This window comes from Microcebus murinus, chromosome 4 (genome assembly GCF_040939455.1).
Source record: "Microcebus murinus isolate Inina chromosome 4, M.murinus_Inina_mat1.0, whole genome shotgun sequence".
Lineage (NCBI taxonomy): Eukaryota > Metazoa > Chordata > Mammalia > Primates > Cheirogaleidae > Microcebus > Microcebus murinus.
In genome coordinates this window covers 1,860,719-1,928,103 of record NC_134107.1, presented here as the reverse complement: position 1 = coordinate 1,928,103, position 67,385 = coordinate 1,860,719, and the positions used below count along the sequence as shown (strand labels likewise).

At 57.7% G+C, this 67,385-nt stretch overlaps 4 protein-coding genes across 4 annotated transcripts in view; all 4 read left to right on the top strand.

Moving 5' to 3' along the window:
- CYP4F22 (cytochrome P450 family 4 subfamily F member 22) overlaps positions 1 to 3,911 on the top strand; it is a 29,631-nt gene extending 25,720 nt beyond the window's left edge. The window contains exons 11-14 of the mRNA XM_076001483.1: positions 258 to 391; positions 1,358 to 1,422; positions 2,101 to 2,183; positions 2,739 to 3,911. Of these exons, the coding sequence (XP_075857598.1) occupies positions 258 to 391; positions 1,358 to 1,422; positions 2,101 to 2,183; positions 2,739 to 2,916 (460 nt within the window). The 3' untranslated portion in view covers positions 2,917 to 3,911. The remainder of the gene's footprint in view (positions 1 to 257; positions 392 to 1,357; positions 1,423 to 2,100; positions 2,184 to 2,738) is intronic.
- Positions 3,912 to 10,498: 6,587 nt separating this feature from the next.
- LOC105867932 (cytochrome P450 4F3-like) lies at positions 10,499 to 25,279 on the top strand. The gene is made up of 13 exons (XM_012758370.3): positions 10,499 to 10,601; positions 10,948 to 11,146; positions 13,896 to 14,040; positions 15,424 to 15,477; positions 15,570 to 15,697; positions 16,905 to 17,026; positions 17,711 to 17,981; positions 18,325 to 18,391; positions 18,588 to 18,717; positions 23,738 to 23,871; positions 23,967 to 24,031; positions 24,195 to 24,277; positions 24,592 to 25,279. The coding sequence occupies exons 2-13, from the start codon at positions 10,949 to 10,951 to the stop codon at positions 24,767 to 24,769; spliced, it is 1,575 nt and encodes a 524-aa protein (XP_012613824.3). The 5' UTR covers positions 10,499 to 10,601; position 10,948; the 3' UTR covers positions 24,770 to 25,279.
- A 13,249-nt stretch (positions 25,280 to 38,528) lies between these two features.
- CYP4F152 (cytochrome P450 family 4 subfamily F member 152) lies at positions 38,529 to 51,582 on the top strand. The gene is made up of 12 exons (XM_012758371.3): positions 38,529 to 38,795; positions 40,384 to 40,528; positions 41,675 to 41,728; positions 41,821 to 41,948; positions 44,148 to 44,269; positions 45,001 to 45,271; positions 45,613 to 45,679; positions 45,861 to 45,990; positions 50,446 to 50,579; positions 50,675 to 50,739; positions 50,903 to 50,985; positions 51,323 to 51,582. The coding sequence occupies exons 1-12, from the start codon at positions 38,598 to 38,600 to the stop codon at positions 51,498 to 51,500; spliced, it is 1,575 nt and encodes a 524-aa protein (XP_012613825.2). The 5' UTR covers positions 38,529 to 38,597; the 3' UTR covers positions 51,501 to 51,582.
- A 6,675-nt stretch (positions 51,583 to 58,257) lies between these two features.
- Positions 58,258 to 67,385, top strand: part of LOC105867931 (cytochrome P450 4F2-like) — a 13,365-nt gene continuing 4,237 nt past the window's right edge. The window contains exons 1-9 of the mRNA XM_012758369.3: positions 58,258 to 58,334; positions 58,706 to 58,904; positions 59,927 to 60,071; positions 61,845 to 61,898; positions 61,981 to 62,108; positions 63,972 to 64,093; positions 64,863 to 65,133; positions 66,620 to 66,686; positions 66,884 to 67,013. Of these exons, the coding sequence (XP_012613823.2) occupies positions 58,707 to 58,904; positions 59,927 to 60,071; positions 61,845 to 61,898; positions 61,981 to 62,108; positions 63,972 to 64,093; positions 64,863 to 65,133; positions 66,620 to 66,686; positions 66,884 to 67,013 (1,115 nt within the window). The 5' untranslated portion in view covers positions 58,258 to 58,334; position 58,706. The remainder of the gene's footprint in view (positions 58,335 to 58,705; positions 58,905 to 59,926; positions 60,072 to 61,844; positions 61,899 to 61,980; positions 62,109 to 63,971; positions 64,094 to 64,862; positions 65,134 to 66,619; positions 66,687 to 66,883; positions 67,014 to 67,385) is intronic.

Sequence of the window (67,385 nt, the reverse complement as noted above, 5' to 3'; positions counted from 1 at the left end):
CACGCCGCCGTGGCCTGGCCTCAAGTCGCAGGTCCGCTGTCCCCAGGGACGACCTGACGCAGCTGCCCTTGGGTGTGCGTGTGTTGGGGGGGGTGGGCGTGGGGGTCACGCCGCCGTGGCCTGGCCTCAAGTCGCAGGTCCGCCGTCCCCAGGGACGACCTGACCCAGGTGCCCTTGGGTGTGCGTGTGTTGGGGGGGTGGGCGTGGGGGTCACGCCGCCGTGGCCTGGCCTCAAGTCGCAGGTCCACCCTCCCCAGGGACGACCTGACCCAGCTGCCCTTCACCACGATGTGCATCAAGGAGAGCCTGCGCCAGTTCCCGCCCGTGACGCTCGTCTCCCGCCGCTGCACGGAGGACATCAAGCTCCCGGACGGCCGGGTCATCCCCAAAGGTGCGCGCCCCGCCCCTGCCGCCCGCGCCCCTGCCGCCCGCGCCCCGCCCCTGCCGCCCGCGCCCCGCCCCTGCCGCCCGCGCCCCGCCCCTGCCGCCCGCGCCCCGCCCCTGCCGTGTGGCTGCTCTCTGGCCCACGGGGGCCTGGCCAGTGCCCGCCCCCGGGCGTTCTGTCCCTGAGGACGGGGCAGCTCTCCGCGTGCCTGTTGCTTCCGGGGCGTTACGGGGACCCCGGTTGTGTGCGCCCCGCTGGGGGAGACTGAGGCGGGGCAGTCCCGGCGCAAGGAAGGAAGGCGGTGAGGCAGGTTGGCCAGGCGAGCGAGCGTGCGGGCGGCAGAGGATCAGCTTCACCCACTCGCTGAATATCCCCCGGAGGCCGAGCGCCGCTCTGGGCGATGCGGGGAGCGGGAGGTGGGGGAGGCGCAGGAGCAGGTTGCAGACGCTCCCAGGAATGAGCCAAGGACTGAAGCAGCCCCAAATACGGAGGGCGGGCTCTACCTGGGGTGGAAAGCAGGGAGGGCTGCCTGGAGGAGGGGACCTGGGCGGTGAGCCTTGGAGGTCGGAAGTGAGACAGAGAGAGAGAGAGAGAGCATGTTCATGGAACAGAGCCTCGGGGAGTGCAGAGTGCGAAAGACCTCGACTGCCAGGTGGTAGCACTCGAACTTGATTCTCAGGGCGCTAGGGAGCCAAGGGAGGCGTTTGAGTCGAGGAGGAGCAACGTCAGATCTGTGGGTGAGAAAGAGCTCTGCGTGGCCGGCGTGGCCGCCAGAAAGGAGAGGATGGTGTCCTCTTAGGGAACCGCCGGGGGAGCGGATCGGGGAGCAGCATTTTTCAGGGCAGGAGGGACAGGCCGTGGTGGCAGGTGGCTCATGGGAATGCCCCAGCTCCAGGGAGACCCAGGGGAAGGGAGGTTTCTGGGGGAAGCTCTGGCGTCCCCTGGCCCCACTGACCCCAGCTGTCGTCCCAGGAATCATCTGTCTGGTCAGCATCTACGGAACCCACCACAACCCCACGGTGTGGCCCGACTCCAAGGTGAGCTGCTGCCCCAGCACCCTCCCTGCCCCTCCCGGCCTCCCTCCCCAGAAAGGGCAGCCCTGGGGCAGCGGGGCCTCCCCTGCCCCCCACCCGGGGTAGCCAGGCAGCAGGGCTGGTTGCAGAGACCGGCCCCTCCCCCTGTATTCACCCGCTCACGAATTCGCTAGGTGCACAGATATTTACTGAGCGCCTACTGTGTGCCAGCCCCCGTGCTGGGCGGTGAGGACCGGGGGCCCTCACACAGCTCACAGCGGACTGCAGGGGGAGCCAACAGCAAATAAATATGGTCATTCTGGGTAGTGATACATGCCAAAAAAGAAAAAAAGAAAAAAAAACCCGACGGGGGCGGGCACTCGTGCGCGTGGTGGGGAGAGGCTTTGTGGAGGGAGAGAAGTTCCGGGGAGCCCCCGCGGGGGGTGGAAAGAGCAGGGAGAAGCACGTCCCCGGCAGAGGAAACAGCAAGTGCAAAGGCCCTGGGGTGGGAAGGAGCTGGGTGTGCCCGGCCAGCAGAAGGAGGCAGGTGCGGCCGCATTGCCGCGAGTGAGCTGAGCGGTGGGGTGGGACGGGAGAGGCGGTCCCGGGCTGCGGCGGCGCTGGTCCCCAGAGGCGGAGCGCGGAGCCAGGCCGGGATGGCTGGACCAGCTCCCACGCTCACCCCGGACTATCCCCGCTCAGGTGTACAACCCCTACCGCTTTGACCCGGACAACCCGCAGCAGCGCTCCCCGCTGGCCTTCGTGCCCTTCTCTGCAGGACCCAGGTACCCACCCCGACCCCCGTTTCCCCCAGAGCGAGCCAGGCGTGGGAGGAGCAGAGCCAGTGGGAGGCCGGCGACGCGCCAGTGGGGCGCGGAGACCACGTCCCGCCCCGCAGCCCGGCACCCTCTTTGCGCCCCCGCCAGCACACAAGGAGCCCCCGCCCCCCACAACTGAGACTCTGCGATAGCGTCCCTGGGCAGTGGGCGCCGACTGCGTGCCATGCCCTGAGTCCTGGGCTCGCGAGCTCCCAGCGTCTCCTCGATGTCATCGTCCCTGTGTTTACAGATGAGGGAACTGAGGCTCGCGTGGGGAGGTCATTAGCCCGGGACACGCAGCTGGTGCGGGGCCGCGCCAGGATTCAAACACACTGGTCCCCAATGTCACATTCGTTTAGTGATTCTTGGGGCCTTCACCCAGCCCAGGATGCTTGCCTCGTTTTAGACACGAGGAGGCACGTGAGGCCCAAGGACCCCCCCTCCCTCCCCTCGACCCCTCCCCCGCCCCTGGCGCCCGCCGACCGCCCTGCGGCTGGGCCTGAGCCCCGTCCCCCCCTGCAGGAACTGCATCGGACAGAGCTTCGCCATGGCCGAGATGCGCGTGGCGGTGGCGCTCACGCTGCTGCGCTTCCGCCTGAGCGTGGACCGCACGCGCAAGGTGCGGCGGAAGCCGGAGCTCATCCTGCGCACGGAGAACGGCATCTGGCTCAACGTGGAGCCGCTGCCTCCGCGGGCCTGAGCGACGGGCGCCGCTGCGGATCCCAGGGGTCCAGGCCCCGCCCAGAGAGGCCGAGGCCCCGCCCCCGACGGCCCAAGCCCCGCCCCCAACATCCTGCGGGCAGAGACCGCTGCCCTCTGAGTCCAGGTTCTGCTCCTGTAGGACCGGTCGCCGCTGTCCAGCAGCCTGATGGTGCTGGCCACGCCCCTCAAGGCGAGGCTCCGCCCCCTGAGGGTCTGACCCCGCCCCTTTAAATTTAGGCCCCGCCCCCGACGGCCCAAGCCCCGCCCCCAACATCCTGGGGGCAGAGACCGCTGCTCTCCGAGTCCAGGTTCCGCTCCTGTAGGACCGGCCACCGGCCTGATGGTGCTGGCCACGCCCCTCAGGGCGAGGCCCCGCCCCCGAGGGTCTGACCCCGCCCCTTGAGGTTTAGGTCCCGCCCCCTGAGTGTCTGCACCTGTTCGCCTTGAGGGAACCAGACTTGGCCACGCCCCCTGGGGAGCAGGCCACGCCCCTAGGGCTCAGGCCCCGCCCCCAGGATACGGTGGCTTGTCCTCTGGCCTCACCCCTGCGGAGCCAGGTCCCCCAGGCTGTGCCCACCAAACCTTCCGAGGACCTGAGACGCACCCGCTCCTGGCTGGCCTCCCAGGCTGGCCTCCCAGTCGAGGACTTGGAGGCTGGACAGTGACAGCCCTGAACCGGTGACGTCGCTCGTGGGGGCGAACCGCTCAGGCGGCGTCCCAGGACCGGGGCTGTTTGCTTCTGTCCTTGTTTCCTAAACCCGGACCCCTCCCGACCTCCCTTGTGCAAGGCCCTTTGCTGAGTGTTCTGATTTTTGCAGAATAAAAGCAAGGGCTGCTCGTACCCCGCCCGCCCCTCCAGCCCCTGGCTCAGCCGGGCCCTCGCACCTGTAGCCCTGCACTGCAGGAACGAGGGGCTCGGGGCAGGTGTGAAGCAACCGAGGGGAGCGCTGGGCTGGGCTGGGCGGCTGGGAAGCCACTGGTCCTAGGACATAAACCCAGATGTTTTTGGGAACAGCTTGTGCACTTGGTCATTTCGTCAGCAGGTCGCAGGCCTGAGTGGTCTGCTGGCCCCGGGCCCGGTGCGCGGACAGGCCCCGTCCCTGCCTTTGCAGAGGGTTTGCTGAGCGAGGAGCAATTCCACGTGGGAATGTTTATTTGCCACCCACGGCCAGCGCTGCAGAGGAGAGGGGCCTGGGGCTGGGTGAGCCTAGCAGTGGGGTGGGAGGCCGGTCGGGGAGAGATCTTTGGGAGCTGAAGCAGGAGAAGCCGAGTGGGTGACAAGGGGGAGGGAAGAGCATTCCAGGCGGAAGGAGCAGCGTCTGCAAGTGCTCTGAGCTGAGGGACAGCACAGTGTGCTGCAGGAATCCTCCAGGGCCGGGCGCGGCTGGATCCGGGGAGTTTGGGCAGGGTGGAGGCAGGGTGCTGGGCATGGGCCACGTTCACAGGCAACAGGGAGCCATCGGGTGTGTGTGTGTGGGGGGGGGGTGAGCAGGGTCAGGGCGGGACATGGTCAGATTTAAGGCTGGCGTGGAGGTGGTTTCCGTGGGGGGCGGACTGGAGGCTGGGACCCTGGGGAAGAGGGAAGCTGAGGTCTAGCCGAGACAGGAAGGGCCTGGACGGAGGTGGCCTGGATCTAGCCATGGAGGCCGAGGGGAGGAAGGCAGTGGGCGTGACACCCAGGTCCTTGGGACTCGATGGTGGAGTAGTCCCTAGGATGGGGCTATAAAAGGTGGGGCATGGAGTTTGAGGCCATAGTGAGCTGGGGCCGCCCCGCTGAACTCTAGCCTGGGCGACAGAGCCAGGCGCGGCTCGAGCCCGAGCATGCTTGAAATCTTCAGGAGAAGACGAATGAGAAACCGGTAAAGAAGTAAGTTAATTTGCAAAGGGCCTTCGATATTGACGTTTGTCGTGGGAGAAACGGGGAGCCCTGGAGGGTCCTGAGCAGAGGAGCGGTAAGACTTGGTATGTAGCCGGGCGAGGCGGCTCACACCTGTCATCCTTGCTCTCTGGGAGGCCGAGGCGGGAGGATTGCTCGAGGTCAGGAGTTCGAGACCAGCCTGAGCAAGAGCGAGACCCTCGTCTCTACTAAAAAAAAAAAAAAAAATAGAAAGAAATGAATCGGCCAACTAAAAAATATATAAAAAAAACTAGCCTGGCGTGGTGGTGCATGCCTGTGGTCCCAGCTACTCCTTGGGAGGCTGAGGCAGGAGGATCGCTTGAGCCCAGGAGTCTGAGGTTGCTGTGAGCGAGGCTGACGCCACGGCACTCACTGTAGCCTGGGCAACAAAGCGACTCTGTCTCAAAAAAAAAGAAAATAAAAAATAAAATTGATGGAGTACTTCCTGTGTGCTCTTCCCATGTATTATGTTCTCAGTTAATCCTCACACTAACTTTTGAGATCATGTTTTATTACCTGAGTATTATTTTTTTAGAGACAGGGTCTGGCTCTGTTGCCCAGGCTGGACTGCAGTGGTGCAATCACAGCTCACTATAACCTCAGACTCCTGGGCTCAAGCGATCCTCCTGCCTCAGCCTCCTGAGTAGCTGGGACTACAGGAACGTGTCGTCATGCCCGGCTAATTTTTTGTAGAGACAGGGTCTTGCTATGCTGCCCAGGCTGGTCTCAAACTCCTGGCCTCAGGCGATCCTCCGGCTTCAGCCTCCCGAAGTGCTGGGCTTACAGGTGTGAGCCACCACGCACAGCCTGTTATTTTACTTTACAGAGGTGGAAACTGAGACCCCAGGGTGAAATGACTCACCCAAGGTCCTACAAGGGTGTCCTTATGGTGGGGCCTCAGCGGGAGTCCCTCGTCCTTTTCTGTCCCACCCCCGAGGCTCCTGGTCCTGGTCTGGGTCCTTAGCCTCTCTTCGCATAGAAGGATGTGTGAGGAGGGCTTGGGGGTGGGGTGGACCATCAGTGCTGGGGGTGGCAGTGGCCTGTGTCTTGGGGCGTCCCCAGGTGGCACCTGCTGGAATTGTCCCTGTCCCAGGTACTCCTAGGCTGAATGGGAAACGTTCGGGAGCCAAGTGGCTGTTGCCGATGCTGCCTCTGCCACACCTGTGCTGACCACACCTGTGCTGACACACCTGTGCTGACCACACCTGACCACACCTGTGCTGACCATGCCTGTGCTGACCACACCTGACCACACCTGTGCTGACCACACCTGACCACACCTGTCCTGACCACATCTGACCACACCTGTGCTGACCACACCTGTCCTGACCACATCTGACCACACCTGTGCTGACCACACCTGTCCTGACCACACCTGACCACACCTGTCCTGACCACATCTGACCACACCTGACCACACCTGTGCTGACCACACCTGTGCTGACCACACCTGACCACACCTGTCCTGACCACATCTGACCACACCTGACCACACCTGTCCTGACCACACCTGTGCTGACCACACCTGTGCTGACCACACCTGTCCTGACCGAGGGTCTCCGGGAGCCCATCATTTGCCAAACTCCTCCTGCTCCCTCCCGGTGCAGCCCCGCCATCTGCCAGCAGAAACCCACATCTATGGGGTCCGACGTCGGCTCTGTCCCTTCCCATGGGTGGCGGGCACGCGCCTGCCTTTCTCTGCACCTGACTTTCCCTGCTGGCGCGGCTCCCCCAGGTCGCCGCGTGAGCTTCCACGGAGGGCCGTGGGGGCGAGCGGCGGAGAGCCAGGAGGGTCAGCTCGTGGTCGCTGGCCTGGGCTCTGCTGCACCTGTGAGTGTAACCCCAACGCGCGCCCAGCCCGGGGCCTGCCACCCGCCCAGCTGCCCGACCTTGCGCCCTCCCGAGTGTGCAGGCGGCGCCCTCTGCTGGACGGACTGGCGACAAAGGGCGCCGCCGAGGAGTCTACTGTTGATTAGTTCCCTGCCTGCGCCCGCGTGTTGGAGTGTGACCGCGTGTGCGTGTGTGACCGCGTGTGCATTTGAGTGGAGGTGTGTGCACGTGTTGGAGTGCGTGCACGCATGTGTTATGCAAACGCGTGTGGGCATGACGTGCGTGCATGTGTGTGCACGTGAATGTGCGTGTGTAAGCGTGTGTACACGTGTGTGTGTATGTGTCGGTGTCACTGAGCGGCTGTCACAGTCCACACTGGCTGTGCTGTCAGAGCCCCTGCATCGTCCCCAGGTCTGACCCTGGCAGCGCTGGCGGGACGTTCTGGAGAAATAACACCCGTGGAAGCAGCCCTGAGTAACGGGGGGTGGGTGTCGGTGGGTCGGTTACCTGTTCCCTGGCTTGGGAGGACTCCGAGGTGCATGTCTTTTCTTTTTTTGAGACAGAGTCTCACTCTGTTGCCTGGGCTAGAGTGCCGTGGCGTCAGCCTCGCTCACAGCAACCTCTAACTCCTGGGCTCAGGTGATCCTCCTGCCTCAGTCTCCCGAGTAGCTGGGACTACAGGCATGCGCCACCATGCCCGGCTCATTTTTTTCTATATATATTAGTTGGCCAATTAATTTCTTTCTATTATTTTTTAAGTAGAGACGGGGTCTCACTCTTGCTCAGGCTGGTTTCAAACTCCTGACCTTGAGTGATCCTCCCACCTCGGCCTCCCAGAGTGCTGGGATGACAGGCGTGAGCCACCTCACCCAGCTCGGTGCATGTCCTGTGCTGTCTCCCAGCGGCACCAGGCAGGGCTGAGCCCTGGGTGTCCACAGTGGAAATTCCTCTACTGAGTTCCCCCTAACTCCTGTGTTTTCCTTCTGGTCTCACTTCCCCACTGCCCTGCTGGTGTTTCCTGGGATCACCTCCCAAATAAACAACTAGCAGTGGAATTCCTGTCTTGGGGTCACCTCCAAATTGGTATTTGCACTTCCATATACATATATAAATATAGGATTCGGACTTGAATCCTTGCATCAGGGTCTACTGCCAGGGAACCCAAGCACACATCATCTCTCTGCTCCAATCCCCACGGGCATATCCGTTGTGCCCTTTTTATTGAGGAGGAACATGAGGCTCAGAGAGGGCAAGTCACCTGCCCAAGGCCACACAGCTGAACAGTGGGAGTGTTTGCTCCTCTTCTGAGAGCCTCCTCCCTGGAGAGGGACACGGAATGAACAGGGGACAAGTTGTAAGTGTGGAAATTTAAAAGGGAAATCCGCTTTCTGCTTCTGCTCCCCAGCCCCAACCTGGCAGTTTGGTGTGATTTCTTTCAGTTTTTAAAAATTGCATATATAAACTTTTTCAGCATATGTACATTTATATACATGTAACCGGTTTTTTGAATACTCTGAACTTGTGGGGAAATGTATGGTTATCTGTTATTGTATAATGAACCAGCAGGAAACGTAGGGAGGTTAAAATGATACACTTCTTTTAGTTTGCTCACACATTTAGAATTTGGACAGGGCTCAGCAGGGACGGTTTTCTCCACCTTGCACAGCATCAGCCCGGGCGGCTCATGTGAGGCTGGAAGAGCCACTTGCAAGACGGCTCACGCTCATCTCTGGCTATCGGCTGAAGCTCTCAGTTCCTTTCACAGAGGGCCTCTCCATGGGGATGCTTGGGCTTCCTGTAAACACGGGAGCTGTGTCCAAGAGCATCCATTCTGGCCGGGCATGGCGGATCCGATCCACACCAGTAATCCCAGCACTCTGAGGGGACTGAAGCCAGGGGAACATTTGAGGCCAAGAGTTTGAGCCAGCCTGGTTCAAACATAGTGAGAGCCCATCTCTATAAACATTTCATAAAATTAGCCAGGCATGGTGGCATGCACCTATAGTCCCAAACACTCAGGAGGAGGCTGAGGTGGGAGGATTGTTTGAGCCTGGGGAATCTGAGGCTGCAGCGAGTTATGATTGCACTGCTGCACTTCAACCTGGATGACAAAGTGAGACTCTGGCTCTAAAAACAAAACAAAACCAAAAACAAAAAGAAGAAAAGAAAAGAAAAACTGGCATATATTCCAATATTCCAACAAACCTAGAAAGAAGCTTTGTGACTTTCTTATAACCTAGATGCTGAATGCCCAGAAGTCACCAAGACAGCCCAGATTCAAGGAGAGGGGAATTAGACTTCACTTCTGTATCACAATTCTTCGGAGAAACAGAACCAATAAAATCGATCAATCTATCTTTATATATTTATCTTAAGATATATAGCATGTATGTGTGTGTGTGTATATATATATATATATATATGCATATATATGTTTTTTTTTTTTTTTTTGAGACAGTCTCACTCTGTTGCCAGGCTAGAGTGCCATGGCGTCAGCCTCGCTCACAGCAACCTCAAACTCCTGGGCTCAAGCGATCCTCCTGCCTCAGCCTCCCGAGTAGCTGGGACTACAGGCATGCGCCACCATGCCTGGCTAATTTTTTCTATATATTTTTAGTTGTTCAGCTAATTTCTTTCTATTTTTAGTAGAGACGGAGTCTCACTCTTGCTCAGGCTGGTCTCGAACTCCTGAGCTCAAAGGATCCTCCCGCCTCGGCCTCCCATAGCGCTGGGATGACAGGCGTGAGCCGCCGCGCCCGGCTGGAGGACCACATTTTGAGTATCCAGTTCTTATAACTCGTGGCTGCAAAAGTCCCTTTCTTTTTTTGGGGGGGGGCTGGGCTGGCTCCAGAACCCTCCAAGCCCCTCCAGGATGTACAGCTGGATCAGACAGCGTTTCAAGGCGTGAGGATGGAAGGGGTAGGAAAGCTGGGGCATCTCCCCAACGTTCGATTCCTTGCAGGGGAAATGTCCATCCCAGTTCTCTCACTCGGCAGCCCCGCCCTCCAAACTGACCCTTGTCTCGGAGCCTGACCTCAGAGGGGCCAAGACGGCCCCACAGGGGAACTTGAGACCGTGTCTGGACAAGAAGTTCCTCCTTTCAGGCTGACACCCCATTTCCCAGATGGGGAGACTGAGCCCAGTTGGCCTGCCCCGCCCACAGTCAGGGCAAGGACAGGGCGGCACGGGGACTCCGCTCAGGGTCCCCTGGCTCTGCCCTCCCGGCCTGGGCCCCGTGTGTGCTCACGGCCCCTCTCAGCCCCACCCCAGCGCCTCCCCTCTGTCCTTGGACGCTGAGCCTGGCCTCCGAGTTTGCCCTTCCAGGTGGGCCCTTCCTAGCCAGAATCGGACCCAAGTAACCCCCAGAGAGACTGGATTCTTTGTTCCGGTCCCTAGCAGTCATGCCTCAGCCCGGGGCTGGGCTGCCAGGAGGCAGGACTTGAACTCCTGCCACACCGTGTGGCCGGGCCTCTAATCTGTAATCGTCCTGACTCTGCTCTGAGTAATGAGGCACGGTGTCCTCCCCAGCCAGCCCGCGTTTGGGGAGGGACTCGGGGGAGGTGGCTTGATCCAGAGCGTGTCCTGGTCCTGCTTAGGCAGCTCCTGGGCCCTCAAGTTCGTGCTTTCCCCTGGCCCTGGAGGGTGGGGACGGCTGTAAATCTGGGGGCCCCGAGTCACCCTCGCCCCTGGTTTGCACGGGAGGTGCTGAGCTGTGAAGTTCCGGTTCCCACTCTGCGTGTAGCCGAGAGCTGGTTCCTCTCTGTACCCAACTGGTCCCGCCCTCGTGCCCTCGTGTCTTCTTGGCCTAGTGCCCAGGCAGGGCGGAGGTGGCCGGGTCCGCGGGGATTGGCTGGCCCAGCCGGCCCGGCCTGCTGTGGGGCAGGGGTGCCCAGCGCCAAAGGCGTCCCAGGAGGAGGGGAGAAGGAGTTGTGTGGGCGAGCTGCTCCCCAGAGAAGGTGCCCGGCTGGGGGGCGGGGCTGGGGGGTCCTGGCCCGGGTTGGGGAGGGGACTGCCCGAGGCTGGGGCGGCTCCAGGCTGCCAGCCCAGGGGACTGGTGGTTTCCCAGTAACTGAGCTCCTGGCAACCTCCCTGTGATTCAGCTGGGCCTTTCTAAACTGGAATCAGCTTGCTCTCTCCTCCTCCTCCTCCTCTTCCTCTGCCCCTGGGGCCCCTGGGTGTCCCTCCCTGCTCTCAGCCCCTGCGTCCCCATCTCTGAGCCCTCCCCCGCCCCCTGCACCGGGCCTGGCGCCCCTCCCCTCCCCTGGGCCTCAGGAGCTGCCCCTGCACCCGCCTGCCCTGCAGGATGCCCCAGCTGAGCCTGTCCTGGCTGGGCCTGGGGCCGGCGGCCGCCTCCCCGTGGCTGCTGCTGCTGCTGCTCGGGGCCTCCTGGCTCCTGGCCCGCGTCCTGGCCTGGGCCTGCGCCTTCCACGCCACCTGCCGCCGCCTCCGCTGCTTCCCGCAGCCCCCTAAACGTAGCTGGTTCTGGGGTCACCTGGGCCTGGTGAGTGTGGCAGCAGGACGGGGCTGGGGGTCAGGGCGGGGGACTTCCCCAGGGCGGGGAAGGGGCTGGGGGGCCAGGGGCGGAGGTGGGCTGGGGTCGGGATGGCAGAGAAGCGAGGGCGGCGGCTCACTCTCCCCTGCTCGCTGCCTCGCTGCTCTGCTGTGCCACCCGGCCTCTGTCCCCTCCCTGTCCTCCCACCCGGCCTGCTCAGCGTCCTCTTCCCGCCTGTCTCCCCCCTGGGGCACCGGGGGGCTCGTGGGGAGGCTGCACAGGGCAGGGCCCTGGTGCCCCGTTCTGCACGGCGGGGCTGGAGGGCTCCTGAGGGCACCGTGCAGGGTCTGTCCCTGCCGGGCCCGTGTCTGCTGGCCTGGGCCGGGGTCTGCACCTCCCGTGGGAATTTGCCAAGACCCCCTTCCTTCCCTGCAGCCGCAGGGCAGGGCGCAGCTGGGCTGGAGGAGAGGTGTGGCCGTGCTCTGTGTCCCTGCCTTTCCTCCCGCACGGCACGGCACGTTCTCTTTCTTATCCTGCCCTCCCTGGCAGAAGGGCTCTCTGCGGCCTTGGCCCTCCCAGCCGCACTCCCGGGAGGAGGCTCCTCACGCCGCCGTCCTAGCCTCATCCCCAGGGGCCTGTCCTCCGTCCCGAGTGGGCTCCTGTTGCCAGAACACACTTTGGATCTGCTGTCACCCGTAAAAGCGCCACCTCCGAGGCCGGGACCCCTCTCCCTCCAGCTTCCTTCTTTCCCTCCTTTCTGTCTTCAGCCCCCTGGGGACGTCCGGTCCCTCCTCCCTCCCAAGAGCGTCCCGTCAACCCTCCTGGCTGGGCTGCCCCGCGCTCACCTTTCTGTCACTTGCTCCTGGGCCGAAGGCTCTTGCCGGCCCGGCCGTTTGGAGAACGTTTCCTTCCGATCCGTGCGGCGGCCGCTATTCACCGACCCCTTTCCACAGTGACTGACGCTAGAGAGAGTCACAGAACGGCACAGACGGGCGACATGTGGGTCCCCGCCCGCCCCCTGTGCAGGGCACCTCGTTCTCTTTGCGCCCCAACTGCCGGCCGGCTCGCCGTGCCTCGGACAACGAGCTGTGTCCACTCACTGCCTCTATTTCCCCGCTCGCCCCTCGCCGCCCCCGTGCCCCCTGGGATGACCGCGGCCTCCAGGCCCCCAGACCCCAGGGGTGGCTCCTGGCCCGGCTCCTCCGTCTCTCTGGCTTGCTGGCCGCCCCGTCCCGCCCCCACCTCGTCTTCTCCTGGGTCCAGGACGCCGCCATCCCCGGATCCCCTGGGCCTCCCCCTGGGCCCCCTGTCTCTGCTGTTGTCACACCCCCCACTGTGGAGGTCCCCAGGGCCCACCAGCCCCTCCTGCCTCTCCCCTGCCCCCAGCCCCTCCTCCCCCAGGGCTCCAGCTTCGCCAAGGAGCGTCGGGGTGGGGGTCCCAGCTCACGGCTCTCCTGAGCAGGGGCCATGGGCCCTCCTCATGGGGGTCTCGCGACACCTCCAGCCCACCAGGTGTGAGTCCAGACTCACTGCCCCGCCCCGCCCTGCCCCACTCTCGGTCTAGCACATCCACTGCCCAGACCCCACGCTTTGGGGTCCCCTCACTTTCTTTCTTTCTTTCTTTCTTTCTTTCTTTCTTTCTTTCTTTCTTTCTTTCTTTCTTTCTTTCTTTCTTTCTTTCTTTCTTTCTTTCCTTCCTTCCTTCCTTCCTTCCTTCCTTCCTTCCTTCCTTCCTTCCTTCCTTCCTTCCTTTCTCTCTCTCCCTTTCCTTTCCTTTCCTTTCCTTTCCTTTCCTTTCCTTTCCTTTCCTTTCCTTTCCTTTCCTTTCCTTTCCTTTCCTTTCCTTTCCTTTCCTTTCCTTTCCTTTCCTTTCCTTTCCTTTCCTTTCCTTTTTCTTTTGAGACAGAGTCTCGCTTTGTTGCCCAGGCTACAGTGAGTGCCGTGGCATCAGCCTAGCTCACAGCAACCTCAAACTCCTGGGCTCAAGTGATCCTCCTGCCTCAGTCTCCCCAGTAGCTGGGACTACAGGCATGCACCATCATGCTCGGCCAATTTTTTCTATATATATTTTTAATTGGCCAATTAATTTCTTTCTATTTTTAGTAGAGACGGGGTCTCGCTCTTGCTCAGGCTGGTCTCGAACTCCTGACGTTGAGTGCTAGGATTACAGGCCTGAGCCACCGAGACCGGCCCTCACCCCCTTTCTCTCCTCTTTCTCTCGCTCAAGCATCCTGTCCCTCAGCATGTCTGGCAGAGCTGCCTGGACAGAGTGAGGGGGGAGGGGAGGGGAGAAGGGGAGGGGATGGGGGAGGGGATGGGGGAGGGGAGGGGGGAGGGGAGGCCACAGAGTGAGGAACAGGCAAACACGGGTAAAAGAAACACATGCACGCACTGACACCACACATCCGTGTCTGCCTGTCATCACCTGTGCTCTCATTGTTCTACATTTCTATGTCTTCACCTCTCCTTTGTATCTACCCGGCCTGTCTGCCTGTCCGTCCTATTTCTCTCCACCCATCCACCCCCCCACGCGCCTATCTAGGGAAAGACTCAGAGAGGAAGGGGGGGCGAGAGGCACATAGACACAGACACAGACGGAGACTGACCGAGAGAAGCTGACCCCACAGCGGGTGTAGACCGATAATCCAGGCAGAGGGGCCGAGAGGGGTGGGGCGCGTGGTGGCCAGGGGGCTGCAGCGGGCGGTGGCAGCGTCCGAGGCTCCTGCCAGGCCTGGTGTCAGCCTTGACTGTCCCCCAGGCCCAGAGCAACGAGGAGGGCATGCGGCTGATCGAGGACCTGGGCCACCACTTCCGTGACGTCCACCTCTGGTGGGTCGGGCCCTTCTACCCCGTCCTGCGGCTCGTGCACCCTAAGTTTGTTGCCCCCCTGCTCCAGGCCTCAGGTATCTCTCCCAGGCGCCTATGCCCCCAGCCTCTTCCCTGCCTCTGCTCTCAGCCTCCCCACCCCCCCCCCCGGACAGGCCAGGCTGAGCAGGGAGACAGAAACAACCGACAGAGACCATGGCTCTGCCAACATCCTGCTGGGCGACTCCGGGCAGGTCCCCGCTCTCTCTGGCTACTCAGGCCTCTTCCAGCTGTGAGTAATGGCAACTCCACCCGGTGTGGTGTAAGCAAAGGAAGAGAATCTATGGACTGTAAAGTCCAGGAAGGGTGGCCTTCAGGCACGGCTGGATCCAGGTGTTTAAACAATGCCCCCGGGAGCCTGTCTTCATCTCTGACTTCTGCATCTCTCTGTGGTGGCTTCACTCTCAGGCTGCTAAAGGCGGGTCTCAGAAGCTCGGCCCCCGTGGAGAATTCCCTGTGTTCACAGGATCCCCTTAAATGTGTTGGCCCAGGTCCCAGGCCCACTTCTGAGACGGGCATTTCCCGGGTGAGGAAACTGAGGCTTAGGGAGGCACAGTGACCTGTCAAGGTGACGCAGCATGCCGAGGCCTCTCTGCCACCCCAGTGGCCTCGGGGGGCGGGGGAGAGACCCTCAACGGAAAGGTGGGTGGGAGGGAGGGGGGTCGGAGGAAGACCGCCAGCCCCCGGATGGGGAAACTGTGTCAGGCCAGCCGGGGGCTGCTCTGGTGGCGGGTGGAGTCGTGGCGGCTCATCGAGGCGGGCAGAGCTCAGCGAGTGAGGGGCGGTGTCCCCTGGTCTCTGGGGACGGAGGAGCCCTCGGCCAGAAGCGCTCAGTGCTCCGCGGGGAGCGGGCGGGGCTGAGGAGGTCGGGCCACCCGGGGCCTCCAGCAGGGCCATATTTAAGCCCCATCTGGGGCTCGTTTGTGGGGCACCCCCAGGCCGTGTCAGACCATTTCGGGCCCATGTCAGGGCATGTCGTGTCGTGCCAGAGCAGGTCACGTATGTTGTGGCCACGGCCAGGAACATGCCGACACGTGCCAGGCCATGTCCCGTGTCCCAGGTCCATGTCAGGACATGTCAGGGGGTGCGGAGCCACTCAGGGTGTCTCAGGTCCCTCTGAAGGTGTCTTGTCGGGTGCTGGGCTGTGCTCGCGTGGTGCAGAGTATGTGGGACCATGTAGTAGCCATGTCAACGCATGACGGGGCGTGCTGTGCTACGTCAGGGCGTGTCATGCTGTCCCGTCTGCTGCAGCCTGGTCTGGTCCCCCCGCCCCGTCCTTCCTGCTTCCTCTGCCCTCGGCCCCCTTCCTGCTGTGCTGGGCTTGGAGCGGGCAGTGCAGCCCCCGGCTGGTGACCTCCGTCTCCCACCCAACACCCTCCCCTCCCCTCTCCGTGTCCCCTGATGGTCCTCATTGACGTCAGCTGCCATCACACCCAAGGATAGTACTTTCTACAGCTTCCTGAGACCCTGGCTGGGTGAGTAACTGCAGGAGGAGGGGTCTGGGGACACTCTTGGGGGCCAGCGGAAGGTGCTCCCCAGGACCACGGCCCCTGCCTGCCCCTCCTAGGGGACGGGCTCCTGCTCAGCGCCGGTGACAAGTGGAGCCGCCACCGCCGCATGCTGACGCCCGCCTTCCACTTTGACATCCTGAAGCCCTACGTGCAGATCTTCAACAGGAGTGCCGGCATCATGCACGTGAGTCCTCGCACCCAGGGCCCCAGCTGGAGCTTTGGGAACGTGGGCGTGACCCCGGACAGATCTGTCTGAGATCTGGGCCCTCTGGGTGGCTTTGGGGCCCTTGCTTTTCCTCTTGGAGCCTCGGTTTCTTCGTCTGTGAAACGGGCGTGATGATCCCTGCGCAAAGAGCGGTCACGCTGATGGGATGGAGTCACGCGTCTGGCACGTGGCAGGTGCTCAGGAGGCAGTGACGTCTAGTCTGTCCACGGAAGTCCCCTGGACGTCAGGTGACCGTGACGGAGCCTGCAGGGTAGCTCTTTCTGCGAGACAAACCACTTTCAAGCTCACTGGCCGTGCTGGGCCGACTGGACTGTTCCAGTTGTCCCTTGTGCTCCGGGAGGCCAGCCTGGGCTTGCTAGCATGGCGGGGCCCGGGTTCCGAGAGAGGGATCAGAGACATTCGGTGCCTCTCGGCGCTGGGTTTCGGAGCCGGCACGCCGTCATGTGTCCACGTGCTGCTGGCCGAGGCGGGGCCCACGGGCGGCTCAGCTTCCAGGGTGGAGAGAAGGGTCCGCCCCGCAACGGGAGGGCTGCAAATCGCATTGCAGAGGGGGAGGGATGGAAAATCGAGGGCATTTCTGCAATCACGCAGCACTGTGCTAGTGATGAGGGTGACAGTGAGGGCTACCATCGATTGAGCACTTGCTGTATGCCAGAGGCTATACAGCAATTCCACGACATACGTCGACTCTGATCTAATCTGCACAGCCCTGTGAGGTAGAGAGGACTGTGATGGCCACATGATGGATGAGGAAACTGAGGCTCAGAGAGGTCGGGGAGCTTGCCCAAGGTCACCCAGCTAGTAGCGAGCTGGGCGTGGTGGAGCAGGGCTTGGTTTAACTGGCAACGAAGCAGGTCAGCTGTTCTGACTGTTTCTAAAGATGTGACAGGCGGGACGGGGGGAGGGCAGTGAGCTGGCCGAGGGCGCTCAGCACGGGGGGGCAGAGCTGGAACTTGAGCTCAGGTCCTGACTCCCAGCCTTGGGGTCTTCATCTCGGAATAGTGACAGCGTCCTCTCCCACCCGGCTCTGGGCCTGCCTGGGGACAGGTGCAAGTGGCAGAGGACAGAAAGCTGGTTCTGGGGGAGTCCATCCTGGTGGTTGTGGTTGGGGAGGGGCTCAGGGGAGCCAGGGACCAGCCCCAGCTCTGTGCCCTTCTCTGGCCAGGCCAAGTGGCAGCGCCTGGCCTCGGAGGGCAGCGCCCGTCTGGACATGTTCGAGCACATCAGCCTCATGACCTTGGACAGTCTGCAGAAATGCGTCTTCAGCTTCGACAGCCATTGCCAGGAGTGAGTCCTTGCCCGGGGCCTGGGGACGTGTGACTAAGTGGAGGCGGGAGAACAGACTAGAGCCCTCCCGGAAGGGTGGGAAGCGTCAAAAACAGGGAAGGGGAGAGAGAAAGAGCAGTTCTTCCAGGTAGGCGAGGATGCGGGCAGAGCCGGGAGGCTGGGTGGGCAGAGCATGCCCAGCAGGCAGCGAGGAGCCGCCGCGGGGAGGGGGGAGAGGGGCGGCATTGGCCGGGTCTCAAGGACATTGACGGCCAGGCAGAGGGGTAGGAATCTTGTCCTGAGGTCCCAGGGAGCCATGGCGGGTGTTAGAGCGATGACAGTCATGGTCAGAGCTGAGCTCGGACGTGGGCTCTCTAGAGGATGGACTGTCTCGTAGACGTGAGGGTTGGGACCGTGGGGAGGAGGAGGTCTGAGCTCGGTGGAGAAGATGGGGAAGTTCTGGGAGAAACTGAGGAAGAACGGGGGGCAGGACTGGATGTCGCATCAGAGGGAACATGAGCACGACGCCCAAGCTCTGCGTTGGGGCCTGGGGTGAGGAGCCGGCACAGCGTGGAGGCGGGGAGAGGCGGGGTGGGGCGGCCCCATCTCCTGGAGGGAACGTGGTCTTGGGCTTCGGCCTGGAGGCGCCGCCAGGGTTCTCCTTGTGGCCCGCAGCCACCTCCTCTCTTTTCCTGGGCCCTGCAGGCGTCCCAGCGAGTACATCGCCGCCACCCTGGAGCTCAGCGCGCTCATCGTGAAACGGCACCAGCGGGTCCTCCTGCACGCGGACCTCCTGTACCACCTCACGCCCGACGGGCGGCGCTTCCGCAGGGCCTGCGCCCTGGTGCACGGCTTCACGGACGCCGTGGTCCGCGAGCGGCGCCGCGCCCTCGAGAGCCAGGGTGTGGACGGCTTCCTCAAAGCCAAGGCCAAGTCCAAGACCTTGGACTTCATCGATGTGCTCCTGCTGGCCAAGGTGGGCCTCTCTGGGACCCGGATTCCAGAGCCGGACTAGACACTGATGTCCAATGTCAGGTCCATGAGCCAGGGCTTGATCCACAGGGCACCCACTGGGGAGCCATGGAAGGTGGTTGAGGAAGGGCGGGACACGTGGGAGACAGGTTGCAGAGTGACCGTGTGGAAGGCTGTCTGGGAGGAGCAAGCGGGAGGCAGGAGGCCAGGGAGGAAGCCCGTGTGGCAGGTCTGGAGATGGCAAGGGCGGCATCCTGCTTGGACGATGGGTCTTCAGGGATGTTTCCGGTGGGGCTCAGGTGCCCTCAGAGCAGGTGTGACCCGGGGGTTTTGCCTCCTGTCTCCAGGATGAAGATGGGAAGGAGCTGTCAGACGAAGACATACGGGCAGAGGCTGACACCTTCATGTTTGGGGGTGAGGGTCCCGGTGTGGGACTGCAGTGGGGACGGGGGTCTCTCCAGGCCAGGGACTGGATGGGTGGAGCTGGATCCCTCCATTCTGCCCATCCCCGCCCTTCTCCCATCCTCCCTGAGAGCCCCCATGGGTGGCGCTGTCCACACCCTGGTGCTGAAGCAGCCCAGAGACTCCAGCCTGCCTGGCTGCCCCTCAGGCCACGACACCACGGCCAGCGGTCTCTCCTGGGTCCTGTACAACCTCGCGAGGCACCCGGAGCACCAGGAGCGCTGCCGGCAGGAGGTGCGGGAGCTGCTGAGGGGCCGTGAGCCCGCAGAGATTGAGTGGTGAGTGCGGGTCCTCACGGCCTGTCCCCGAGCCCCTCTCCTTGGCTCTGCTGCCGGGCGGGGAAGGAGGAGATGGCTTTGCTGACTCTGCCATTAGTGCCTAGTGGCAATAGGAGCAGGGCGCAGAAGCAGGGCCCGGTACCCAGCCTGGCCAGCAAGGGAAAGGTTGCAGGCTTTGGGGCAGAATGTTCTGGGAGTCCATATTTATTGCCCCGACAACTTGCTATGTGACATTAGTACAATCAAGTCTCTTCTCTGAACCCCTTTCTTCTTTGCCGATGGGACGCATTTCTACCCAACCGGGCTTCCTGGAGATTTAGTGGCAACGTGTATAAAGCATATGCCACCCAGCGTGCATGCAGTAAGGAAACTGCTCCTCCACCGCTGGGTTTTCTGCCTATAGTTGCATTTTTTATCCTAAGACTTCACTCTTTCTGGCTTTTGCGCCTGCCTCCAATTCCCGCCTTACAGTCTGTCCCCCGGATGCACAACGGTCGTAGTGGGTAAAAGGCATCCGTCTCTTCATTCAGTAAGCTCGTCCCCAATGCCCGCCCTCCTACCGTAGTGCCCAGCCCCGCCTCAGTCCTGCGTGGCTAGGCTGGGGCAGGAGGGAGAGGAGGGGAGGCCGGGGCAGGAGGGAGAGGAGGAGAGGCCGGGGAAGGAGGGAGAGGAGGAGAGGCCGGGGCAGGAGGGGAAGGAGGAGAGGCCGGGGCAGGAGGGAGAGGAGGAGAGGCTGGGGCAGGAGGGAGAGGAGGGGAGGCCGGGGCAGGAGGGAGAGGAGGAGAGGCTGGGGCAAGAGGGAGAGGAGGGGAGGCCGGGGCAGGAGGGAGAGGAGGAGAGGCCAGGGCAGAAGGGAGAGGAGAGGCTGGGGCAGGAGGGAGAGGAGGAGAGGCCGGGGCAGGAGGGAGAGGAGAGGCTGGGGCAGGAGGGAGAGGAGGAGAGGCCGGGGCAGGAGGGAGAGGAGAGGCTGGGGCAGGAGGGAGAGGAGGAGAGGCCGGGGCAGAAGGGAGAGGAGAGGCTGGGGCAGGAGGGAGAGGAGGAGAGGCCGGGGCAGGAGGGAGAGGAGGAGAGGCTGGGGCAGGAGGGAGAGGAGGAGAGGCCAGGGCAGAAGGGAGAGGAGAGGCTGGGGCAGGAGGGAGAGGAGGAGAGGCCAGGGCAGAAGGGAGAGGAGAGGCTGGGGCAGGAGGGAGAGGAGGAGAGGCCGGGGCAGGAGGGAGAGGAGGGGAGGCTGGGGCAGGAGGGAGAGGAGGAGAGGCCGGGGAAGGAGGGAGAGGAGAGGCTGGGGCAGGAGGGAGAGGAGGGGAGGCCGGGGCAGGAGGGGAAGGAGGGGAGGCCGTGTTGGCAGCAGTGTGTACAAACTCACCACGCTGGGCATGGGGGCAGGGCGGTGCCTCCACCCAAGGGGCAGCCGTGCAAAGCCGGGATGGAGGCACGCAGGAGGGAGCCTGGTGCGTTTGGGGAGTAAAAGTGTCTGGCCCCGTGTGAAGCGCTCAGTGTGAGGGGTGCACAGGGGCGTCCCGATGGGGCTGGAGCCGGCCATGGAAGCCCCTCTGGGGATGCTTGGGAAACCCTTCGGGCTGGGCGCGCTGGCTCGCACTTGTACTCCTAGCACTTTGGGAGGTCGAAGTGGGAGGACCGCTTCAGGTCAGGAGTTCGAGACCACCCTGAGCGAGATGCGAGACCCTGTCTCTACTAAAAATAGAAAAAATCAGCCGGGCATGGTGGCCTGCACCTGTAGTCCCAGCTACTCAGGAGGCTGGGGCAGGAGGATCACTTGAGCCCAGGAGTTCAAGGTTGTGGTGAGGTATGATCATGTCACTGTACTCTAGCTGGGGTGACAAAGCGAGACTGTGTCTCAAGAAAAAAAAAAGCGGGGGAGATTGGACTTTAACCTGAGGCGTGCCGGTGCTAGTCCCTTGGGAAGCTGATATGAGATCAAAGGTAAATGTGGGCAGAGAGGCTGCTGGTAGGGAAGTCAGACATTGGGCAGAAACGGTCAGACACTGGTGAATGGCAATGCTCAGTCACTGGCTGGGGGCTGGGGGTGGTGGTGGCCCAGGACAGTGTGGCCTTCGTTGGATGGTGCAGCAGAACTTGAAGACCCCGTAGCTGGGGGCTGGCAGCTCATTGCAGTTCTTGCAGCTGGACAGCAATTTTTTTTTCTTGAAGGGAGATCCAGGACTAACATAGGAGGGCAATGGGGAGCCGTGGGAGATGTTTGAGCAGGGGAGGTCCAGGTCAGAAACATCTTTCTGTGGCTACAAGGGGGGAAACTGGAGGGGATGAGTTGGGAGGTGTGAGTCCAGGGGATAGGTTCTGGTCCAAGGGCTGACAGATGGGGAGGAGAGGTTGGACGGGACAAACGATTTGGAGGCATTGCCGGGAACTTCAAGGCGTTGCTCGGCTCAGCTGTCCTGTCTTTGTGCTGCCCTCAACCTCGAAAAATTATGCACTTGGCCAATAATCAAACAGTACAAAAGGGTTGCTATGAATATAAACTTCCGTCCTGTGCCCGCGTCCCAACCCCAGTCCTGCCCCAGGGCTTCCTGCTCCTTCCAGACAAGGTTCCGTCTCTTCCCCTTTCACCTGTTCAGTCCCTCCCCGCGTGCGTTTTTTCACCCTGTTTCCGCACAACTCGGAGCGTGCACGGAGCGCTCAGGGATGAATGCTGACAGCGTAGCTTTAAGATGCTTTCCGCTTTCTCCAGTATGAAGTTCTGAAAAATTAGTTTTGAGTTGCAAAGACGATCAGAGGAACGATTTTATTTCCCGTTTTCACAAAAGGGACCATTACCGGGAAGATTAAGTTCACCAATGTTTTCCTCTCCTTCCAGCCTAATCTTACTTGCTTCATTCGCGGTAAGCCCTTCTAGACCTTTCCCTTGGCGATAGAGTCTACATATATCCATGTACGTGACGCCACTTGTTCTTCTCACTCCACGTGTGTCTCGGAGCTCCTCCTATCTGAGGGCTACGTACCCGTCCTCAGTTTACCCAGCTCACCCCTCCGTCCAGGATGTTTATATAAACCTTTTAAATTATAACAGATATTTCCAGATTGCCTGTTAGTATCTCTCTGCTGACTTAGCCTCCAGTTTGTGATGGGACTAGTGACCGCTGCTTCCTCCGTTCTGCTAGTTGTGTGAGATTCCATCCTAGGGATGCAGCGTCATTCATCAGAACGTCTCTCCGTGTGATGCGCGTCCGTACAGCTCCGAGCCTTTTACTGTGAGAGATGCGATGAGAATTTGCTGTTGGGCTGGACCGTAAAACACACGTGGTGTGTCCCTGGCCGCGCTGGCAGTCGCCCTGCAGAAAGGCAGTACTGTCCACACCATTGTCAGTGCGTGAGGTTCCTCTACCCCCACCCTCGGCGACCCTTGGCATCACCTTCCTTGCTAACTCTTGCCTCGAATAGGTGTGGCGTGACGTGTCACTGTCAGACAGTTTTCATTTCCCTGCTCACAAGCGACTTTGAGCACCTCCTGGTTTATCTCGCATTTGGGCTCCCCTGAGTTCTTGGGTCGTATTCTTTGCCCACTTTCCTGCTGGCTCACCTGCCCTTCCCCTTGTTGATTTGCAGGAATGTCTTACCTATTCCAGAGATTGTTCTAGATCGCTATCCTTATGGTGAATATCTCCTCTGAATCTCTCATCAGAATGCAATGTGGTCCATGGTTTCTTTTATTGCACAGAAATTCTTACTTTTCATGTGCATTTTTTCCCTTTTTTTTTTTTTTTTTTTTTTTTTTTTGAGACAGAGTCTCACTTTGTTGTCCAGGCTAGAGTGAGTGCCGTGGCGTCAGCCTAGCTCACAGCAACCTCAAACTCCTGGGCTCGAGTGATCCTTCTGCCTCAGCCTCCCGAGTAGCTGGGACTACAGGCATGCGCCACCATGCCCGGCTAATTTTTTTATATATATATATCAGTTGGCCAATTAATTTCTTTCTATTTATAGTAGAGACGGGGTCTCGCTCTTGCTCAGGCTGGTTTTGAACTCCTGACCTTGAGCAATCCGCCCGCCTCGGCCTCCCAAGAGCTAGGATTACAGGCGTGAGCCACAGCGCCCGGCCCCCCCTTTTTTTTTTTTTTTCAATCTTTCTGCTTGTGCTTTGGGGTGTTAAGCATTCCAACTCCTAGGTCACAAAAATATCTCTTACGTTATCTTATTTTAACTTTGTAGTATTACCTTTCCCCTCTAGGAAGGGACTCCACCCTGTACACAGAGTGGACAAGCATCTGGTCTTTTGGTTTCCACGTTGCCGACTGTCTGGACACCTTCCACCAAGTACCCATTGCCCAGGATGTGTCACCCTCCTTTATGAGGTGCTAAGTTTCCACCTGTCACGTGCCTGATGAAAGCTCCCCACTCTGCTCTACGCACCTGCTCTTCTGTTCTTGTAACAGCACCACAGACTTAAAAAATTGTTTTATGTCATTTTTATTATAAGGCTATGCCTTTGTTATAGGTCTTAATATGTGGTGGATTGTGTTTCCTTTCTTCAATCTTTTATTTTTAAATTGACCTAACTCTAGCCAAGGCTTGTTTCTTCCAATCAGAATAAGGGTGTCAATTCTAAAGAAAATTGCAGCTTGACATTGATTGGATTGTGTTGAATATATTGATTATTTCAGAAAGGATTGACACTTTTATAATATTAGGTCATTCCCACCCTAGAGCTGAACTGGACTTTACTTATTCAAACAAACTTATAAGCCCTCTTGGAGATCCCCCCACACCGCCTGCTTTCGTTAGTTTATTTTATAATTTTTAAAATGTTTTTGTGCAGATGCATTAACACTTTTAAGGATACCCTTCACTCCTGCTTTGCTTTTCCTTGGCTAACACTACCGGGCCAAGTTTTCTTCTAGTGCTTTTGGGAGTTCTATTTTCATCCTTGACTCTTCCAGAGTCAATTTTGTTGCATGACTCAGGGTCGGAGGGAGGAGGTGGGAGGGAGTCACAGGGCAGCAGCAGGGCTGTGCTTGCTCCCTGGATGACCGCTGGGGGTGCTCCTCAGGGAGGACCTGGCCCAGCTGCCCTTCCTCACCATGTGCATCAAGGAGAGTCTGCGGCTGCACCCCCCCGTCACTGTCATCTCCCGCACCTGCACCAAGGACGTGGTGCTCCCCGATGGCCGGGTCATCCCCAAAGGTGCCCACCGTGGCAGGGGGAGGTGGCTCCTGGGTGGGGAGGTGGTCCCTTCAGGCGGCTTGGACCTTGTCCTGACTGTCCCCTCCTCCCAACAGGGAACGTCTGTGTCATCAGCATCTTTGGGATTCATCACAACCCGTCAGTCTGGTCCAACCCTGAGGTGCTGCCCCTCCCCCCTTCTCCCCCCTGGGGCCTGGTGACGGGGAGGGGTCCTGACCGGGGACACAGACACCCCCTCTACTGTGCCCACATCTGTCTTTCCTGGGGGAGGCTGGGTGTCCTGAGACTCCCCATCCAGCAGCCCTGTCTTCCCGGGTCCCCAGGTGTATGACCCCTTCCGCTTCGACCCAGAAAACCCCCAGAAGAGGTCACCCCTGGCGTTTATTCCCTTTTCGGCGGGACCCAGGTGAGGCCGCGGGGGTCAGAGGCAGGGATGGGGAGGGGGGTCCAGGTGGTGGCCGCATCAGAACCCTCCGATGTCTGCAACGGTGGCGCGTTCAGACCTTCTCCCCTGTGTGCTGCCTGAGTTGGGCTGGAGTCTGGGCCAGCGTGGGGGACACACACGCCCACAGGGGGTCCCAGGCACCATTAGCTCCCGGCCCTGCTCCCCACGCTGCTCGGGGGAGGGTGGGGGCCCCCGGCCAGGATCCAGGCGTGTGACGAGGCCCCGATGGGGGCGTGGGTGCCGTCACTGTCCCCACCCCCCACTCCCGCCCCCAGGAACTGCATCGGGCAGACCTTCGCCATGACCGAGATGAAGGTGGTCCTGGCGCTCACCCTGCTGCGCTTCCGCCTCCTGCCCGACCACACGGAGCCGCGCAGGAAGCCGGAGCTGATCCTGCGCGCCGAGGGCGGCCTCTGGCTGCGGGTGGAGCCGCTCAGCGGGGACCTGCAGTGACCCACCGCGGCCAGGTCTGGGAGACTCCAAACCAATCCACCTGCCTGTGCAGACTCCCAGGAATAAAACCGCTGTCACCTGTGCCTGAGCCTCGCCCGGAGCCAGCAGGGGGCGCGCGGGGGCTGCAGGCACTTGCAGGTGGGACCGGCTGGTGGGGCGGGTGGTGTCCCTGAGCCCAAGAGCCTGACGCACTCTCTAGCTGACCACAGGGCTCCCTCGCTGATGGCTGGTTCTCCCAGAGCCCAGGGAAGGACTTTTTTTTCCGTGGGCGAGAGGGAGCCATGGGAGGTATTTGAGCAGGAGAAGGACCAGGATTAAGGAGGGACATAAGAAACAGGTTTGAGGCTCTGAGTCACAGAAGCAAACCCACAGAGGCTCCGTACTTCCACTACCCTGACCTCATGTCTGATCAAAACACCCAGGCTTCTCTCTCCTAAGGTTTCTTCACTGTGTTTCTATGGTTACTAAAACACTGTGTTTATTAAACATAAAAAGCCTGGTTGCTTTATAGTGTGTGTCTGATCATTGCAGTGTCTGCATCGATTATGTGGCCTGTCCTTTTTGCTGGTTTTCACTCATGGGTCAGTGATTATTGTCTGCCTGGTTATCTGTGCCTGGGTATCGGCCGCCATATTTGAAATAATATTTGTAGAATTTGAATTACGTTAAACGAGGTTCAAGGCTTGTGTGGCGCAAAGTCACTAAGGCAGTTTAGACTGAAGCTGAAATCACACGTTCAGGCTCTTTCACCCTGAGAGACGCAGCCCTTTGAGGGTTCCACCGGAGTGGCTAGGGTTTATTTCAAACTCCCCTCCTTGTAGCACTCCTGGGCCTGGGCTACTCGCCCCGCTCATCATGGGGCCATTAAAGCAGAGTTTCGCATTGCCTTAATTGAGAAATGCCCCTAGTGTGAAAGTATAATTTATATATATTTGCGGTTTCTGGTTTTCGTTTGAATTGTGTCTCTGTCGTTTTTTATTTCATTTTCATGTCATTTATTCACATAAGGAGTTGGAAAGGCATCCAGCTCTGAGGGTTTTCCCCGCTGGAGTTCAGTGACACAGTCCCAGCTCGCTGCAGCCTGGAGCGGCTGAGCTGCAGACACCACACCCGTCGTGCGGGCAGCAGGAAGCAGGAGGGGGGTACTCGGGGGAGAGAGCACCCAGTTTTCTCTTAAGGAAGGTTGCCAGAATCACTACGTGATCCCTGACTTTCCCACATGGGACAGGGTGACAGAGGGAATGGCCTTGGAAAGGGTAAAAATGTTTTTTTGGGGTGTCTCTTTAAAACTTCCCCCACTCTTTTTGGGACTTAAAACCCACATCCCTGCCTCAGGCCGGTGGTCATGGGGGGCAGGGGGGTGTCCACTGTTCTCTGCACCACAGGGCATGGCTCAGGGGAACCGTTCTGGTGGAGGTCTGGGTGGAGGTCAGGGATTGTCTTCTCCTGAGATGGGTTGGATCAGAACCGTCAACTCCAGTTAAACAGCAACAGCCCGAAGCTGCAAATTTTTCCCCTAAAAGCTCCGTATTTCTGCCTGTGTTTAGGACAATCGGTGCTTTAAGGTGGGAGTCTGTCATTTTCCTCATTTTCTGGAAAAGTACTAAACCTCCTTTTCCTTCACCGCAAACCACTTGTCCATGGTCCTTTTGGACCACGAGGACAAGGACAATTCTCCAGGGAAGATGGGGCAGCCGGGTGGGTGCTGTCAGTGTGAGCTGATCCTGAACCCATGCCGTGATCTGCATGTTCGTGTCCCCCCCAAACTCATACCTTTTAATCTGACCTCCACTGCAGTGGCGTTAAGGTGAGGGGCCTCTGGGAGGTGGCTAGGTCACGAGGGCTTTGCCTTCATAAACGGGATCGATGTCCCTGAGAAAGAGACGTGAGGGGGTGTGTTTGCCCCTTCCACCGTGGCTGGACACCAAGGAGACGCCCTCTGTGAGGAACATGCTCTCGCCACACACCGGACTTGCTGGAACCTTCACCTTGGACTCCCCAGACTCCTGAACTGTGAGCGATCCATTTCTGGTGTTTATAAATTACCCAGCTCACAATATGTTGTTATAGCAGCCTGAATGGACTAAGACAATCCGCGTCACCATGGAGTTGAACTGCCAAGGTCAGAATCCCAGTCTGTATTGAGTAGTTGTTTGGCTTTGGGAAAACTTCTTATCTCTCTAAGCTTCAGTTCTTTTACTGCCTAATATATTGGGCTGTTGTGACGATTGAACAAGCCAGTGTGTATAACTTAGGCGCCAAAAATGTTAAGAACTAATATGTCACAAGGATTAATTTCCCTCCTCTCCCTTCTTTTTGCATTGCAATTTAAATTTTGAGATGTTTTTAAGTCCCAAAAGATAACTTTAACTTTTGGTAATGTGGTAACCTGCTGTTAAAAAAACATTCATTAGAATATTCGGTAAATTGAAAGTATCTATCCATAGTTAGAGTGTGGTGGCTGTCACCTGTAATCCCAGCACTTTGGGAGGTCGAGGTGGGAGGATTGCTTGTGGCCAGGAGCTTGAGACCAGCCTGGGCAACATGGTGAGACCCTGCCTCTACAAAATATTTAAAGAAAAGATAAACAAAAACAAAATATCCATAGCTAGATCTGAGAAATCGCAAGGGTCTGGGGTGCACAGCTGGTTCAAAGCTTAGGACTAAAAATAATTTTTTACTTTCTTGTCACAGAAGCAAGACCCAGACTTTATTTTCATCTAGATGTTGCAGGAAGTGGAGGTCGTGTGGGTTTTCAACAGTGAGAGGAAGGCAGAGGGGCGGGGATGTGGCCGTTCCTTTCAGCACCAGGGACAGCGGCCGGCAGGGCCTCCCCTCCGTGTGGCTGTCGGGGCTGGGGGGGGGGGGTCACAGAGTCTGAGGACCGGGTGCCTTTCACTAGGGGGCCGCAGCTGGGGTTTGAGCCACGCAGCCTGCACCCCGTGTCCGGTTCTCACCCACGATGCTCTGCGTCGTCTCTTGAGTCTCACAGCTGGAGTCCGGCATGGCACTGAGCACTCGCTTGTAAAACTGCGGTTTACAGCTGTGTAGATTAGTAGTTACAACTAAAAACACCAAACAGCTTTCACAGGAGAAAAGGAAACAGGCCGGCGCAGTGGCTCACGCCTGTAGTCCTAGCACTCTGGGAGGCCCATTCGGGAGGATCGCTCTAGGTCAGGAGTTCGAAACCAGCTTGAGCAAGAGTGAGACTCCATCTCTACTCAAAATAGAAAGAAATTAATTGGCCAGCTAAAAATATATAGAAAAAATTAGCCGGGCATGGTGGCACATGTCTGTAGTCCCAGCTACTCCTTGGGAAGCTGAGGCAGGAGGATCGCTTGAGCCCTGGAGTTTGAGGTTGCTGTGAGCTAGGCTGACGCCACGGCGCTGTAGCCCAGGCAAGAGAGTGAGACTCTGTCTCAAAAAAAAAAAAAAAAAAAAGGAAAAGAAAAGGAAGCAATTGGTAAGTGTAGACATTTATGAAAAAAATTCTACTTTCCGCTCCTCCTTCCATTGCAACAGTTGGGAGAGGTTTTGCCTACGTTCCTACACAAACATCAGCGCCCGCCCGAGTGACCGATTTGCGGGGGTCCCGTCCCCTGGGGAATGTGGCATTTGGCTCCTGGCAGGGACCGCAAATAGGCTAATGGGGGGACTTCAGTGGAGGACACTTCCGAGGCATGGGCAGGGCCAGGGGACCTTGAGGGAGGGAGGGAGCGGCACCCTGGGGCAGCGTCACCGCAGTGTCACCACGCCCGGGGGGTTGGGGGTGGGGCAGGCAGCGGAGGGTCCTGGGACCCAGACGGAGTGAGGGCACCTGCACGAGGACGGCAGAGGACAGACCTCAGTCCCCCGTCCCCTCTGGGCTCCTCTGGATGTGCCCAGGGACCGAAGCGCCACCTCCCGACCTGGTGGCAGGGGCAGCAGCAGGTGCGCGCTCCTGCAGCGGCTCAGCCCACAGGGCCCTGCAGAGGGGCTCGGTGGGCGCCCCGCCCGGGTGGTCCCTCGCTGCTGGTCCTGCAGATTCTGTCCACCCCCGTCCTCCCCGGCCCCGCCTCCTACCCCACAGGCTCCTCTGTTTCTTTTTTTAAAAAATCTGAGACAGGATCTTCCTGTATTTCTCCAGCTGGATGCAAATTCCTGGGCTCAAGGGATCCTCCCACCTCAGCCTCCAGAGAGGCTGGGACTGTAGGAGTGTGCCCCCACGCCTGGCCTCTGCTCCCTTCCAGGGATGGTCTTGGTGTCTCCTTCCTGGTTTTGGATGAGAAACACCCTTTCCCCCTCCCCAGGGATGGTCTCTGTGGACCCCACCCCAGTCCCCCTTTCTGGGGCTGGGGCTGCTGGGGGGGGTGGGCTGGTGGGGGGGGGTGGGGGCTGGTGGGGTGGGGGCTGGTGGGGGGTGGTGGGGGTGGGGCTGGGGGTGGGGCTGGTGGGGTGGGGCTGGTGGGGTGGGGGCTGGTGGGGGGTGGTGGGGGTGGGGCTGGGGGGTGGGCTGGTGGGGGGTGGTGGGGGTGGGGCTGGTGGGGGGTGGTGGGGGCTGGTGGGGTGGGGGCTGGTGGGGGGTGGTGGGGGTGGGGCTGGTGGGGTGGGGGTGGTGGGGGCTGGTGGGGGGTGGGGCTGGGGGTGGGCTGGGGGTGGGGCTGGTGGGGGGTGGTGGGGGCTGGTGGGGTGGGGGCTGGTGGGATGGGGTGGGGGTGGGGCTGGGGGGTGGGCTGGTGGGGTAGGGCTGGTGGGGTGGGGCTGGTGGGATGGGGTGGGGGTGGGGGGTGGTGGGGGTGGGGCTGGGGGGTGGGCTGGTGGGGTGGGACTGGTGGGGGGTGGTGGGGGCTGGTGGGGTGGGGGCTGGTGGGGGGTGGTGGGGGTGGGGCTGGGGGGTGGGCTGGTGGGGGTTGGTGGGGGCTGGTGGGGTGGGGGCTGGGGGGGTGGTGGGGGTGGGGCTGGGGGGTGGGCTGGTGGGGGGTGGTGGGGGTGGGGCTGGGGGTGGGCTGGGGGGGTGGGGGTAGGGCTGGGGGGTGGGCTGGTGGGGGGTGGTGGGGGCTGGTGGGGGGTGGTGGGTGCTGGTGGGATGGGGTGGGGGTGGTGGTGGGGGTGGGGCTGGGGGGTGGGCTGGTGGGGGGTGGTGGGGGTGGGGCTGGGGGGTGGTCTGGTGGGGGGTGGTGGGGCTGGTGGGGTGGGGGCTGGTGGGATGGGGTGGGGGTGGTGGTGGGGGTGGGGCTGGGGGGTGGGCTGGTGGGGGGTGGTGGGGGTGGGGCTGGGGGGTGGTCTGGTGGGGGGTGGTGGGGCTGGTGGGGTGGGGGCTGGTGGGATGGGGTGGGGGTGGTGGTGGGGGTGGGGCTGGGGGGTGGGCTGGTGGGGGGTGGTGGGGGTGGGGCTGGGGGTGGGGCTGGTGGGGGGTGGTGGGGGCTGGTGGGGTGGGGGCGGGTGGGGTGGGGTGGGGGTGGGGCTGGTGGGGGGTGGTGGGGGCTGGTGGGGTGGGGGCGGGTGGGGTGGGGTGGGGGTGGGCTGGGGGTGGGGCTGGGGGCATGGGCTGGCGGGACCAACTCAGCTCAGCACTGCCTAATAGATCCCACCCACAGAAGGCTCGTATCAGCCATGACTGCTGTCACAGGTACTCCGGCTATTATGGGTACTCTGGACCTTTCTGGAGCTTTGCTTGGGCCCTTTCCCTCACAAATGAGCCTCTATGACTTCCTCCACCTCTGCCAAGATGTTGGCGCAGCGGGACAGCTGAGCTGGCCCTAAATGTGCCTTCGGGAGCTGGTTACGTTTCAAGACCTTTATCGTGGTGAACTGAAGGCGGCGGCTGCTCCTGGCTTGAATGCCGGGCCGGGTTCCTCTGTCACGGTGGGTCCCCTGCGGCTGGCCCCCGCTTCCCCGCCAGGCACCCCGAGTCACACGGCCCCAGGTCTGTGTGCATCTCATGACTAGGAAGGTAGGAAGAATGAACATGCTTTCTTTCTTTCTTTTTTTTTTTTTTAGACAGAGTCTCGCTCTGTTGCCCGGGCTGGAGTGAGTGCCGTGGCGTCAGCCTCGCTCACAGCAACCTCCAACTCCTGGGCTCAAGCGATCCTCCCGCCTCAGCCTCCCGAGTAGCTGGGACCACAGGCATGCGCCACCATGCCCGGCTAATTTTTTCTATATATTTTTAGTTGGCCAATTAATTTATTTCCATGTTTTTTAGTAGAGACGGGGTCTCGCTCTTGCTCCGGCTAGTTTTGAACTCCTGACTTCAAGTGATCCTCCCGCCTCGGCCTCCCAGAGTGCTAGCATTACAGGCGTGAGCCACCGTGCCCCGCCAGAACATGCTTTTTTTTTTTCTTTGTGGAGACAGTGTCACTTGGCGTCCTGGGCAGAGTGCAGTGAGGGTGGGTCACCACAGGCTCCAAGTCCTGGGCTGTGAGCGAGCCTTCTGCCTCAGCCTTCCTGGTAGCTGGGACTACAGGCGCTTGCTAGAGAGCCTGGCTGTGTTTTGTTGGTTTTTGTGTTTGGTTGTTTTTTTTTTTTTTTTTTTTTGCCTTTTTTACTTTTTTTTTTAGATTTAGAGATGGGGTCTGACTGTGCTCAGGCAGTGTTCGGGCTGGTGTCAAACCCCTGAAGCAGCAGCGATCCTCCCGCCTCGGCCTCCCAGAGTGCTAGGACGATAGGCTTGAGCCACCGCGCCCAGCCAGAACATGCTTTTAATGTCATTCGATTGTCCCCCACCTCCACGCTGGGTCTTTATGCTCCGCGTGCGTCTCTGGGGCTGGTCCTTGTACCTGACCCACTCCTTCATGTCACTCAGGTTTTGAGTAAAGGACACCTCTTTGGGAGTCCCTCCTGGTCGCAGTGTCCAGAACGCCCCCCGCGATCACTTACTAGCTTGTCTCACTCTGGTCATTGCTTTCATGACTGCCGCCATCCGACTTGGTCTTATTACCCGAGGGCTTTCCCCATCAGACATGAGTACCACGACGCCAGGGACCCTGTCTGTTTTGTCATTTTGTGTACCTGGCCCTAGCACCGTGTCTGGTACAGGTAGGTGCTCAGGTAAAGTTTTGTTGTTGAGGAATCAACTATTTGGGGGGTATAACTCCACCTCTCCATTTTTGCCAAGGATGATATGAGGCTCAGAGAGGGCAAGAAACTTACCCAGGGTCACACAGCCTGGATTGAGCTAAATTCTGCTAAATCCAGAACTTGTTCCTTCCCGACGTTTGACGAAAGAATAGTGAAACTCTGGCCAGCAGGCAGTCTGCAGGCTTGTCTAGAGAGAACTCAGGTGGGGCCTGTGTATTCATTGTGACTCAAAGCAAGAACTGCTCACCTGTGCTGTCTACCAGCAGTGTGTGCCCCTGTCCCAACCCCTCATTTCTTTTAAAAAGAATTCTTTTTTAGGGACAAGGTCTCCTTCTGTTTCCTAGGGTGGAGTGCAGTGGTGTGATCATAGCTCACTGTAACCTCATAAACTCCTGAGCTCAAGGGATCCTCCTGTCTCAGCCTCCCACATAGCTGGGACTACAGATGCATGCCACCATGCCCGGCTAAATTTAAGTATTTTGTAGAAACAGGGTCTTGCCATGTTGCCCAGGCTGGTCTCAAACTCCTGGCCTCGCATGTTCCTCCCACCTCGGCCTCCCAAAGTTCTGGGATTACAGACGTGAACCACAGTGCCTGGCCCCGATGTCTTGTTTTAATGATTAAATGCATAGCAGCTCGGTGTGAAAAACAAAGCAACAGAGAGATATATATGTAGGAAGTTAAAAGGGTCGTTGCTCCAAGTCTATTTCCCCCGACTCCACTGTGTGTGATATTATGAGATAAATTCTATACCAAGTTTTCGTGCACGGTTCCTGGCTTATAGCTCCAATAGTCCTTGTTATAGTTTTTTTTTTGTTGTTGTTGTTATAATTTGGGGGCATTTTAAACCACAGAAGCAGGCCTCAGGAATCAGAATCTCTGTCTGTCTGTCTGTCTGTCTAATCTTCGCCTGCCTCTCTGGACATGGGTAATAAAACCCATTCCAGAAAGGGGCCTGCCCGGCAGCCTGGAGGAAGGAATGCTGCACAGAGGGGCCGAGAGGAATCTGGACAGACAGGCCTTGCGGCGTGTGGGCGCTGTCCTTTCTGTCCACTCACCTTTCCACACAGCTGTGCACGCTTCGGTCACGCCTTGCCAACGCGGTCTCCGTGACAGGTGCACAGAAACAGGTTTCGGGGAGTCTCCCGGTAGCTGACCACACGGAGGCGAAGAACTCACCCACGCGCAGGGGCTCGGCCACACCCCAACTCTGCAGGGACGGAGGCCCCCGCACCCCAGACCCCTCCAGACCTCACCCTTTGTATCTCTTCATTTGGCTATTTTATTTCCATCCGTTCAAACACCCTGCACGCCGCGCTGGCAGACATGAGCAAGCGTCTTCCGGAGTTCTGTGGGCGACGCTAGCAAACTAATCAAGCCCAAAGGAGGGGTCACACGAACCCCAACGTGGACGCCGGGGGGTCGGAAGCTCTGGCAGCCCGGGCTGGTGTCTGGCGCCTGCAAGGGGGTGGCAGTCTTGGGGGCTCAGAGCCCTCACTCTGTGGGTCTGCCACTGTCTCCAGAAGCCGAGGGCGCCCAGCGGTGTCCGTGGCAGCGCCGATCTCTTGCTCGTCGGTGGGGGGACGTCCGCCCCCTCACAGCGGCCCACGGAAGCCTTGCGTGTGTCCGTTGTGGCGTGGGGGCGCAGGAAGGCACAGTCGAGCTTTTTAACACATTCGTAAGTTTTACGTGTAGACGGGACCATGGCTCACAACAGGTCATCTGGACTTCGCCTTCCCTGCTCTCTCTCCGCCCGTGTCTGATAGAATGCTTTGCAACCCTCCGCGAGGCTGTACGAGGAGGCCCATTTTTCAGATGCGAAGACTGAGGCTTAGAGGTTGATGGGAAGCACCAGAGGCTGGTCATTCTGTGCACTTTCCCGCTGAGGGTGGAAGGGCACCCAGAGAGGACCACCGGCCTCCATCTCCCTATGGGTGGCTCCTCTCCCTGCAACGCTTGCCAGGGGGACATTCCATAAGCCAGCCTGGTGCGATTCGAGCCCCGAGACATTCCCGGGTTGATAAAGAGACCCTTTGGGGAGGCTCCGGCCTCCCCGGGCAAAAAATTCCTGGAGCAGGGAGCTTTCCCTTAGGGATGCCTTCCTCCCACCAGATCCGAGATTTAGGAGTCCCGCCGGTAAGTCCTGCCTTGCCCATCTCCGCGGAGTCCTGCGGGGCTACGCATTCCTCCCCGTGGCCAATGAGAGCTCAATATTGGTCCACACTTTCCTGCTCACCTTGGCCCTCCCAAGGACAAACTGTGTGGTCCCACATGTTGGTGATCTTAGCATGGATTCCAAAGCCACGAGATCTCCTCATTTGCCTTTTTGCACAGCCTGGGGACCCCATCCCACAGCGGCTCTTGGAGGTTCTCCCTCTTCACTCGTGTCTCTGCTAAAAGGTCGCCTCCCCCTGGAAGCCCTCCCCGATTGTCTGGTTTATTTGATGGTACGATTTTTTCTGGATCATCACCTGTCTCTCCATGAGATGTGATCCTTTGGACACCAGAGTGCCCACCTTTTGCATCCCCAGTGCCCGACAACATAGTAGATGCTCAATAAACATAGAGTTGCATGGACGGCCGTGAGAGGTATGGATTCTCCTCCTTGTTTTATAACTAAAAAAAGCCTCACGCCTCAGACAGATTAAGAGGGCCCCCCCCTCCCAGCACCCTCACAAAGCCTCAAGCTACTCATCTAAAAGCAAGTCCTAAACTTGAAGGAGTATACACCAGTCCCCTGTGGGCCGATGAAGATGCAATTCTGAGCCAGTATTTTCGTGCAGGGATATGCGATTTTGAATTTCCTGCAAGCTTTTATTTTTTATTTTTTTGAGACAGAGTCTCACTCTGTTGCCCAGGATAGAGTGCCATGGCATCAGCCTCGCTCACTGCAACCTCAAACTCCTGGGCTCAAGCGATCCTCCTGCCTCAGCCTCCAGAGTAGCTGGGACTACAGGCATGCACCACCATGCCTGGCTAACTTTTTCTGTATATTTTCAGTTGTCCAGCTAATTTCTTTCTATTTTTAGTAGAGACAGGGTCTTGCTCTTGCTCAGGCTGGTCTCAAACTCCTGAGCTCAAAAGATCTGCCCACCAGCAAGCTTTTTTTCTTTTTTTTTTGAGACCGAGTCTCACTCTGTTGCCCAGGCTAGAGTGAGTGCCGTGGCGTCAGCCTCGCTCACAGCAACCTCAATCTCCTGGGCTCAAGCGATCCTCCTGCCTCAGCCTCCCGAGTAGCTGGGACTACAGGTATGGGCCACCGTGTCCGGCTAATTTTTTCTATATATATATATGTTAGTTGGCCAATTAATTTCTTTCTATTTATAGTAGAGATGGGGTCTGGTTCTGCTCAGGCTGGTTTTGAACTCCTGACCTCGAGCAATCCGCCCGCCTCGGCCTCCCAGAGTGCTGGGATGACAGGCGTGAGCCACCGCGCCGGCCTCCTGCAAGCTTTTCAATGGCGCTGATGAGGCAGGTCTGTGGGCCGCACTTCGGGTCGCTGAGACTTAGCGCTCCTGGCCGCAAGCCTCTTTCCTCTCTACATGTTCACTAAGCACCTCCCACATGCCAGGCTTGGCTGTCGCCTGTGCCTCACGCTTGCCTAACCGGCTGTGGGACTGGAGCGGGCGGCTTCCCCGCTGTGAACCCCGGACTCCTCTTCTGTAATGAAGGGCGCAGGGGCGGGACGGCCAGCAGCGGTCACGGTGACAGCGATGAGTAGCGCCGACCCAGCCCTGACTCTGCCTCATGTGTCCACCCTCGCCGTCCCCTGCGATTGCCAAACAGTCCTGGGAGGCGGCACTGCGGAAACGCCCGTTTGCAGCCCTGAAGGGGCTCGGCGGGGGGCGAGGGGACGCGGTGTGAGGCCGGGCGGTGGGGACGCCGTGCGACTGTGGGCGGTCACCTAAGTATTTCTCGGGATCGATTCCTCGTTTGTAGAATAAAAGAACAATGGTGAATATGCTTAAAGGGCTCAGGCTCGGCCACTTGTGCTGGCAGAGGGTGGTGGCCGCCGTCCCTGCTCTAGGCTGCCTGCCCGCCCCGGGCACATAGTAGGTCCGCAGTGAGCTGAGCCCCTCTGGCCCCCGGGGGCTCTTTCCTGTGCGTCTCCAGGGCCCTGCCCGGTCTGCCACACTCTGGATTTGCCCCCTGACCTTGGCGTGGGTGGGGCTCCCAGCAAGAAGGGGCTCCCTCGGTGCGGGGGAGGGGATGAGGTCGCCCCGCCCGCCGGGTGCGCTGGGACCAGCTTCCCGAGTCCTCCGGCCGGCCGGTCGAGCTGGACGCGGCAGGGGTGGCGGGGCAGGGGGAGGTTTGGGCTCCTCGTTGCACCCACGTCAGGAGAACCGTCCCCCTCCCTCACCTGAGACCACCCACAGGGCAGGTCTGCACAGGATCGGGGGAGGCCCCGGAGGGAGCACGGGATTCCTGGGTGGAGCACCCAGGCCGTGGGAGGAGGAGGCAGGTGGTGACACAGGGGCCTCAGGATATGTCCCCCCTGGGGCCACCGCATCACCTGAGTTTCCATCCTTATGAATGTCTCCGGATCAGCAGGGCTTTGGCTGCCACGAAGGGTGATGCAACAGCACGGCCGAGGGACAGGGTTTGGGCCTGATGGTCTGATAGACCTCGGCTCCCCTGAGCTCTGCAGCGTGGCTAGAGGCTCGCCCTCTCTGAGCCTCAGTGTTTTCTTCTGTTGAATGGGCATCTTCCCTCCTCCGGATGCTGTCACTTGGGTCTCTCCACCGATCGGCGGGGCTCTGGCCCGGAGAGCTGAGGGGAGGGCGGCGGGAAGGCTTGGCAGTGTGACCCAGGCGAGCACCTGACACGAAGCAGGTGAACTTTGCATAGAGCCCCTGGCACGCAGTAGGTGCACTTTATGCCGAGCGCTTGGCACACAGTGGGCACACTTTATGTAGAGTATTTGGCACACAGCGGGTGCATATTATGTGGCATGCCTGGCACAAAGTAGATGCATTTGATTTAGCATAGCTGGCACACAGTAGGCATTCTTCACCTCAAGTACTTTGCACAGAGTAGGTTGATTTTATGTAGAGCACAGGACGCACAGAAGGAGATTTTATGTAGAGCACCCAGCACCCAGTAGGCACCATGTTATGTACAGTACCTGGCACACAGTGAGTACACTTTATATAGAGTACCCAGCACACAGTAGGTATGCTTGACATAGGGCACCGGGCACACAGTAGGCATGCTTTTTGTGCCCAGCATACAGAGTAGGCATGCTTCATGTAGAATACCAGGCGCTCTGTATACAGCATTTATATAGAGCACCTGGCACACAGTAGGCACACTTAACAGACAGCACTTGGCACACAGTAGGCCCACTTTATGGATAGTATTGGCGCACGGTGGAAGTACACAGTGGCACAGTCTTGCACAGAGCAGAGCACTGGCCTGTAGAAGCTCAAGTGCTAGTGCTTAGTCCCTTCCCTTCACCCCCTCTTTTTGGGCCTCCCTCCTCTCTGGAGCCCTCCTCTGTCCCCCACTGAGGACCTCCTCTGACACCCCATTTCCCAGATGGGAAGACTGAGCCCAGCTGGCCGGCCCCGCCCACAGTCAGAGCAAGGACAGGCGGCACGGGGACTCCGCTCAGGGTCCCCTGGCTCTGCCCTCCCTGCCTGGACCCCGTGTGCCCACGGCCACTCTCAGCCCTACCCTGGTGCCTCCCCTCTGTCCTCGGACGCTGAGCCCGGCCTCCGGGTTTGCCCTTCCAGGTGGGCCCTTCGTTGCCGGAATCCCACCCGGGGAAGCAAGCCCAGCGAGGCCGGATTCTTTGTTCCTGCTCCTAGCGGTTAAGTCTGCCGCCAGGCCCGGGGCTTCCCGGTGCAGGACTGAAGCGCCCTGCAGGCTGTGTGGCCCGATCGAGGCTTTGGTCCCTGAGCCTCCTTCTGCACGGAGAAATGGTGCACGAGGATTGCCCGGCCCACACTGGGGCAGGAGCTCAGGAGGTGCTCAGGGACGGGCCGGCTTGGCCCCTCTCACCTGGCACCCGACCTCTCCCGTTCATGCTTTCGCCTGCCGTGCTCTGGCAAGGGCGGGATTCCTGCAAACGTGGGGTTCAGAGGCACCTTTACCTGCCCAATGCATTCCACCCCACGTGGGAGGCGCTGAGCCCCGGGGATGCAGTGTCTGTGCCAGGCCCCCTGAGCTGGCTCCTCTGCACCTGGCGCTCCCCGCACCCCGGGGTTTTGGCCGCCCGCCCGGGCACGGGGGAGGCAGCCAGGGTCAGCCCACTCAGCCTCCCGCGGCGTTCCCTAGATAGGGGCCAGGGCAAAGACTCCCCAACGTGGGGGCAGAGCAGGCTGTGTGGACAAGCTGCCCCTGGGACACGGTGCCCGGCTGGGGGGTGGGGCTGGGGGGTCCTGGCCCGGGGTGGGGAGGGGACTGCCCGAGGCTGGGGCGGCTCCAGGCTGCCAGCCCAGGGGACTGGTGGTTTCCCAGTAACTGAGCCCCTGGCAACCTCCCCGTGATTCAGCTTCGCCTTTCTAAACTGGAATCAGCTTGCTCTCTCCTCCTCTTCCTCCTCCTCCTCTTCCTCCTTCTCCTCCCCCTCCTCCTCCCCGTCCTCTTCCTTTTCTTCTCCCTCTCACTCTGCCTCTTCCCCAGTTGACCCAGGGTGTCCCTCCCTGCTCTCAGCCCCTGCATCCCCATCTCTGAGCCCTCCCCCGCCCTTGAACCCCTGCACCGGGCCTGGCGCCCCTTCCCTCCCCTGGGCCTCAGGAGCTGCCCCTGCACCCGCCTGCCCTGCAGGATGCCCCAGCTGAGCCTGTCCTGGCTGGGCCTGGGGCCGGCGGCCGCCTCCCCGTGGCTGCTGCTGCTGCTGCTCGGGGCCTCCTGGCTCCTGGCCCGCGTCCTGGCCTGGGCCTGCGCCTTCCACGCCACCTGCCGCCGCCTCCGCTGCTTCCCGCAGCCCCCCAAACGCAACTGGTTCTGGGGTCACCTGGGCCTGGTGAGTGTGGCAGCAGGACGGGGCTGGGGGTCAGGGCGGGGGACGTCCCCAGGGTGGGGAAGGAGCTGGGGGGGCCGGGGGCGGAGGTGGGCTGGGGTCGGGACGGCTCACTGCCTCGCTGCTCTGCTGTGCCATCCAGCCTCTGTCCCCTCCCTGTCCTCCCACCCGGCCTGCTCAGCGTCCTCTTCCCGCCTGTCTCCCCCCTGGGGCACCGGGGGGCTCACGGGGAGGCTGCACAGGGCAGGGCCCTGGTGCCCCGTTCTGCACGGCGGGGCTGGAGGGCTCCTGAGGGCACCGTGCAGGGTCTGTCCCTGCCGGCCCTGTCCTGTGTCTCTGGGCTGCCGCTTCCCGCAGGGATTAGCTGGGACGCCCCAGCCCACCCCAAACACACAGGGCCACCGCTGGGCCGGAAGACAGCTGGGGACAGTGTCCCACCCCTGCCCTTCCTGGGCACCGTCCTCTCCCCCGGCTCTTCCCCACGGGGACGTCCCAGCGGGCCCTGATGTGCAACCTGCACGACTGTCACCCGGGAGCCGCCACTGCCCCACCCGCCCCTGCCCTCTGACCAGGACCTGCTCTGTCCTGCGGGTGCTGAGGCCTCAGCCTGCTCACCTGTAACGGCAGGGGCGACGGGTGTCCTTAGGGAGGGTGCGGGGGACACGCTGCGCTCAGAGCCTGGGCTGCAGAAGGCGCTCGCAGGAGGGAGCCAGGGACCCCATGGGCAGTCAGAGCTCCTGTCTGTCCGCCCCTCTGCGGTCAGCCGAGGCTGGAAGGTCCCGAGGGTGCAGACCCTTCTCCTCGAGAGAGGCTGTCACCTCTGCGGCCGGAAGCAGCCCCAGGCCACGCTCTGAGGCCACACGGCTGCCTGCAAACTGCCCATGTGGCTGCCCTGGGGTGGGGCCGCTCCCAGGAGGAGAAAATGCTTCCTCTGGAGCCGAAGCCTGCGAGCAGGTGTGGTGTCTTCTCCCTCCGCCCTGAAATGCGCCCGGGGGCGACTCTGAGACACCCCGAGAGAGATGGGGCGGGAGGAAGCAGAGACCCCCCTCCCCCTGCGCAGAATCCGGGCGTGCCAATGCTCTGCACAGACCCAGAACCAACAGGCCGGATCTCCCTGTCCGTCCAGCCATCCCTCATCCACCTGCCTATCTGCTAGAGAAGAGGAAATTCCCCACGAGGATCGGCTCACGCATTTGTCGGGGGCTAGAGGTTCCGTCGCGGCATCCCGCCCGCCGGCTGGAGACCGGGCGCCGGAGCTGCCACTCGGTCCCGTCCAGGGCCCCGAGCGACTGGAGTTCCCACGTCCAGGGGTGGAGAAGGCGGATGGATGTCCCAGCTCCGGAAGACAGAGTCGAGCCCCCTCCTCCGCCTTTCTGGGCCCCTAGTGGCTTGGAGGGCGCCTGCCCGCGCCGGGGAGGGCGGATCTTCCTTCCTCGGTTTACCAACGCAAACGCTGATCTCTGCTGGAAACTCTTGCAGACACACCCACCCATAAATAAAGCTCGCCGGCTGTCCGCGCAGCCCTCAGCCCAGTCACGGTGGCACCTGAAATTAGCCGTCGCGGGCGGTGACGGCCCTGCCTTGCTTGCAGGTGCCCCCCACGGAGGAAGGGTTGAGGGAAGTGACTGAGCTGGTGGCCACCTACCCCCGGGTCTTTAAGCGGTGGCTGGGCCCCGTCTTTCCCCTGATCACTTTGTGCCACCCCGACTTCGTCCGGTCTGTCCTCAGCGCCTCAGGTACCCTGCGGGGCTCGTGGTGGTGGGTGTCCGAGGGCCTCCAGCCCCTCCTGCCCCGAGCTGCTGTGTGGCCCCTGCAGGACCCGGGTCCCTCCCTCCTTCTGCTCCTGCAGCCACCTTCCTCCTCCCTGCATGTGACCCCCCAAGCCCCCACCTCGGTGTCTCCTCCCCGCTCTGCCGTCTGCCACCCCCCACCTGGTGTTTTGGGCACCACTGGAGCCCCAAGAGGCCTAAACTCGGGGGCCGTGTCTTGGAGGAACCCCCAAGCTAGAGGAGATGCATCTGGACAGAGGCATCCCCAACCTCGAGTGGTCAGGCCAGGGCCAGAGGGAGATGCCCGTGACGGCTCGATGGAGAAACAAGGTCTCTGCTGGGGCAGGCTGGAGGGCTTCCTGGAGGAGGAGTTGCCAGAGCTGCGTCTGACATGAAGAGTAGGAATTAATTGCTTAAAGCAAGAGGCAGGGCGGTGCAGTGGGCTTCGTGAGTACCCATGGCCTCCCGCCAGGGCTGGCATCAGCCTTCTCGGTCTCCAGGCCCAGAGCCACGGGGAGGGCAGGTGGCTGGCGGAAGGTATGCTCTTGTCGTGACTGAGGGACAGTCCGGGTCACACCTGGCCCAAGTCTGGGACATTAAAGGGACCCTATTTAAGTCCTATCTGGGGCCTGTCTGTGGAGCACACCGAGGTCACGTTAGAGCATCTAGTGTCATGCTAGGGGTAGTCATGTATTTAGTAGTCATGTCAGGATGTGTCAGCACATGTGAGGGCCATGCCACACGCCCCAGGTGCATGTAGGAAGTCAGAGGGCTCTGGGGCAGACAGGGGGTCCTAGGTCCCTCTGAAGGCACTTTGTAGAGCTTTGAGCTATGCTCAAGTATTGCAAAACACGGTGGACCATGTAGGAGCCATGTCAAGGCATGATGGAGCATGTTGTGCCATGTTAGGCTGTGTCACCACTCTACTGTGCTTCTGTGGCCTGGTCTGGTCCCCTCCCCCCACCCCGTCCTTACTGCTTCCTCTGTCCTTGGCCCACTCCCTGCTATGCCGGGCTTGGAGGGGGGCAGTGCAAACCCCTGGCCGGGAGCCTCCACCCCCTCAAGCCCTCCCCGCCCCCCTTCATGTCCCCTGATGGTCCTCGTTCATGTCAGCTGCCGTCGCGCCCAAGAACGTGGTCTTCTACAGCTTCCTCAAGCCCTGGCTGGGTGAGTAGCTGCAGGTGAACAGGGGTGGGGACGGCCTGGTGGGGGCGGGAGAAGGCACTTCCCTTGCCCACGGCCCTTGGCTGCCCTCCTAGGGGACGGGATCCTGCTAAGCGCCGGTGACAAGTGGAGCCGCCACCGCCGCATGCTGACGCCCGCCTTCCACTTCAACATCCTGAAGCCCTACGTGAAGATTTTCAACAAGAGCATAAACATCATGCACGTGAGTCCCTTGACCCCCCAGGGTCCCAGCGGAAACCTCTGGAAAGGTGGAGGGGCCTCAGACAGGTCTGATCTGGAGTTTTGGCTGGGCTGGGTGTCTCAGGGGCCATTGCTCTTTCTCTCCAAGTCGTGGTTTTGTCATCTATAAAATGGGTATAATAATCCCTATTTAAAAGGTCAAGATGATGTCATGGAGTCCTGTCTCGGGCACATAGTAGGTGCTCAGACAGCGTCAGTTTCTATGTTTCCATCGCACAAGCCCTGTGAGCTCAAGAGACAATGACAGGCCGGGCGCGGTGGCTCACGCCTGTAATGCTAGCACTCTGGGAGGCCGAGGCGGGAGGATCGCTCAGGGTCAGGAGTTTGAAACCAGCCTGAGCAAGAGCGAGACCCTGTCTCTACTAAAAATAGAAAGAAATTAGCAGGACAACTAAAAAATATATATATAGAAAAAAAATTAGCTGGACACGGCAGCGCATGCCTGTAGTCCCAGCTACTCGGGAGGCTGAGGCAGGAGGATCGCTTGAGCCCAGGAGTTGGAGGTTGCTGTGAGCGAGGCTGATACCACGGCACTCTAGCCCAGGTGACAGAGTGAGACTCTGTCTCAAAAGAAAAAAAGAGTTCAATGACAAAGATTGCACAGTAGCTATTGCTGCACACAAACCACTTCCAAACTCGTTAGTTTAAAGCAACAAGGGTTCATGACGGCTAACATGTCCACGGGACAGAGGGCTGGTTCGTGTGGGTGTGGGAGGGTCACTCGGGCTGTGTGACCAGCTGCGGGTCAGGTGGCAGCTTTGCTGATCCTGGCTCAATCTCTCCCCTGTGTGGGCTCGGCCGGCATCCGGCTGATCTAGGATGGCGTCAGCGGGGACACTGGACTCTCTCCCTCCTGCAGGGGTCCCCGGCTGTCCCCATGGCAGGGACAGGGCTCCAAGACACTGAGAGGAGGCTGCAATGCCTGCTGGGTCTTAGGTTTATTAATTATTATCTCATCATTTTTAGTGCAGAGTCCTGGCTGGCAAAAGCCATCACAGAATCAACGTGGGCTAGCACAGGCTCCACGTCTTGCAGGATTGTTGAAAAATCACATTGCAAAGGGCACAGGGAGAAGTGGAGAACTGGGGTTTAGGTTTTTGCAAAGTGCCTACGATTTTTTTTTTTTTTTTTTTTTTTACTGGCAAGTGGAGAAGCTACCTTGTGACTGTTACATGGATCCTCCTAAATGACACCACGCTCTGGGGTCAGAGAGAAAGGGCAGTTTATGATCATGCTGCAGCAATCAGTATGTGCTTCTTGTTCGTTTGCACTTGTCGCTAAGCCACACGAATCCCATCGGGTTAACAGGCGGGCTTTACAGGTGCCTGCTCATGCGGTATATTGCATTACAGAGGAGGGGCATTGGATTCAGGGAGCCTGCTTTTGTGGCAAGTGGAAACAAACCTGATACGGGTTTAGAGGGAGTCATGACCTTACCCCTCAAGGTTGTTCTCTGCAAACACAAGTCTAAGAAATGGCCCAGGTGGAGAACACTGGGGCTTTGCACTCTGGGCATGCCCAGCAAGGATACCCAGGGCCCAGGGCCCAGGGTCCAGGGAGGAAGTGCCTGTCCCACCATAGGGATAGTTTTGTAATCTATAAACATGAGGAAAGGCAACATTCACTGAGCACTCCCCATACACCAGAAACAAGGCTGTGTGCAGATTCCATGATACGCGTTGTCTCTGATCTAATTTTCACAGCCCCAGGAGGTAGAGATGACTGTGATGGCCACATTATCTATGAGGAAACTGAGGCTCAGAGAGGTCGGGGAGCTTGCCCAAGGTCACCCAGCTAGTAGCGAGCTGGGCTTGGTGGAGCAGGGCTTGGTTTAACTGGCAACAAAGCAGGCCAGCTGTTCTGACTGTTTCTAAAGATGTGACAGGCAGGACGGGGGGAGGGCAGTGAGCTGGCCGAGGGCGCTCAACACGGGGGGGCAGAGCTGGAACTTGAGCTCAGGTCCTGACTCCCAGCCTTGGGGTCTTCATCTCCTAAGAGTAACAGCTTCCTCTCCCACCTGACTCTGGTCTTCCCTCGGGGTGGGTGCCCGGGGCAGAGGCCAGGAGGCTGGTTCTGGGGGAGTCCATCCTGGTGGTTGGGGTTGGGGAGGGGCTCAGGGGAGCCAGGGCTTAACCCCAGCTCTGTGCCCTTCTCTGGCCAGGCCAAGTGGCAGCGCCTGGCCTCGGAGGGCAGCGCCCGTCTGGACATGTTCGAGCACATCAGCCTCATGACCTTGGACAGTCTGCAGAAATGCGTCTTCAGCTTCGACAGCCACTGCCAGGAGTGAGTCCTTGCCCGGGGCGTGGGGACTTGGGCATGGACCCAAGGGGGTAGGTGGAGGAGGAAGTCCTGACCAGTGCAGTTAGAAAGCCTTTCTGGAGTAGGTGGCTCATAGCTGGGCATTGAAGGACAGGGACAGGGAGAGAGAAAGAGCCGTTCTTCCAGGTAGGTGGAACTGTGCATCCAGGCAAGGAGGCTAGGGCACGCAGGGCACGCGCAACAGGCTTTAAAGAGACAGCTTGGCAGCGAGGGTGGAAGGGTCCGCATTGGTTAGATCTCAAGCACATGGAAAAGCCAGGCGGAGGGCTATGAACTGTATCCAAGGTTCCTAGGGAGCCATGGAAGGTGTCTGAGCACAGAAGAGTCTTGGTCAGAGCTGAGCTTGGACTTTTTGGCTCCGAGGAGGATTGACTGTAGTGTAGACACAGGAAATGGAGGGGCCTGGAAAGGAGGTCTGAGCTTGTTGGAGAAAGTGGAGCAGCTTTCAGAGAAACTGAGGAAGCGTAGGTAGGAGCAGATGCTGCGTAAGAAAGAGAGAAAACGAGCACGACGCCCAAGCTCTGCCCTGGGGACCCCGGCGCGAGGAGCTGGCAGAGCGTGGGGGCCGGGAGAGCGTGGGCCTGGCGGCTCCGTCTCCTGGAGGGACCATGGCCCTGGGGCTGCGGCCGGGAGGTGCTCCCAGGGATGCACGTGAGTTAAGGAGCCGCCTCCTCTCTTTCCCCCCCGCCCCGCAGGCGCCCCAGCGAGTACATCGCAGCCATCTCAGAGCTCAGCGCGCTCATCGTGAAAAGAAATCGGCAACTCCTCCTGCACGCGGACCTCCTGTACCACCTCACGCCCGACGGGCGGCGCTTCCGCAGGGCCTGCGCCCTGGTGCACGGCTTCACGGACGCCGTGGTCCGCGAGCGGCGCCGCGCCCTCGAGAGCCAGGGTGTGGACGGCTTCCTCAAAGCCAAGGCCAAGTCCAAGACGTTGGACTTCATCGATGTGCTCCTGCTGGCCAAGGTGGGCCTCTCCGGGACCCGGATTCCAGAGCCGGACTAGACACTGATGTCGAATGTCAGGTCCATGAACTTGGACTTAATTCAGAGGGCACTGGGGAGCTATGTATGGTGCCTGAGGAAGGGAGGGACAAGTCAGATAAATTTTTGAGGTGACTCTGTAGAAGTCTGCCTTAGGGGGAGGAAAGCAGGAGGCGGGAGGCCAGGGAGGAAGCCCGTGTGGCAGGTCTGGAGATGGCAAGGGCGGCATCCTGCTTGGACGATGGGTCTTCAGGGATGTTTCAGGTGGGGCTCAGGTGCCCTCAGAGCAGGTGTGACCCCGGGGGTTTTGCCTCCTGTCTCCAGGATGAAGATGGGAAGGAGCTGTCAGATGAGGACATACGAGCAGAGGCTGACACCTTCATGTTTGGGGGTGAGGGTCCCGGTGTGGGGACTACGGTGGGGACAGGGGTCTCTCCAGGCCAGGGGTGCGGTGGGTGGACCCCGATCACTCCATCCTCCCATCCTCCCTGAGAGCCAACATGCAAGGGCGCTGTCCACCCCTTGGGTGCTGAAGCAGCTCAGAGACCCAGGTCCACCTTCTCTCCCCTCAGGCCACGACACCACGGCCAGCGGTCTCTCCTGGGTCCTGTACAACCTCGCGAGGCACCCGGAGCACCAGGAGCGCTGCCGGCAGGAGGTGCGGGAGCTGCTGAGGGGCCGTGAGCCCGCGGAGATTGAGTGGTGAGTGCGGGTCCTCACGGCCTTTCCCCGAGCCCCTGTCCTTGGCTCTGCTGCCGGGCGGGGAAGGGGAAGTGTTGTTTTTTTTTTTTCCCTTTTATTCTGCACTATTGCCTAGTGGCAATAGGACTACAGCCCAGAAACAGGGTCTGTACACTTCCTAGAAGTGCCATCGCTGAATCAAAGCCCGGTTGAGTTTTACAATTTAATAGCTCTCGCCAAAATCCGCTCCTATGTGAGGATTTTGAGAATGCCAATTTCCCCTGTCCTCCCCAGTAGTGTGCATTGTGAAACTTCAAAACATTTGCCAGTCTAACAGGTGCAATATAATACTTTGTTATTTTAATGAACATCACTTTAAAAATGGGCAATGTTGAGCATTATTTTCACTAGTTGATCAGACACGCACATTTCATTTTTTGTGATGGGTCAGTTTTTGCATAATTTGTTCTCTTTACTTTGCATTTTTCTAGTTTTTTTTTTTTTTTTTTTTTTTTGAGACAGAGTCTCGCTTTGTTGCCCAGGCTAGAGTGAGTGCCGTGGCATCAGCCTCGCTCACAGCAACCTCAAACTCCTGGGCTCAAAGGATCCTCCTGCCTCAGCCTCCCAAGTAGCTGGGACTACAGGCATGTGCCACCATGCCCAGCTAATTTTTTGTATATATTAGTTGGCCAATTAATTTCTTTCTATTTATAGTAGAGACGGGTCTCGCTCTTGCTCAGGCTGGTTTTGAACTCCTGACCTCGAGCAATCCGCCCGCCTCGGCCTCCCAGAGAGCTAGGATTACAGGCGTGAGCCACCGCGCCCGGCCTCTAGTTTTTAATTGATTTCTAAAAACTGTTTGCATATGAAAGTTCTTTTTTGTTATACATAATTATCATGTTATCTTTGATTTTATTTTTGGTTTTGTTCATTAATTTTCATGTTATTTATTTATTTGTATTCAAAGTTACTAATACTTTCTTTTACAGCTTTTGTTTTTGTGTTTAAAAATCATTCTTGGAAAAGCCCTTACCACTCTAAGATTAAAACATAAAACTCTTGTTTGTTTTTCTCTAATGTGTTTATTTATTTCAAAAATATTTTATTTAGGTAATATTTTATTAATAGTTTTGTATTTAGCACTTTTTCCTATGAAATCTATTTTTCTCCAAATGTCTAATTATCCCACAGAATTTAACGAACATTTTGTAGTTGTCTCATGACTTTATTTTTTATTTTTATTTTTTTAATTTAATTTTTTTTTTTTTTTTTTTTTTTTTTTTGAGACAGAGTCTCACTTTGTTGCCCAGGCTAGAGTGAGTGCCGTGGCGTCAGCCTAGCTCACAGCAACCTCAAACTCCTGGGCTTAAGCGATCCTTCTGTCTCAGCCTCCCGAGTAGCTGAGACTACAGGCATGTGCCACCATGCCCAGCTAATTTTTTCTATTTTGGGTAGAGACGGGGTCTTGTTCTTACTCAGGCTGGTCTTGAACTCCTGAGCTCAAATGATCCACCCGCCTTCGGCCTCCCAAAGTGCTAGGATTACAGGCGTGAGCCACAACACCTGACCATTGTCTCATGGCTTTAAATAATAGTAGATTTAAGTAGCAGATTTAAAATAAGCTAAATGTACTTATATATTTGGGTTTATCATCTATAGTCTTTTACATTAATTTACATAATCATACATAAGCATGAAGAAGTCTTCATTATCTTACTTTTAAAAACTTTCATATTGGTAAAGTAGATTCTGTCTCATTACTCTGCCTTGCAATTGTTTTGAGTTCTTATTTTTTCCATTTGATTTCTATGATCAGGTTGGCTAGTTTGAAAAATACTCTTGAACATCGTAATTAATTGACCTTTTGGATGCAGGTGCTAATGGTTGAGTTAATCATCTTTCCCAATTCATGGCAGGTTCTCATCATTTTTTTTTTTCATGCAATACTTATTTCTTCCCATTCATGCCAATTCTCCACTTCCAATATGAGATTCCAGAGAGATGAATCCTTTTATTTTTAAGTTTTTTGTTGTTGGGGTGGATGTATTTTAAAATTCCAAATATGTTGCAGAATATCACAGATCTTCTGCTGGCTCTTACCTTTTTCAGAAATGGAGCGCTGTGATTTTCTCGGCCATGCACAGTTCTGAGCCCATTATTTCGTTTATTGCTTTTTGCCCTGTTTCATGGGTCTGTGTTTCTCTTTTTGCAGAAGTACCACAGTTTTTTAAATATATATATATATATAAGTATTGGCCGGGCGCGGTGGCTCACGCCTGTAATCCCAGCACTCTGGGAGGCTGAGGCGGGAGGATTGCTTGAGGTCAGGAGTTTGAAACCAGCCTGAGCAAGAGCGAGACCCCGTCTCTACTATAAATAGAAAGAAATTAATTGGCCAACTAATATATATAGAAAAAATGAGCCGGGCATGGTGGCGCATGCCTGTAGTCCCAGCTACTCGGGAGGCTGAGGCAGGAGGATTGCTTGAGCCCAGGAGTTTGAGGTTGCTGTGAGCGAGGCTGACGCCACGGCACTCTAGCCTGGGCAACAAAGCGAAACTCTGTCTCAAAAAAAAAAATATATATATATATATATATATATATATACATATAATATCTGGTGGATTGCATGTCCCTTTTCTTCATATAGTCCTTTTCTCTCTCATCCCTTAGTGGGATTCTGGGCTGCTTCCTTCTCTCCAGAGCAACGACCATCTTTGTACATGTGTCGTTATGTACCTGTCAAAGAATCTCTCTGAGGTCTGTGCTTGGGAGCCAGCTTGCTTGGTCATAAAACACGCATTGTCTTTCTTTGACTGTGTACTGGCGGTTGCCACCCAGAATGGCAGCCCCTGTCCATGCCATTATACATGCATGAAACCCCTCTGCCCCAACCAAACCTCAGCCAATACGTAGCGTTACCCATTTTGTTAATCCCCCTCCCCCCTTTTTTTTTTTTGAGCCAAGGTCTCTCTCTGTCACCCAGGCTAGAGTGCAGTGGCATCATGATAGCTCACTGCAGCCTCCAACTCCGGGGCTCAAGTAATCCTCCTGCCTCAGCCTCCCGAGTAGCTGGGAGTACAGGTGCAAGCCACCACCATGACCAGTTAATTTTTCTTTTTTTTTAGTAAAGACAGGGTCTTGCTTTCTTGCTCAGGCTGGTTTCGAACTCCTGGCCTCAAGCGATCCTCCCACCTTGGCCTCCCACAGTGCTAGGGTTACAGGTGTGAGCCACTGTGCCTGGCCTAATTCTTATCTCAAATAGATGTGAAGTGACATCTCATTGTTAGATAACTTCTGTTTCTCTGATAACTAGTGACTTCAAGCATCTCTTCTTAAATCTCTTGTGTTTGAGCTTCCATGAATTCTTAGATCATATTCTTTGTTGACATTTCTCTTGGGTCACCTGTCTTTCCCTGTTGATTTGCAAACATTCCTTACATATTCCAGGTGTTGTTCTAGATCTATGTAGTTATTGTAGACATCTCTGAATCTCTCATCTGAATGTTAATTTGGTCCATGCTGTCTTTTATTACACAAAAATCCTTAACTTTCATGCATATTTATCCTTTCTTAAAAATCTTCCAGCTTCTGCCTTTGGGGTTTTAAGGATTCTTACTCCTAAGTGACAAAAATGTCAATTAGGTTATCTTCTTTTAACTTTAGAGTTTTACCTTCTTTGCTGAGTAAGAGACTCCACCTGTACATGGAATGGTCAAGGATCTGATTCTTTCTGTTTGCACATCTCTGGTGATCTGAACACCTTCCACCAAACTATCTATTTCCCAGGAGTGTGTGGACTTTACTTCACCTGATGCCAAGTTTTCACCTGTTCATGTGCCTGACTCCAAGCTCTCTACTCTGTTTCATGGGTCTGTGTTTATCTTTTTGCAGAAGTACCACAGTTTTTTTTAATAAGTCTTAATATCTGGTTGATTGCATGCCCCTTCTTTGACCTTTATTTTAAAATTGACTTAATCCTGATGAACTTCAGTTCTTCCAATAGGAATGACACATTAAGAAAAAAATCTAGTTAGATTTTTTTTGGATTGCATTGACTGAATATGTTGATTAATTTAGAAATAATTGACACCTTTAAAATATTAAATAATTTCATCCTACAGTGTGGAGTGGATCTTATCCATCAAAATAACCTTATAAGGACGTTAGGAGATTTTTTTTTTTTTTGCTTTTATTAGCCGATTATAAACATTTAAAAAGTTTTCTTGCCAATATATTAACATTTTTTAGGATACCCTCTGAGTGTTGGGTTTTGCTCAAAAATGCTTGGAAAAGTAGAGGCCAAGTTTTCTTCTAGTGCTTTTGTGAGTTTGATTTTCTGACGCTAACATCCTTGATTCCTCTGGAGTCAATTTTGTTGCCTGACTCAGGGTCGGAGGGGGGAGGTGGGAGGGAGTCACGGGGCAGCAGCAGGGCTGTGCTTGCTCCCTGGGTGACCGCTGGGGGTGCTCCTCAGGGAGGACCTGGCCCAGCTGCCCTTCCTCACCATGTGCATCAAGGAGAGTCTGCGGCTGCACCCCCCGGTCCCTGGCGTCTCCCGCAGCTGCACCAAGGACATTGTGCTCCCTGATGGCCGGGTCATCCCCAAAGGTGCCCACGGTGGCAGGGGGAGGCGGCTCCTGGGTGGGGAGGTGGCCCCTTCAGGCAGCTTGGACCTTGTCCTGACTGTCCCCTCCTCCCGACAGGGAATGTCTGTACTATCAGCATCTTTGGGATTCATCACAACCCATCAGTCTGGTCCAACCCTGAGGTGCTGCCCCTCCCCCCTTCTCCCCCCTGGGGCCTGGTGAGGGGGAGGGGTCCTGACCGGGGACACAGACACCCCCTCTACTGTGCCCACATCTGTCTTTCCTGGGGGAGGGTGGGTGTCCTGAGACTCCCCATCCAGAAGCCCTGTCTTCCCGGGTCCCCAGGTCTATGAGCCCTTCCGCTTCGACCCAGAAAACCCCCAGAACAGCTCACCCCTGGCGTTTATTCCCTTCTCGGCGGGGCCCAGGTGAGGCCGCGGGGGTCCGAGGCGGGAGGGGGTGAGGGTGGTAAACCTGGGGCAACCTGGTGAGAGAGTTTACTGTGGGGTGGTGTATCTCAGGGGTTTAAATAAGAGCCCAGGAACAAGGGGGTGCTCAGAGTCCACTCCCCGGCCCGCCGGTCGGCATTAGGGGCTGGAGACGGGGCCATGCAAGACCACGTGGGGGTCCCACGGAAGCTTACCCTCCTGTCTTGTTCTCAAATTGAGCCAGGTGGGGTGGGGGTCCCGGGACAGGATCCAGGCGTGACGGGGCCCGGATGGGGTCCTGGGTGCGGTCACTGTCCCAACCTCCATCCGCCCCCAGGAACTGCATCGGGCAGACCTTCGCCATGACCGAGATGAAGGTGGTCCTGGCGCTCACCCTGCTGCGCTTCCGCGTCCTGCCCGACCACACGGAGCCGCGCAGGAAGCCGGAGCTGATCCTGCGCGCTGAGGGCGGCCTCTGGCTGCGGGTGGAGCCGCTCAGCGGGGACCTGCAGTGACCCACTGCGGCCAGGTCTGGGAGCCTCTGAACGCACCCACCTGCCTGTGCAGACTCCCAGGAATAAAACGGCTGTCACCTGTGCCTGAGCCTCACCCAGAGCCAGCAGGGGGCGCCCGGGGCTGCAGGCACCTGCAGGTGGGACCGGCTGGTGGGGCGGGTGGTGTCCCTGAGCCCAAGAGCCTGATGCACTCTCTGGCTGACCACAGGGCTCCCTCGCTGATGGCTGGTTCTCCCAGAGCCCAGGGAAGGACTTTTTTCCATGGGCGAGAGGGAGCCATGGGAGGTATTTGAACAGGAGAAGGACTAGGATTTAGAAGAGACATAAGTGGCAGGCTTCAGACTCTAAGTCATACAAACAAACACATAGAGTCACTACACTTCCACTACCCTGACCTCGGTTCTAATCTCCTAATAAGCCCAGTCTTTTCTCACTTTGGGGATCTTCACTGTGGTTCGTAAATCACTCTGTTTATTAAACACAGCAAGCCTGGTTGTTATACGGCGTGTCTGATCATTGCGGTTTCTGAGTCTATCATATGGCTTGTCATTTTTGCCAGTTTTCACTCATGGGGTCAGTGATTTCTGTCCGCCTGGTTATCTTTGCCCAAGCATTGACCGTCATATTTGCAATAATATTTGTAGAATTTGAAGAAGGCAGCCTTCTCTAGGGAAGAGTCCTTGGATCTTGCTGTTGGCGACCGCGTCAAATGGCGCCCAAGGCTTGTGGTGCCCACGGTCACTAAGGCAGTTTAGATTGAAGGCGAAATCTCGCTTTCGGGTTCCTTCGCTTCAGTTTACTCTCACCTGGGAGATGCAGCCCTGTGAGGGCTCCCCTTAGGTGAGAAGGGGCTTCTTCCAAATTCCCCTCCTTGTATCACCCCCCTGCTTCGATACCTCCCCGCCTCTCACCATGAGGACATCAAGACAAGGTTCACATTTTCCTAATTTTGAAAAAAAAAAAAATGCCTGCCAAGTGAACACATAATTCACGTTCGTTTTATCTCTGTGTTTCTGTTCTCATTTGAATTGAGTCTTCCTAGTCTTTTCATGTCATTCATTCTTACAAGTACCTGGAAAACATGCCACTCTGGGAGTTGTCGTTAAAAAGCTGGATTAGACGATCCAGGTAAGCTAGCTTGCCTTTCGTAGAAGCACCTAGTCTGAAATGTGTTCTTAAATTTTCACGGTGCAGTGGTTACTCCGCTCTGGGATTGAGTAGGGTTGATGACCGCCTTTGGGTTTGTAGATTTCCAGATTCCCAAAGCTCCCCTCGGAACTGGTGGGCGGGGACTGCACGTCACCCCGAGATCCGGGATATAGAGCCGTCTAGCGGGAGCAGATGGAGTTTGGCTTGGACTCCTTTGGGGATCTCACGAGTGTGTCCTTGCGTAGGAAGGAGAGTCTCCATTGGACGGTTTCTAGCCAATGGAGCGGGCCGTGCCAGAGACCGCTAGCTGTGCACTCCGATATTCACTTTTGCCCAATTTATGTGTAAGCGTACAGCAGCCCGAAACCCAGGTTATACTGGATAGCCTTTCTTGAGGTTGGATTGTTTAAATGACTGTGACCCGTCTCATGTGGAGAAGTCAAAGATTAGGTGGTGGTGATTCTGGTCACCTTCTTTAAGAGGAGGCTGGGGCCGGGCGCGGTGGCTCACGTCTGTAATCCCAGCACTCTGGGAGGCTGAGGCGGGAGGATCGCTCAAGGTCAGGAGTTTGAAACCAGCCTGAGCAAGAGTGAGACCCCATCTCTACTCTAAGTAGAAAGAAATTAATTGGCCAACTAATATACATAGAAAAAATTAGCCGGGCGTGGTGGCGAAGGCCTGTAGTCCCAGCTACTCGGGAGACTGAGGTAGGAGGATCACTTGAGCCCAGGAGATGGAGGCTGCTGTGAGCGAGGCTGACGCCACGGCACTCACTCTAGCCTGGGCAACAAAGTGAGACTCTGTTTTAAAAAAAAAAAAAAAAAAAAAAAAAAAAAAAAGAGAGAAGGCTGGGACACTCTGCCTGCCAGCCGTCTTCCTCCTCCTTCCTGCTCCTCGTGAGACTAATGTGGTCGCTGGGGCTCATCTCGGACCTGAAGGCAGGGGCTGCTCTCTAGGGGAGCCAGGGCACGGGGCGGGTAGCTGGCTGCAGGGGCAGATGATCTGGGATCCATGCTATGGTCTCAATGTCCCTGCGCCCCGACACACAAATTCACAGGTGAAGTCTAGTCTCCAATGCGGCGGCCTTAAGATGTGGGACCTTTGGGAAATGATTAGGCTACGAGGGCTCTGCCTTCATAAGTGAAATTGTAAAAGAGACCTGAGCAAGGGCGTTCTCTTCTTCCACCGCGTGGGAAACACAGAGAAGATGCTATCGATGATGAATAGGCCCTCGCCAGGCATGAGATGTACCGGGGTGCCTTGATCTCGGACCTCCCAGCTGTCAGAGCTGTGAGCAATCAATGCGTGTTGTTTATAAGTTACTAAGTCCAAGGTACTTCGTTACAGCACCCTGAGTGGACTAAGACAATCCGCATTGTCTCGTACTGTCAAGATTGTAATACCAGTCTGCTATATATTAGCTGTTTGGCTTGGGGAAAACCGCGTATTTAAGTGTATGACAGTTGCTGTGCTATGTAATAGCATCTGCCTTGTTGGGTCGTTGTGAGCACTGAGCAAGAGAATCCATGCAAAGTAACTGAGCCGAATCTGCTAAGCATCAGTAAGTAGTCCATGAGGGTTGGTTTCATCCCTTTCATTTCTTTTTGCATCACATGCTATATTTTAAAATACCCTAAAATCACAGAAGGTAATTTTAACCTTTGGAAAGCAAGGAAACCTGCTATGGAAGAAAACTCCTTAGTATATTTAATACATTTAAAAATATCCATTGTTACATCTGAGAAACTACAAGGGCTTTTGGGACAAAGCTGGCCTGAAGCTTTGAATTGAATTGAAAAAAACAAAACAAAACAAAACAGAAAACAAAAAAAAAAAACCCCAAACCCCACGTTTCTTCCCAGGGAGGTGCAACCCAGATTTTATTCTCAGGAAGATTTTCTAGGAAGTGGAGGTCGGGAAGTGGGGTTTTCAATAATGAGAGGAGGGCAGGGTGGGAATGAGCCACTCCCATCAGCACCAGGGACAGCGGCCATCCTAGGCTTGACCCCTTCTCGGGACTGGAGTTCAGGGACTTCCATGGGTCACAGAGTCCAGGGTCTCAGTGATACAGATTGGGGGCCTGGGAGCATGAATTTCTGAAAAATAAGAAATGAATTATTCCGCAAAATGAAATGAATAAACAAGCACCACATGTGGTCACCAGCAAATTGGTATTAACTGGTCCGCACCTAAGTGGACACATAGGAACTACATTAATTGGGTATTGGGCAGGTGGGAGGGGGAGGAGGGGGCGGGCACATACATAATGAATGAGTGGGATGTGCACCGTCTGGGGCATGGTCACACTTGAAGCTCAGACTCATGAGGGGAGGGGAGGCAAGGGCATTATTTGAAACTTTCAACTTTGTATCCCCATAATATGCTAAAAGAAAAAAAAAAGAAAAAATATCTCATATATTCTAAGCTGAATGTCACATTTGTTTTTCTTTGCCTTTAGAGTGCTGATTTAAAATTTTAAATGCTTTTATCACAAAAAAATGCATATTCATAGGAGAAAGTATAAGTAAGCAAAGCAAGAAATAAAAACTACCCCTAATCTTAATGTGAGAAAATAATCATTTTTTATTCTCCCACATGTACTTCCAGTTTTTAAATTTATATGCAATCTTTTTACACATGAAAATGTCACTCACGTCCCAATGAATCGCATTTACATGTAATTTTCTGTTTAAAATGGTGTTTTGAACACCACCAAGAAGAACACGGTAAGCTGTTCATGTCATTAGCCATTAGGGAGATTCTGATTTAAACCACAATGTGATGCCACTTTGCAAACACTTAGGATGGCTAGAATCCCCCAAAAAGGGAAAATAACAGATATTGGTGAGGGTGTGGAGTAATTCACACTTTCGGATATTCCCGGTGGGAGTGTGAAATGGTGCATGTGCCGTGGACAACAGTTGGCAGGTTCATGAGTAGTGAAACACAGAATCTTCACATGACTATTCCATGAGCCCATATTCCACTCTAGGAACTGCTCAAAAGAATTAACAACAGGTGTTCAAAGAAAAAGCTTTGTATGTGGATGTTTATGGCAGCCCTTGTCACAATTGCCAAAGGCGGGAACAATCCAAGTATCCATTAACGGATGAACGGATCAAGAAAATGTGCTCCGTCCCTACAAGGGACTATCACTCAGCCATAAAAGGAATGAAGTACGGACACTATGGCACGGATGAACCTCAAATGCATTATACTGCGTAGAAGAAGTCAGACACAAAAGGTCCCATAGTATATGATTCACTCGCAGGAAATGTCCAGAATGGGCAGATCCGTAGCGACAGAAAGCAGTTTGGTGTTTGCCAGGAGCAGCGGGGAGGTGGGAATGGGAAGTGACTATTAATGGGGACGGGGTTTCTTCTTGAGATGATAAAAATGTCCAACACTCTAGACGGTGTTGAAGGCTGCACAACATTGTGACTGCCCTAAATGCTACAGAACTGTCCTCTTTAAAATGGTTGAAATGGTGAGTTTTACCTTAACAAAAAATGCTATTTTATCATACATACATTCAATTAATTTTTGTTATTCACATAACAGTATGTTGTGAACATCTTTCCGTGACTTTAAATCATGCTATGAAACCACAGTTTGTGGTTTAGAAAAATCTTCGTGTCAAGTATTCAAGCTATTCTTTTTTTTTTATTTCAGCATACTATGGGGTTACAAATGTTTAGGGTATGTGTGTTGCCTTCCCCCCATTTCCCCCAGAGTCAGAGCTTCAAGTGTGTCCATCCCCCAGATGGTGCACATCATTGCACTCCTTATGTATGTGTATGCCCATCCCCACCACCTGCCCGACACCTGACAAGTGTTATTCCTATATGGCCACTTAGGGGTTGATCAGTGAAACCAATTTGTGGTGAGTATGTGTGGTGCTTGTTTTTCCATTCTTGGGACACTTCACTTAGTAGCATGGGTTCCAGCTCTATCCAGGAAAATACAAGAGGTGCTATATCGCCACTGTTTCTTATAGCTGAATAGTACTCCGTGGTACACATAGACCACATTTTATTAACCCACTCGTGTATTGATCGGCGCTTGGGTTGTTTTCACATCTTTGCATTTGTGAGTTGTGCTGCTATACACATTTGAGTGCAGATGTCTTTTTTATAGAGTGTCTTTTGTTGTGTTGGGTAGATGCCCAGCAATGGGATTGCTGGATCAAATGGTAGATCTACTTGTATCTCCTTAAGGTATCTCCATATTGCTTTCCACAGAGGTTGTGCTAGTTTGCAGTCCCACCAGCAGTGTAAGAGTGTTCCTCTCTCTCCACATCCACGCCACCATTTACTGTTTTGGGACTTTTTGATAAAGGCCATTCTCACTGGAGATAAGTGATATCTCATTGTTGTTTTGATTTGCATTTCCCTGATGATTAGAGATGTTGAGCATTTTTTCATATATTTGCTGGCATTATTCAAGCTATTCTTTATTTTTAAAAATGGCACTTTGTTGGAAAATAACTTAGAAGTATTTTGTCTCACTTTTCAATAGACTTCATATTTATAGCAATAGTTGCACACATAATCAAGAAAGATACGGATGTGGTTAGACATCTACGTGGTAGAACGTGACCTTCTGCTGTATATATAGAGCACCCGCACAAATAAACTGGATTGATATAGAGTACCTAAGACACAGTAGGCACACTTTAGAGAGACTGCCTGGCACGTAGTAGGTGCACTTTATGGAGAGCACCTGGCACAGGATAGGTGCATTTTATGTAGAGCACCCGACACACAGTAGGTGCACTTTATGTATAGTGCTCAACACACAGTAGGCACACTTTGTGAAGAGCACATAGTAAATATAAAGATTTACATGGATGACCTGGCACAGAGTAAATGCACGTCATACAGTGCGCCTGGCACACAGTAGGTGCCACTTACGTAGAGCGCTGGCACACAGTAGGAGGACGTTCCGTGCAGGCTTTTGCACAGAGCAGAGCACTGGCCCACGGCGGCTCAAGTGCTGGTGCTTAGTCCCTTCCCCTCACTCCCTCTTTGTGGGGCTCCCTCATCTCTGCAGCTCTCCCCTGTCCCCGCCTCTAAGTCTCTCACCCGGCACCCCATTTCCCAGATGGGGAGACTGAGCCCAGCTGGCCGGCCCCGCCCACAGTCAGAGCAAGGACAGGCGGCCCGGGGACTCCACTCAGGGTCCTCTGGTTCTGTCCTCCTGGCCTGGACCCCGTGTGCCCACGGCCCCTCTCAGCCTCACCCTCCACGTCTCTGCTCTGTCCTTGGACGCTGAGCCCGGCCTCCAGGTTTGGGCTCGCAGCCAGGCTCTGCATGCCGGGCTCTGACCTCAGTAACTCCCAGGGAGGCCGGATTCCTTGTTCCTGCTCCTAGCGGTCATGTCTCAACCCACAGCATGGCGGCAACTGTAAACATTTAGGGCTCAGAGTCACCTTTGATCACCCCCAGCTCTCCTTCATTCTCCACGTGGGAGGTCCTGAGGGCTCAGTGCTTGTGCTGTGTCATCCTGAGCTAGTTCCCCTGCACCCAGCTGCTCCATGTGTTGGCCTTCTGCCAGGGCACAGCCCGGCCCGGCCCGGCCCAGCCCAGCCCAGCCCTCCTGCAGCCACCCTTTATCAGGGACGAGGGACAAAGACCGCCCAGAAGGGAAGAGGAGGTTGTGTGCACACGCTGCTCCTGAGAGAAGGTGCCAGGCTTGGGGGGTGGGCCTGGGGGCCGTCCCCATCCCGGGGATGGAGAGGGCCTGCCCAAGCTGGGGGGTTCCGGGGAGCTGGCCCTGGGAATGGTGGTTTCCTGGTAACTGAGCCCCTGGCACTGTCCCAGTGATTCAGCTGGGCCTTTCTGGACTGTCCTCAGAACTCTCTGTCCCTTTCTGGGTGCTCACCACACAGCTGCAAGCCAGTTGGCTGCAGCTTCTGGCTGGGCCTTTCTGGACTTCAGCTCTCAGCCCCAGCGTCCCCATCTCTGACACCCGCGCCCCCGCCCCCTGCACCGGGCCTGGCGCCCCTTCCCTCCCCTGGGCCTCAGGAGCTGCCCCTGCACCCGCCTGCCCTGCAGGATGCCCCAGCTGAGCCTGTCCTGGCTGGGCCTGGGGCCGGCGGCCGCCTCCCCGTGGCTGCTGCTGCTGCTGCTCGGGGCCTCCTGGCTCCTGGCCCGCGTCCTGGCCTGGGCCTGCGCCTTCCACGCCACCTGCCGCCGCCTCCGCTGCTTCCCGCAGCCCCCCAAACGCAGCTGGTTTTGGGGTCACCAGGGCCTGGTGAGTGTGGCAGCAGGATGGGGCTGGGGGTCAGGGCGGGGACTTCCTCAGGGCCGGAAGGGGCTACGAGGCCGGGGGGTGGAGGTGGGCTGGGGTCGGGGCGGCAGAGAAGCGAGGGCGGCGGCTCACTCTCCCCTGCTCGCTGCCTCGCTGCTCTGCTGTGCCGCCCGGCCTCTGTCCCCTCCCTGTCCTCCCACCCGGCCTGCTCAGCGTCCTCTTCCCACCTGTCTCCCCCCTGGAGCACCGGGGGGCTCCCGGGGAGGCTGCACAGGGCAGGGCCCTGGTGCCCCGTTCTGCACGGAGGGGCTGGAGGGCTCCTGAGGGCACCGTGCAGGGCCTGTCCCTGCCTGGCCCTGTCCTGTGTCTCTGGGCTGCCGCTTCCTGCAGGAATTAGCTGGGACGCCCCAGCCCACCCCAAACACACAGGGCCGCCGCTGGGCCGGAAGACAGCTGGGGACAGTGTCCCACCCCTGCCCTTCCTGGGCACCGTCCTCTCCCCCCGCTCTTCCCCACGGGGACGTCCCAGCGGGCCCCGCTGTGCAACCTGCACGACCGTCGCCACTCACGTCCCCTCCCGGGAGCTGCCACTGCCCCTCCTGCCCCTGCCCTCTGCCCAGGACCTGCTCTGTCCTGCGGTGCTGTGGCCTCAGCCTGCTCACCTGTAACGGCAGGGGCGACGGGCAACCTTAGGGAGGGTGCGGGGGACACGCTGCGCTCAGAGCCTGGGCTGTAGAAGGCGCTCTCGGGAGGGAGCCAGGGACCCGATGGGCAGTCAGAGCTTCCGTCCGCCCCTCTGCGGTCAGCCGAGGCTGGAAGGTCCCGAGGGTGCAGACCCCTCTCCACAGGAGGCCCCGAAGCCCACGTACACCTGCCCATCGGTAGGGTTTATTTTCGGGGTGCGGCTTCTATTGCCCAAAGGCTTAGAAATCCTGCTAAGGCTTATTTTATGGGTAGGTCTTATTTTCAGGGAAACACGCTAAATTTAACCATTAAAGGAGGTGACGGCCCTGTCTTGCTTGCAGATTCCCCCCACGGAGCAGGGAATGAAGGTGCTGACTCAGCTGGTGGCCGCCTACCCCCAGGGCTTTGCGTCCTGGATGGGCCCCGTGACACCCATCATCTTTTTGTGCCACCCTGACGCTATCCGGTCCGTCCTCAACGCCTCAGGTACCCTGCGGGGCTCGTGGTGGTGGGCGCCGTGCACACCCAAGGCTCCCAGCCCTCGCCCTGAGCTCCCTCTCGTCCCCTGCACGGCCCCAGCCCCTCCTTCCCTGCTCTCTCCCAGCCACCGCTGTCTTGCTCTCATGTACTCACCCACCCCCGCCTCGGTGTCCCCTCCCTGCACGGCCTGTCTTGCCCTCTGCCCTCGTGTTCCGGCCACCTCCGGGCCCTGGGAGGCCTCGATCCAGGGCCCCGTCCTGTGGGAACCCTCAGGCGCACGGAGAGGGAGGCGCACGGAGACAGCTCCAAGTTCATCCGGGCAGGGAGGGGCCGGAGGGGGATGGGCTGTGACAGCTCAGAGGAGAACAGCTGGGCCAGGCTGGCGGCCTTCCTGGAGGAGGAGTTCCCGGAGCTGAGGCTGGAACGATGCGTAGGAATTTTCCAGAGAGGAGGGCAGGGTCATGCAGTGGGCGCTGTTGGTGTCTGAGGTCCCCTGCCAGGCCTGGCATCAGCCTGGCCCTGCCCCAGGCCCAGAGCAATGGAGATCGTGGCTCTGAGTCCAAAATTCTGGGACTCTGGGTGGGCCCGGCTTTGTCTGCCCGCTGAGGTCTCTTACGTGTGAGTGATGGAAACTCAACCCCATCTAGGCAAATACAGGGGATCTGTCGAGTGCACATTCCAGGGAGGGTGGCCTTCAGGCACGGCCGGATCCAGGTCTCAGTGTCACAGGCGATCTGTCCCCTTTGGGTTTTCCTTCCTCTGCGTCACTCTTCTGTTCAGGCGGCCCTTCCTCTTGGTGTCAACGAGGAGTCCCTGGCGGTCGGTCTTTGCGGGAAAGCTCCCCTTTCTCCCAGAGTTCCCACGGATGAGCCACGGTGCGCTTTAGTTGTCCCGGCGTGAGTCACGGGACTTAGTTTCCATCCATCACTGCGACTGTGATTGTCCCGTCTTGGCACGCGCGGGGCTTCCGGGGTTATTGCTCTGGGGGCAAGATCGGGCTGACGGCCAAAGACTCCGGCCCTGGATTCAGCGCGTCCCGGGCTCGGGTATCGGGTGTGCCGCTGCCCACAGGGGAGACCCCGGGTAAGGGGTCGTTCCCCGGCTGGTCCCGCCTGGGATGCGTGTGAAGCCCGTCCAAGGCCTGGAGCCCAGCGCGCTTCTGCGAAACCGGGCATGTTCGGGCTTTGTCCGCGGCAGGTCTTGGGGTGCGTTCGAGCCACGCCCGAGCAGCAGTCTGGGTCTCACGAGAGCCACGTCGCGGACATCAGAGGGGCCAGATTTAAATCCTATCTGGGGACCACACGTGTGACACGCTTAGGTCATGTCAGACCCCCGCAGGCCCATGTTAGATAGAACACATTGTGTCATGGTCGGGGCTGTCATGTGCTCACAGGTCAGGGCCACGTCACACGTCCCAGGTCCATGTCAGGGCGTGTCAGAGAGTGCTGTGGCACACGGGGTGTCCTACGTCCCCACGCAGGCGTTTTGTCTGTCTCAGAGCCGTGCTTGTGTGTCGCAGAGTGTGTTGCCCCACTGAGGATCCGTGTCGCGTTGTGCTGGGTCGCGTGGGGCCGTGTCGGGGCTGTCCTTGCTCTACTGTGCCGCTGCAGCCTGCTCTGGCCCGCCCCGCCCCCACCCTCCCGCCTCTTCTGCCCCACCCCTCCCTGCTGGCCGGGCTTGGAGGGGGCAGTGGGAACCCCTGGCCGGGAGCCTCCACCCCCCCCCCCCCGCGCACCTCCCCTCCCCCTTCATGTCCCTGATGGTCCTCGTTCCTGTCAGCCGCCATCGCACCCAAGGACGTGGTCTTCTACGGCTTCCTGAAGCCCTGGCTGGGTGAGTAGCTGCAGGGGAGGGGACAGCCTGGTGGGCAGGAGAAGGTGCCACCTTCGACCACGGCCCTTGGCTGCCCTCCTAGGGGACGGGCTCCTGCTCAGTGGAGGTGACAAGTGGAGCCGCCACCGCCGCATGCTGACGCCCGCCTTCCACTTCAACATCCTGAAGCCCTACGTGGAGATTTTCAAAGACAGCGTGAACATCATGCTCGTGAGTCCCTTGAGCACAGGGTCCCAGCTGGAGCCTTGGGGTCAGCGGGGCCTCAGACAGGTCTGGTCTGGGAGTTTGGGTCTACTGGGCGGCTTAGGGTCATTGCTCTTCCTCTCTGAGCCTTGCTGTCCTCATCCGTAAAATGGGGATGTAACCCCTGCGTACAAGGTGGTAATGGGGGCGTGTCCCTGGTACGCGGTAGATGCTCAGAAGGTGTCAGTTCCTAGGTGTGTGTCACCGAAGCCCTGTCAACTCAAGAGAACGATGACGATGACTGCATGGTAGCTGTTGCTGAGCGCCGGCTGTGCGTTGGTTTAGAGCAGTAAGGGTTTGTGGGCGCGGCTACGTACACGGGACCCCCGGCGTGTTCTGGCGCAGAAGGGACGTCTCAGGGCGCGTGACCAGCTGTGGTTGCGTTAGGCGGCTTCGCTGATCCTGGCTCAGTCGCTCACAGGCGCGGGCTCGGGTCTCCTCGGGCTGATCTAGGGTGGCCTCAGCGGGGCGACCGGACTGCCCTGCATGTGATCGCTCCCGCGGACGGAGTCCCAGCGCTGCTCGCGTGGCAGGGACGGGGCTCCCAGGGAGTGAGAGGAGGTTGCGATGCCTCTGGAGTCTTAGGCGTATTACAGTTGTTCCATCTTCATTTCGTCTACACTGTATTTGGCCATAGAAAGCCAAAAGCCCAGCACAGAATCAAAGAGGGGTAACACAGGCTCCATGGCTTTGTGGAAGTTGCTGGAAAACAACATGGCAAAGGGTGTGGAGATGGGGAGAAGTGAGGGATTGGCGATCAAGGTTTTCTGAAGGCCTAGGACCTTTTAACTTGGAAGATGATAAGTTATCTTGTTACTGTTTCATAGATTCTTCCAGAAGTCAAGAGGCTCCAGAGTCAGAGACAAAGGGCAGTTTGTTGCGCTTGGCACTGCAAGCAGCGTGTGCTTCTTGTTCATTTGCATCCTTTCTCCCAGCCACCCACGTCCCAGGGGGGTGACGCAAGGGGGCCTTGATGGATGCCTGCTCGAGGAGTCTATTGCGTTGCCTGGGAGGAGCTTTGGGCTGAGCGAATCTGCTCCCTCAGCCGGCAGACACAAGCCTGACCTGTGCCCGGGGTGGGGGAGTCATCACCTCATCCCGCAAGGCTGTTCTCTGCAAACACAAGTGTGACAAGTGACTCGGGTTATGGACGGCAGGGCCTCCCATCCTTGGCGTGCCCAGCAAGGCGGCCCCGGGCCCATGGAGGACTGCCTCTCCCAACACAGGGGCGTTCTCAGGGCAGTTTGTAGCTACGGAGACAAGGAATCTTGACATTTACGGTGCACTCTCCCTAATCCCGAGACAATGCCTTGCACCAATTCCATGAAGTGAGCATAGATTTTGTAATTTGACTCTGACAGCTCAGGGAAGGAGAGATTATTTTTGCCCCATTATCGATGATAAAATGGAAGGCCAGAGCGACTGGGGAGTCTGCCCAAGTCTACGCAGCTAATAAGTGAGCTGGAAGTGGTGGAGCAGGGGTGCCAACCTGGTTTGCCTGTCTGGCACCAAAGCAGGCCAACTTAGCTGTCACTGAAGATCTGACAGGTGGGAGCTAGGGGAGGGCCGGGACGCGGCCGAGGGGCCTCAGAGCACAGCGGGCGGAGCTGGAACTGAAACCCGGGTCTCCTGACTCCCAGCCTTGGGTCTGCATCTTCAAGTAATAACAGCTCCTGCTCCCCCCGCCCCAACCCTTGTTCTCCCTGGAGATGGGCTCCTGGGGCAGAGGCCAGGAGGCTGGTTCTGGGAAGTCCATCCTGGTGGTTGGGGTTGGGGAGGGGCCCAAGGGAGTCAGGTGCCCACCCCAGCTCTGTGCCCTTCTCTGGCCAGGCCAAGTGGCAGCGCCTGGCCTCGGAGGGCAGCGCCCGTCTGGACATGTTCGAGCACATCAGCCTCATGACCTTGGACAGTCTGCAGAAATGCGTCTTCAGCTTCGACAGCCACTGCCAGGAGTGAGTCCTTGCCCGGGGCGTGGGGACTTTGGCCATGGACCCAAGAGAGCGGGTGGGTTGGGAGGGCTGAAGTGTCTTCCTGGAGGAGTTGTGTCATAGCTCTGCTCTGAGGGACAGGGAAGGCACGAGAGACTGTGTGGGTTTTACAGGTAGTTGGAGCTGAGTGGAGGCAGGGAGGCTAGGATGAGAAGAACACGTGCGGCAGGCACTAGTCTGAGGTTGTGGAGGTGGACCGGGGCTGGATCTCAAGGACATTGAAAACCCAGGCAAAGCGGCATGAACTTTATCGTGAGCTTCCCGGGGAGCCACTGGAGGTGTTTGAGCGGACGGCGGGCGCGGTCAGAGCTGAGCTCTGTGGGGAGCTGGCTGCCATGCAGACACTCGGTGGAGCTGGCGTTGGGTGCAAGAGGCGAGGTGGGGGCTGGGCACGGACCAGGTGGAAGATGACAAGGTCTGGGCTGTGTGCTGGGTTTCAGGAAGGAGGAGGACCAGGACTGGATACTGGGCGGGGGACAGAGGGGAGCAGGGCACGTGTCCACGCGATGCTCTGGGTGCCTAGTGGCCCGTGGCAGCTGGCAGAGGTGGAGGCAGGCAGAGAGGGGGGTCTGGAGGGTCACGTGTCACGGCTGACGCCCGCTGTGTACCTGTAGGGCGGTCTGCTCCTGGAGACTCGCTTTCCCGCCGGGAGGGGCGTCCTGGCTGCTGGCGGGAAACGCTCCCGGGGTTCAGGTGAGTTGAGTCGCCTCCTCCCCACTCCGTTGTCCTGCAGGAAGCCCAGTGAGTACATCGCCGCCATCCTGGAGCTCAGCGCCCTGATCGAAAAAAGGAACCAGCAGTTCCTGGTGCACACGGACTTCCTGTACTCTCTCACCCGCGACGGGCGGCGCTTCCGCCAGGCCTGCCGCCTGGTGCACGACTTCACGGACGCCGTCATCAAGGAGCGGCGCAGCGCCCTCCCCGGCCAGGGCGGCGACGACTCCCTCAAGGCCAAGGCCAAGGCCAAGACTCTGGACTTCATCGACGTGCTCCTGCTGAGCAAGGTGGGCCGCCTGGGACCGGAGCTGGAGCGTTCGGGCGGCGCCCGTGCCGTGGTGCTCGTCTGCTGGCCCGGCTCCTCGGGGGGCCGAGGAGGAGGAGGGTCGCCTGAGCCCAGGAGGCCCAGGCTGTCGTGTGCTGTGGTCACATCTGTGAGTGGCCCCCTCGCTCCAGCCTGGGCATCACAGCAAGACCTTGCTTACAAAAGCAAAAGAGAGAGAATCTATTCATATCGAAGTTTGAGGACTTGATCCAGAGGGCACTGGGGAGCCGTGGACTTTATTTTGAGAACAGGAGGAACAGGTCAGACACAGGATTTGAGATGACACTCTCAGGATGCAGAGACGCTGAGTCTGAAACTGTGAAGAGTCTGAGCTTCCACTCGGCTTTTATCTCTATGTGTTTCCATTTACGTCTGTCTCTACGTCTATAGGTGTGTGTTTGTGTGTACGTCTGTGTCCATGTGTCTTTGTCTATGTCTTTTTCTGAGTCTTTGTGTCTATGTGTTTGTATGTTTATCTGTGTCTTTACCTTCGTGTGTGTGTCTATGTATGTCTGTGTCTATGTGTGTATGTCTGTGTCTATGTGTGTATGTCTGTGTCTATGTGTGTATATCTGTGTCTATGTGTGTTTCTGTGTCTATGTTTGGTGTCTATATCTTTGTGTCTGTGTCTACTGTTTATGTCTTTGTTTCTATGTGTGCGTCTATGTATTTGTCTATGTCTATACCGATTCTGACGGACGCAAGCCCCGGATCAGAGAAGCCCGTTTCTTACTCACGGCAGCGACAGCGCCCAGAGCTGGGTCGCGGCGCTGGCTCCCAGTCCCAGATTCCTCCGAGGGTGACGCAACGCCTCCAGCTGCACGTGCAGCAGAGTTTGCACCATAGGACAGGGGCCCCGTGTTAGGGGTCTTGCAACTTATATAGGGCACCTGGCACATTCCCCCTTCTGAGAGAGAGAGAGAGAGAGAGAGAGAGAGAGAGAGAGAGGATGAGAAAGCAAGAGAAACATCACTTTTCTTAATGCTCTGAAGCATAACAAAAACCCTCTCCAGTGAGATGCCAAAGTGCACAGGTTTACAATCCGAATGTTTCCAAGGCAGACAAGGTTCCCTGGATTTGTTGCTCTAGAATGTGAGCAAGTATCTTTGGAGCCATACCGAATCTCTGGCTTCCAAGGCAAATGGCCGTTTCATCATCCTGTGACCCAGGCTGCCAGGAACTTTTCCCGCAGAAAGCTGTCGCCATGCAGCAGCATAAACACATTCGTGCATCACTGGCCCCTCCCCCCAGGCACGGAGGAGGAGGCGAGGAAGCCAGGGAGGAAGGCTGTGGGTGAGGGCTCTGGCAATGGTGACCGGGGGACGTCTAGGAGTGCTGGGTGGGCTCGGGCTTCTGCAAGGAGGATGCGGCTTTGAGACTGTCTCAGGTTAGACCCAGGAGCCGACAGAACAAGTGTGGTTTGGGGGGGTCTTGGCTTCTCCGTCCAGGATGAAGACGGGAAGGAGCTGTCAGATGAAGACATAAGAGCAGAGGCTGACACCTTCATGTTTGAGGGTGAGGGTCCCGGTGTGGGACTGCAGTGGGGACGGGGGGTCTCTCCAGGCCAGGGACTGGATGGGTGGAGCTGGATCCCTCCATTCTGCCCATCCCCGCCCTTCTCCCACCCTCCCTGAGAGCCCCCATGGGTGGCGCTGTCCACACCCTGGTGCTGAAGCAGCCCAGAGTCTCCAGCCTGCTTGGCTGCCCCTCAGGCCACGACACCACGGCCAGCGGTCTCTCCTGGGTCCTGTACCACCTCGCGAGGCACCCGGAGCACCAGGAGCGCTGCCGGCAGGAGGTGCGGGAGCTGCTGAGGGGCCGTGAGCCCGCAGAGATTGAGTGGTGAGTGCGGATCCTCACGGCCTGTCCCCGAGCCCCTCTCCTTGGCTCTGCTGCCGGGTGGGGAAGGGGGAGATTTTTTTTTTCTTCTGATTTTGCCACTATCACTTAGTGGAAATGTGAGCAGAGACCACAAGCAGGGCTTAGGACGCAGCTTGGCTAGCAGGGGAAAGGTTGCAAGCTTTTTGGGCAAAAACATCTGGGCTGCTGAGAAAATGTGACTATATGAGATGGTACTTCTATGAGTTTGATCATTACAGATGCCACAGGTAAGTAAGTTCATGCAGTATTTGTCTTTCTGTGCTTGGCTCATTTCACTTGGCATGATGCCCTCCAAGTTCATCTATGTTGTTGCAAATGACAGAATTTCCTTTT

Excerpts from the sequence above, each read along its gene's own strand:
- LOC105867932 (XM_012758370.3), top strand. The coding sequence starts at position 10,949 with ATGCCCCAGCTGAGCCTGTCCTGGCTGGGCCTGGGGCCGGCGGCCGCC. Across the intron at positions 17,027-17,710 it reads TTCGACAGCCATTGCCAGGA|GCGTCCCAGCGAGTACATCG; the intron begins GTGAGTCCTTGC and ends TGGGCCCTGCAG. Across the intron at positions 17,982-18,324 it reads ATGTGCTCCTGCTGGCCAAG|GATGAAGATGGGAAGGAGCT; the intron begins GTGGGCCTCTCT and ends TCCTGTCTCCAG.
- CYP4F152 (XM_012758371.3), top strand. The coding sequence starts at position 38,598 with ATGCCCCAGCTGAGCCTGTCCTGGCTGGGCCTGGGGCCGGCGGCCGCC. Across the intron at positions 45,680-45,860 it reads TGACACCTTCATGTTTGGGG|GCCACGACACCACGGCCAGC; the intron begins GTGAGGGTCCCG and ends CTCTCCCCTCAG. Across the intron at positions 50,580-50,674 it reads TGGCCGGGTCATCCCCAAAG|GGAATGTCTGTACTATCAGC; the intron begins GTGCCCACGGTG and ends TCCTCCCGACAG.